This window comes from Humulus lupulus, chromosome 9, assembly GCF_963169125.1.
Source record: "Humulus lupulus chromosome 9, drHumLupu1.1, whole genome shotgun sequence".
In the NCBI taxonomy this organism is placed as follows: Eukaryota; Viridiplantae; Streptophyta; class Magnoliopsida; order Rosales; family Cannabaceae; genus Humulus; species Humulus lupulus.
The window spans coordinates 181,334,316-181,406,404 of NC_084801.1; the positions used below are offsets into that span (position 1 = coordinate 181,334,316).

Sequence of the window (72,089 nt, forward strand, 5' to 3'; positions counted from 1 at the left end):
CATGAAGCTATAAATGGTAATGGTGAGTCATTTGGTGTTATATGTATTATCAGTACCATTCACTATTGTCTCGACCTAGCTAAACTAGTTTGATTCCAAAACTTGTCGTTGTGGACTCCCAATACGACACCGTTTTATGTTGCATGTGAACAAATTTGTTGGTGACTTCCAAGACCTAACCCATCATATCCTTCTGTCTGTAGGCCACATAAAAACAGATAAGCTGATTAAAAAATTGTTATATAAAATTGGGAAAATATCAGTTGTTGATTTTGATTGTGTTATTTTTGTCTGAATACGCGTTGGTTATTTGTATTTTGTTAAGTGATAATTTAAATTATGTGTTTTACAAAATAGATCAAAATAGTACTTTAAATTTAATTTTGTTTAAAATATTTTTAAATATATAATATTTTATTCTCGATTCATCGATTATTTTTTCTACTTCTCTGAATTTATTGCATTGCCAATGACTTAAGATTTAATCTTATAATTGAAAATATTTTACCAAAATTGAGTCTGTGGTACTATTTTGATTCATTTTTTAAAATACAAAGTCTAAATTATCATTTAACAAAACGCATAAACCAAATGTGTATTCAAAAAAACACAAGGCCAAAAATATATCTTTTCCTATAAATATGTATATATATATATATATTAGCCCATTATGCTTTGTCTTGTAAAGCTAGTAGCATGTGGAATGAGGATATTCCTAGCTTTTATTGCCGATATGTCTATTATTTTCAACAGTAATTGTTTCTTCTGGTTTAATGAAATTCTTCTCTTTAAAAAAATATTAATGTGATCTCTCAATAGTAATAGAAAGTAAATGAGTTTACCTGTAAAATTTTCATGTATAACTTCTATTAAAAAAATTGAGACATTGATGACATGTTGATACATTTTTTTTATTATTATATTTACTATTAATTATAGATTCATCAATGAAGTATGCAAAATTTTCAATAAATATGTAAATTTTATGCAATATATGTTGTGTTGTGTATAATTTTCTACAATGTCAATCAAGAAAACATTATATGCCATTCTTTTTGGGGACAACCTTGTATTAAGAAACAAGTTAGTAGCTTTTCAAAGACTTGTATGTATATATAGAATTTAATAAGGGTGCAAACTATGTGAGCTTAGTATATGCATTTATTAAGAGAAAACAAAAAAAATTGTCAAAAATAAGAATTAATGTAAGATATTTCTCAAATTTTAATTTGGATAAATAAGTGTTAATAAATCAATTAATAATTCACATGTACTAGTGAACCCATGTCATGTGCTTACCATGTCCCACAATAATCTTAGTGCTCTACAAAGTATCATGTGGAATTGCCTCCTATATGTAACTTATATAACCTCTTTTCAAGATATATATTCTATAACCAACAACAAAAGATGTCCTTTCGAAAGAGAGGAAAATATAAAACAAAATGTAATCTAATCTAATCTCCCTGAGCTAGATATGGATTTCATGTCCTTGTGTCTAGAGGGATACCCAGCCAGCTAGGTTTGCAGTTGAGAATTAATCTAAGGCTATGTTTGGTAGGAAGGAGGGAGAGTAGAATGGACGGAAAATTTAAAAATGATGGGAAGTAGGATCGATGGAGAGGATAGTTGCTCTCGTTTATGTTGCTTGGTATTAAGATGGAGAGTAAATTAATTGTTAAAATTACTATTTTTTTTAATATAAATATTTATTATTTTTATAAAGAACATATATGTCATTTACATAGTATTTTTTGTCTTTTTATGAATTTTTAAACTTTGGAGAGAGATGGTCTTCCTCCATCTCTCATCTCCTTTTACTAGTCTTCCTCCACTGCTCTTCATCTACTCATCTCTCCTCCCAAACATTGTGTAAAGTGTCTTCATTGATTTTTTTATTATTATCTTTTATTTTCTTATAAAATTGTAAAACGTTGCAAGTTTGTTTAAAAAAAATCAATTTTATAATAGGTAATATATAAATACCTAGTATTAAAAAAATTTGTTATTTCTATAGTATATGAATAAAAGACTAGGTTAAAAAGATAAATATTTTTATACCAATATTTATTAATTATTGAGTACATTATCAAAAAAAAATATTAAATGGTTCTTAACATGTCCAACAACCTATACTACTATTGCTGCAAATAAATATCATGTGCTATATTCATTCGAAAAAAAAGTAGCAGAAGCTACACATTTCAACTAAATTAAAATATATATAATTCAATACTAAATTACACTAATAATAATACATCACCACCTATAAAAAAAAAATTGTGACCACAAGTCTTCGTATATAATAGTTTGTAACAATTAATACCTATTGCAACTATATTTTGTACTGTCACAATATTAAATATTGAGACAACATGCACTACCATTGCAACAAATATTTATAAATATATTTAACCTATTGCAATGAAAATGGATTTTTTTTCTTTATAAAATTGTGCTCTGCTATCGTTAAACCTACTATACATTTTTTAAAATTTATATTATAATAATAAATAATATTAACATTAATATATAATTATGCCAAATACACTATATTTAATATAAAATTAAAATTTATACTTTTTTTCTAATTAATCCAAATCTAATCTTAGCTTAAAGTTACTATCTTAATTAACATCAAATTCAGTCTCATCAAAATGAGTAATTGGTGGCAAAACTCCCTAATCTTTACATTTTCTTACACTTAACCCTCAATTTTTATTTTTTTGTGGCAATAGCTCCCAAACCACTATTACGTTAGCAAATCTATAGTCTTCGTTAGTTCCACTTTGTTATCTGCCAATAAAAACATCAGTAAGGATCATACATATATAGATATATTAAATCACATACAAATTGTAACACCATGGTTAGCCAAGACTGTTACACAGTGTACTTAACTCGCTAAACGAGCCATTAGGCCTTAAACGTGCATCAAAATGTGATTACTGGTCTAGGGTTAAAAATTCCGGTTAAAAGGAATAGATGTTTCGTTAAAACAGTAAACTGTATATGGGATCCCATAATAACGTTTACAAAGTTGTTTACAGTTCCAAAATAGTCATTACAACTCAAAAGTTACAATCTGCCGACCTAACCGACAAAAATAGGGTTTAACCCTAGTTCCTCTGAGAAACCTTGGCCGTGGTGGTCAAGCGGCCGCATATGTACATGTCACCACCTAAGATCTCCAACTCATGGCTTGTCCAGCTTTTCTCTCCCTTTACTTGCACCACATAGCATCTGTGAGCCAAGGCCCAACAAGAAAACGTAAGCATGCTCATAAGCAGTGAATAACACATTTCCATATCATAATATACATATATACCCAGCAGTAATAACCCTACTCATGCATGCATACCATTCATATAATTTACTACAATGTCAAATGGGACCAAATGCCCTAATAATTGATTAACATAATCATATCGAGGCCCATTTCCCAAGTATATGACTAATAAATCACATTGGGGCTCAGCGCCCTAGGATCTGGGACTAATAAGTCACCTTGGGGCCTATGGCCCTATCCTCTGTATAACCAGCCTTGGAGCTGACCTAGCGTACCTGACGCTTTAGTTTTCTACGACCATTGGGTCAGACAAGTGTATAAGGCGATCCTAATTAGGTCTAATCATATCGACCAGCGCTCAGCACGCTATTGCCGCCCTTGACTCATAAGTTAATGCTCTACGACCAGCGCTCAGCGCTATTTCCGTCCTTGACTAATTAGTCAATGTTTTTCTCAAGTATATAATACTATCAAGTATTCATCATATAACAAATATCCATATACAAAGAATTCGACATGCTTTAATCAATCATTCACAGGCATAATCACAATCATGTGCATTTACAGGGGCCAATGCCCAATCAAAACTATATTCAGCATTCGGGCCAAGCCCTAATCATGTACATCACATAATAGGTGGAGTTTTCTTACCTCAGGTCTGAGTATAATGTAAAATAAGAACGACCCTTGAGCACGATCCTGATCTTGAGCCCCTATCGGTAACCTAGTCATAACCAAATATAGAACATCGTTAATGAGAAGCAAATAAAGGCTTCCGAATCAAGTCCTAGCCTCTGGGACCTCGAATTCTACCAAATCAGGTAGTAGATTCGATCCTAAGCCTTAAGGTTTGAAATCATGTCATTAAAACCTAAGATCGCCAAAAATGGCCAGGCAGGTTGCGACGATAATGCCCTGGTTACTCCAAGACCGTTATTGTAGACTTTAAACGGTGCTTAACTCGCTAAACGAGTCATTAAGTTATAAATGTGCTTCTAAGTGTTATTAATCGGCTAAGGTAAATAAAACCTTGATTCAAAAGGAATGGATATATTTTATTTAAAACATACAATTGTACATGGGCCCATAAAAACGCTTACAAATTATTTACAATCCAAAATTGTCATTACAATGTAAAAATTACAACTCGCCAACCTAAGCGGCAAAAATAGGGTTAACCCCTAGTTCCTCTAAGAAACACCTTGGCCGTGGTGGTCAAGCGGCTGCATATGTACACATCGCCACCTAAGCTCTCCACTCAAGGCTGGGTGAGCTTTTCTTTTCCTTTACCTGCACCACATAGCGCCCATGAGCCAAGGCTCAGCAAGAAAACTTATTACTGCATGGATACAATATCAATAAATGATTATGATAATCATGCTAGAGCTTGTAGCCCAATCTGATAAGTGAATATCAATAATGATTCTGGTAATCATGTTGGGGCATGCAACCCAATCAGATAAGTGACTATTGAGTCACACGCTGTGCATGTGACTAATAAGTCAACCTCTAAGGATCTGTTCCCTGTATAAATGACTAATAAGTCCACCTCTAGGGTTCTTCTCCTTAAATAGATGGCTAATAAGTCCATCTATGGGGATCCGCTCCCAAGCCATGTGACGTGTCGGTCACCTTAGCTTGTAGACTAGACAAGTGCTTTTGTTTTCATCGAACTTAAGGCCGGTCAAACATTTCATGCTTATGTCGATTAGATCTAATCTTTTCGGCTTGCGTTAAACACGCTAACACCGTTCTTGACTCATAAGCCAATATCATACGACCAGTGCTCAGTACTACTGTCGAACTTGACTAATAAGTCATAGCTTCACAATCAATACTGACACCATTGTCGTCTCTGACTAATAAGTCAGTACCATTCACAGATAAACAAGATTTCTAAGCACTTACAATGCACTCAATGTCCACATATAGAGCACTCAACATGCCTCATCAATAACCATGCATGTCACATACTGGGTGCAATTTTCTTACCTCAAACTTGAGCGTAAAATAGGTTAAGAACGATCCCGTCCTTAGGCACTTAGTGGTCACCTAGTCACAAACATAAACTGTGTCTTAATAAGTTTGAATTCCAAAACCTAATCCTGGGACCAATCCCGCGCTCTCGGGACCTCTAATTCCACCAAACAGGGTGGTCAAATCGCCCCCGAGCCCTCAGGCCAAAACCCCAAAAAGTACCCAAATTCATGCATTGGAAAACAGGGCAGCGTTACAGCGCTGCCTTCCAGGCGCTACATGCAGAGTTGGAAACCCCTAACCAGCGTTGTAGCGCCCTATACTGGGCGCTGTAGCGCCAGAACCAGAGTTCCCAAACTCTGAGTTTTTCTCTTTGTGTTCTCCAAGTTTCAAACCTAAAAAAATTGACCCCAAACCTCAACCAAACCCACAAATGAACCCAAAAACCAGTTCTACATGTCTTAGACATCAAAACCCAATCAAACTTTCCCAAAAACCTCATTGATTCCCAAAACTAGCATCAAACTATAAACTCTGTAAAAACTGCAAAAACAGAGGAAAAACTTAAGAACAAAGCTTAGAGAACCATTACCTCAAGAACTCAAGAGCTTCCTAGCAATCTCCCAAGCAATTCCCTAGCTTAAACTTCTCAAATCCAAGCTTTTTCCACCAAAGAAATTCAAAGAAAAGAGAAAGAGAGATGATCGAGTGATGGAGAAGAAAAGGATCTCTGTTTTCAGCCTACTTCCTTCTATAGCCATCCAATTTCACATATATCCCTTGGTCAAAAGATCAAAATGCCCCCAAGCCTAATTCATTTCCTTAACAGCCCCAAGGGCAAAATCGTCATTTCTCGTCTATCTCGTTAATTATAATTAACGTCCTCCAATTCCCGTTATTCCCAATATTCTCAAATAATAATTAAATCATAGCACATTACCCTTTAATTCCCAGTAATGTACTAAGCATCCAATTACCCCGAGACTTACCCCGAGCCCGATAAATAACCCCGTTATGACTAAACTGCTAACTTACATTTTAAGATCGTCTCATGCCGAATATCTCGAACATATCTACACAATAATGTGGCCTCATCCATAACTCACCAACATGCATGAAAATATACAAATATGCCATCAACGGGTCAAATTACCAAAATACCCTTATAATGAAAAGTGGACCCACATGCATGCATTTATCATCATATAATAATATAATTCACATAAACATGCATATAATCACATAATTGCATAATAAATTAATTATGGCCCTTCCGACCCCCTAATCCAGGCTCTAAGCCACATTAGGGATTTTGGGACATTACAGCGACCTACCCCTAAGGGCCGCAGTGCACCTCCCAGACAGAATGCCCCCCTGTCTGGGTCCTGGGGTGGGTCGCGACTTACCCTTGAGGGCCGCGGTGCGCCACCAAGATAGAGCCCCCACCTAGGCCCTGGAGTTCGCACGGGTCGTGGCGCCCAAGAACAGGACCGCGATGCGACCCTGCGAACCCAGCCATCCCTGTTCTCCTTAGCCCAAAACTCACCACAAATCAATACTAAACAATCCCAAACATCACACCTCAATCCCAGCAGCAAAACCCAGGCTTTAACGCATTCAAAACACTACCAAAAACCCAATTCACAACCTTAAACTTTCAAGCTTAAGAACAACCAAAACCATAGCAAAATACTAAACCTTTTGCAATTCAACCCTAAACCTTAAGCTTTGAATCCCCTGTGAATTACCTCAACTGTGAATTGAACCCCCTTTAGCTTTTGCAATTCAACCCTAAACCTTAAGCTTTGAATCCTCAAGCTTGCCCCAAAACCTCAAGTCCAATTGAGAAAGAGAAAAAGAATGATCGAGGGAGAGAAAAGAGGAGGCTAGAATGTTCTGTTTTGTTCCTTCAGCCTAGGGAAGAAGGTGACTATTCACTGGTTTTGCCACCCAACTGACATATATGCCCCTTACCCTTTGTCCTGCCTTCCTATGCCATAAGGGCAAACTTGTCATTTGCCAATTGTCCCGTTAAACATAATTAACGTCTCACAATTCTTGCGACTTCTAATATCCTCAAATAATTACCAAATAATTTCCCATTACCCACTCAATCCCGATAATATACTAAGTACCAAATTACCCTTAGGCTCACCCCGAGCCCAGTATTTGACCCCATTATGACAAAACCGCTAACTTGCCTCCTAGGATCACCTCGTACCAAGTATCTAAAATATATCTATATAATAATGTGGTTTCACACGTATATCACATATATGTACACAAATATGCAAATATGTCATCAACGAGCCAAAATTACGAAAATGCCCTTCTAATAAGAAACGGGCCCACATGCATGCAAACACAGTCATATAATAATACAAGTCACATAATAACCCAATAAACCAATTATTGCTCTCTTGGCCCCCTAATCAAGGCGCTAAGCCACATTAGGGAATTTGGGACGTTATACAAATAGATTAGAGATTACCTCTTGAAGCCTATCAAGAATCAACGAATTTTTTTGTATAAATCAACGATCTTCCAATCTAATTATGAAAGCTCACACCTTAATCTTCCAGAGCAATTCTCAAACACACAAGGACGTATGTGGTCATGTAGGATTCAAAAGGTTGATTTAGAACTCTCTAAATGTACTCAACACATGAGATCTAGAGAGATTTGATTGAGAGAATATGTATTGAATAGTTTTTCAAGTTTAGGAAAAACAATCGCTTTCTTTTCAGAGAGAGAGTTTGACCGTCTAAACTTTTTAATCACTTAAAACAATTTATTCCTAAAAGTATCAATCTTTCAATTTTATAAAGATAATTAACTTAATTAATTAATCTAAATCTGATCAGTATAACCTATTTAATTTAAATCATATTTAAAAGAATAATTAAATAAACAAATTTTTTGAAATTCAAAATTCGAATCTCAGAGATATCTAATATTCATGTGTGGCGCCTTACACTCACTGTACAGTAAGTGTATCGCCCCAGACAATTAGGGTTATCTCTAATTTTCTCATTTGTTTGTTTAATTAATATTTAAGATACTATATTTATCCCAAAATAAACATCACTTAATTCAAAATTAAGTTTATCTTAAAATATCGATTTTAAATAAATATCTTATTATAAATAAGATAATTATTAATCTCTCTCTTTATATTAATCCAAATATGATTAATATTTATTTTATCATTTAGTTTTTCAAAATAAAAACTATATAGTTAAATAATTAATTAATTCATAATTAATCAATTGCCCATAATTATCACATAATTATTTCCATGCCTTGGAAAATTAATTCATTTGAAATTAAGTCATTCTCTCTACAAATCTTTCTTTTGATGGCATCCTTACCCTTGACAATGTAGGACAGAGGTGATCTGGGACCATAGACCTATAATACAAAGCTCCGATAAACCAGATTATTAATTAAATTCTTTAATATAATAATCTTATTTATTAATTCCATGATTCCTCCACTATAAATATGGAATTGCAGTCTAAGTATTTATAGAATTATATTTGCAGAGTTTTCTCTTGTAGTCCATTAATATAATCATAAATGTAGTTATGTCATCTATTTATTGGTTCGTTAATTAAAGTTGCTCAAGATTACTATTTTACCATTCTAATTACCTCTTGATCCTTAAGTACCATTAATTTACTAGTGAATAATTAATCTATAATCAAATTATAGAACTATTCAGATGCAAAATTAATATAAACCTTAAGGGAACCAATATTCGATTCGTTAGGAAAGTATGGATTCCATTATTGTAAATCATGTTCTCGGCCATTCATGATATTGAATCTCCAAAACAAAAGTCATTAGCCTCATTATACTAAGAAACATTAACGAGCGAATCAAAAAATCCAATAAGCACAAACATAAGTTCATGAACACTCATGATTTAGACCGATCTACAAATGATCATCTATTATAATAAGAATTAATAAATTTTTATCTCAAACGGCAAGTTTATAAAGATAGTTTATTTTCATCGGTCCTATCATATATAATCTCTATTATATACAACACATTTACTAAGATGTCTATCCACATTAGTAATCTGAATCTAGATCACTTACATCTCGTATGCTTAGTAAACCGTACTAGTAACAATTCATTAAATATTTCTTATTTTAATATGTTATTGACTATTTTATGCATTATATATGATCTTAATTCTCTTGTACTAATACAATATCATATTCTCATGAATGAATAAAAAAATTTCTTGATATTATTATATAATTAATTCAAACAATAATTATATAATATTCAAATATAATAAAATTATATTTTTATTTAAATCAATAAAATGTCTTTACATGTTTTTAGGGCATTAATCCTTACAAAAGTGACTGCTTACTAGTTGTAAATTCACTGTCCAAAAAGAACCACAAGGAAGTGGCGTGTCTAGAGAGAGTAAGGTAGAATTTCATGCAACTTAGTGATTGTCTCGAGCATTGGGAGATTGTCAAGATCAATAGGGAAGTGAATTACTTAGCCCACGACTTCGCTAAGTATGCCCTCCACCTTGGCATCGAAGGATAGAGACTTGGAATGTTGTAGCGAGTCTATCATAAATAACTATAAGGCTTGGCACCCGCCTTAACGGTGGCAACGCGAATGCAGGATTGCATAGTGTTGGTGCTGTTGGTTTTCTTTTAGTTAGTTTTAATTTCCCTTGTGTAGACTTTGTGTTTGTTGGTTTTGATCCTTGTATTTCTAGTTGGCTTTGTCCGGTTGTTTAATTGTTATGGTCTATTTAGCATCTCAAGTTCTTGCTGCAGCTTGATCAGTTCTGTTAATTAGTTATCTGTGGTGTGTTTGTTGACATCTTTTTTTAGGGTTGCTTGTATAGAAGTACTCTGTATTGTACTAGTCTAGTTCTAATTAATATATTTGTGTTTCAGAAAAAAAAAATTAAGGATGTCAACTAAGCAGAAAATGGTAATAAAACAAGGATAAAAAAGTCTTATTAAAAAATTGACAATTTATATAAATTTTATTTTTTTATTAATATTGTTTTATTTTTAGTTTAAAAAAATATATTAAATTCTATAAATTTTAATATAATAATGGTAAAATAGTCTTATTTAAATATTTTTAGCAAATTAATCAAGTATTGGATTAATTTTGGTATTATATATATAGGGTAAGACTTTGGTGTAGCCAACTTTTTGGTTGTACCAGTGCAGCCAGGGCACAGTTCGGGCACTTAAATAATTTTTTTTTTCAATTTTTTTTATAACTGTGTACATTGTTGTCATTTAAGACATCTTGTAAATTTTCAAAAAATCCCGAATAATTTACAGTGTTGAAAACAAGGTTGTTGCACTCGTGTCTGTTTTTTGTATGCGTGTGTAAAATTCAACTATTTGAACCTTATTTTTGGCACTGTAAACTATTCGGAATTTTTTGAAAATTTGCAGAATATCTTAAATGAAGTGTACACTATCATAAAAAAATTATTTAAGTGCTCAAACTGTGTCATAGCTGCACCGAGGTCTTACCCTATATATATATATATATATAACTGAATATTATCATTAGAATCTTTAAATATAAAGTATTGTGTAATATTTAGCTGAAACACATACACTTACATAGAGTTAATTGGTTAAAAATACATGTTATATTTATATATATATATCATTTTTTTTTTTGTGAAAGGGGTTTAAAAATACATGTTACATACATTAATGTAACACTATGCATTTCGTTTGTGGCTGAAAAGCATGGTCCAGAGAGAGAGAAAAAAAAAAGTGGGTCTCATATTAAACTTTAACCCAAGTGTAACAAATGCAATATATAGGGCACAAGTTTTGAGTGATCGAGATAGGTGTAGGGTTAGCCTATCAGTAATAATAACTTGTACAATAATGTCCAAAGCATCAGTTGCCCATCTCACAAGTTATGTAACAAGAATTGATACTCTATGATAAGGTAATACTTATTAAATTTAATTACGTGGAATTCGATATTAAATTGCGACACATTATTATGTTGTTGAACACTAATAATGCTAGTTAGCATTTCTCTCCATATTCAAATATTTAACTAAATTAACTTGATAATAAGATAAATAAATTTCATGGCAATTAATGAGGTGATATAAGCACCATTATCAATGCTAATGACTATAGTATCTTACAAATATACATTATATAAAGAATTAATTTAAAACACCAACTTTAAAAGACCATTTAAGTTAATTAATTTTAACCATTGAACCAAGCATAATAAAATAATAATAATAATAATAATAAATATCTAATTAATGTTATAAATATGGTAGCAGTAGTTGACAGTATGGAGTTTGGAAGCGTTGTGGGGGCCATCATGACGATAAATTGACAAGATATTATTTATCTTTTTTATGACTCATTCAATTCTTTTCAACTAAAACTATCTTGGTTTGCTTTGCTTGTGTCAAAAATGAAAATAAATGAGGAACACAAATTACTTCCAAGTTTCTAACTCAACAAACAACATTGTACGTACCAAAAGTGACAAATGTCATGAAACGTACCAAATCATCGATAATCATACGCCGTTGATTGAATCTGAAACCATTAAATCTTTCAATACCTTATTTCCAGTTCTACACTCCTTAGATCTACCTTTCTTCGAACACCATTACATAAAAAAAAGACCTGAAACCGAAACCAAAACCAAAACCAAACATTTCCATTCTCATTTTCAGCTCAGAGTTTTTTATTCTTCCTTTTATTTCAAATATACCAAATGAGAGACTTCTTTCTCAGTTTGACCTTTTCCATTGTTTGGTTCGTAACCCAAACAGAGGTTTGCTCCTCAAGCTCGACGAAGAACATTACCATTCCTCCTCTTCTTCTTGCTTTGCCTCTCAAAACTCAACAAATCCCATCTGGGTCTTTCCCCAGATCACCCAATAAGCTTCCTTTTCGTCACAATGTCAGCTTGACTGTTTCTCTTACCGTGGGCTCGCCTCCACAGAATGTTACCATGGTTATCGACACAGGGAGTGAGCTCTCTTGGCTCAACTGTAACAAAACAGAGAAGTTCCCATTGACTTTCGACCCGACCCGGTCGTCTTCTTACTCTCCGGTTCAATGTTCTTCGCCTACTTGTACGAACCAGACACAAGACTTCACCATCCCAGCCTCGTGTGATTCCCGAAACCTCTGCCACGCCACACTTTCCTACGCCGACTTCTCCTCCTCCGAAGGAAACCTCGCCGCCGATACTTTCCGTATCGGGTCCTCCGATATACCGGGTTTGGTTTTCGGGTGCATGGCTTCGAGCTTCAGCTCCAACTCCGACGAGGACTCGAAGAACACTGGGTTAATGGGTATGAACCGCGGCTCTCTTTCCTTCGTTTCCCAAATGGCTTTCCCCAAATTCTCGTACTGCATCTCGGGTTCTGATTTCTCGGGTCTGTTGCTTCTCGGCGACACGTCCAATTTCTCGTGGATATCTCCGTTAAATTACACACCTCTCGTCAAAATCTCAACCCCGCTACCGTACTTCGACCGGGTCGCTTACACCGTCCAGTTGATCGGGATCAAAGTCTCGGGTAAACCCTTACAGATACCGAAATCCGTTTTCGAACCCGATCATACCGGGGCGGGTCAAACCATGGTTGACTCGGGCACACAGTTCACGTTCCTACTCGGCCCGGCGTACTCTGCTCTGAGAGAAGCGTTTCTGAAGGAAACGACAGGCGTTTTGAGAGTCTTGGAAGATTCAAATTACGTGTTCCAAGGAGCCATGGATTTGTGTTTCCGGGTCCCACTCGGTGACCCGAAACTGCCCCGGTTACCGACTGTGAGCTTGGTTTTTGAAGGGGCAGAGATGAGCGTGTCGGGTCAGAGCTTGCTGTATCGGGTTCCGGGCGAAGTGAGGGGGAATGATTCGGTGCATTGCTTCACATTTGGGAACTCTGACCTGTTAGGTGTGGAAGCGTATCTGATTGGTCATCACCATCAGCAGAACATGTGGATGGAGTTTGATCTTGAGAAATCAAGGATCGGATTGGCCCAGACTCAATGTGATATGGCCTTCCAGAGAATGGGTTTGAGCGCGTAGAGTACACGCTCCAAGTTTTGCTCTCTTTTCTGTTGGATTTGATTGGCACGTTGTCTGTTGGCGCGTGTGAGAAAGGATTATGGTGTGGAACAGTGTACCATACTTTACTGTGGTCATGTGAAGTGAGGCCGTTCGATGTCACTGTTTATTCTCTATGAATGGTGAAAGGTGAATATAGTTGGGATTTTGGGAAAAGATATATTACTAATTTTTACTTTCGAGTATAAATTTAATTTTAACGTTAATATATATATATTTTGTTTTATTAATACACTGACTGATATTTTTATTGTGAGCTCAGTAGTTAATTCATATATATATATAGTAGTGCCTAAAAAATTAAAAAAATTGGTTTCTATAATGTGTTTTATTTGATAATGGTATTTCTTACCACTATTGATATTTTGCTTATTTACACAAAATGAGACCAAATATATACATCTTAGAACAAAAGAACTCATTTGAAGCAGCTATATATAAAATATATTTAAGAAAAAATATTTTCTATCAAACAATATCATATATTATAAAATAATATATTTAATATTATTTATGACATGAACATATTAAAAAAAAAAACCCAAAACATAGCTTTAAAAAAAAACTACTTCATATATATCCTAGCTAAATTAGATGATTAAACTCTAAAATACTTATAATATAATTAATAGTACAACTTAAAAAAAATTAATAATCAAATTTATATTGAATGTCTATTTTTTTATTGAATAAGATTGATCAAATATTTTTTTCTTTTGAATATATTAGTAGTAATCACTGATAGTAAAAATAAAATGGGCAAATATATACAATCGATACAAGGTAATATAGATTTTTAAACTAAAACTTAAAAATGAAATAAGTTGTGCAATTATAAAAATTGATTCAATAATTAAAAACCTAGAGTATTAACTTCATCAACTTTTCAACCTATTAAAGTTACTAATCAGCGCATATAATTCTTCAATTTATATCATAATAGTGGATTAACTAAAACAATCCTAATTTTTTTTCAAGATAAAAAGATCTCAACCTATATGCAAACTTTCTACATATCTGGGATAAGTTTTAACATATAGCATACACGAAGCATAGAAACCCTAAATGCTACACAAACTATATAGGTACTCTCGTTCTATATGCAATTTATGTCTATATGATTATAGAATATTCAACTCTCCCCTCTCAGACTTAGAATCAAAATCATAAGTCATGTAAATAGTGATCAATTATCCACACGCATTAAGCACAAATCATATAGAAAAATAATAGAAGAAGAAGAAATTATATGAACTTCATAGTAAATTAACAAATATCCAATTGACTTCATTAAACCCTAGAAAAGATGTTTAATTCATAACAAACATGACTAACACAATAAAATAGATGATCAGAAACATAGAATTAAGCTACTAAAAACAGAAGAAAAATTAAGCATTAGAGTTAAACAGCTTGTAATCCGGTAATGAAAAAAACATCTCTCAAATGACTTAAAATTTGCACTTAAAAAATGCGTTTTCCTTTTTTTTTTGTGAGGCGGGTCGCGACTTACTCATTCCTGAGTCACGACCAGTGTATTTTCCTCTACTTCACCTCGTCTCTGGAAGTTCAGGCACCGCAACTTGATAGACCAAGTCGCGACTCGTGTCTTTTTGGTTCCCTTTGCAGATTTGCCTCTGCCTCCATGCGCGCCGCGACTCAATGGGCCAAGTCGCGACTTCTGGGATCCTTTGTCCTTTCACAATCTTTTCAACCTTTGTTTAGCACCAAATTTATCTCGAATATTCTCGGCTCTCCCGAACTCACACAAAATGGTTAAAAGCTCTCCAAAATACCAAATTTCATCACTAAATCAGCTATATTCCTCTCCATTTGCAAATTCATAGCAAAAATCTGAAAACAAAACAAAAACAAGCATAATACCGCACAAAACCCACAATTTGACTCAAAACTAAGACTAAAACACACTTCTAAAACTACCCTAAACTAGACTTATCAATCTAGTCTAATTCTTAAAAAATATATACTTGAAAATTAAAAAATGATCAAATTTAAATAATTCTATTTGGGTTTGTATAATATAATATATCCTAAGCATTGATCTTTATATATTGAATTTTAAAATTTAAATTTAAGCTATACAAACTAATTTTTTTTAATAAAAATTAGGATTATGTATTAAATATTATTATAATAATGATATTTCATAATATTTAAATTTATAATAATATAATTATTAAATATTCAGTCTACTGTGTTTTTTAATTGGCTTTAAAGGTATATTTGTAAGATTTCGTTAAATATTTATAAGATTCCATTATAGTTAACAAGAAAAAAAATTGATAAACCAAGAATTTATATACACTTTTAATATATAAAAATATAAAATATATATTAGGGATAAAGCTTGCATGTGTTGTAATTAACTTCTATATGTTTAAATTTTATTAGCAAGATTTTGATATTTTTTTTATTATAATTCATATTACGAGTAATTGTAGCATAAATATATCATGTTTTCAACTTTATACATTTACTAGATACAAACAACGTGTAATATGCACGTTTACTTAGTTTTATTTATAGAATTTATTAATTATTTTTATTAAATTTATATTAATATCATATAAATTTTAAATAAATATCATATTTTAATTAAATAATTTATTTATTTTTGTTTAAGTTTATGTTTGTTCTAGTTTTTGAATTTGAGAATAAAAACAAGAGAGATTATATATTATATGTTTAATGTAATATTAAATATTATACGTGGATTTTAAATTTAAGTTTCTCGCTAGTTTTTAAAAAAAAAAATTTGTTGCTAATTGACGGTAGATTATATTATATGTTTAATATGATATTATTCTAATAAGTGAGTTTAAGTTTAATTAAATTTATTTAAGTTATAAAACGTATGATTTTATTATTTTTAAATAATTATCATTGTAAAATATCTCAAAAATATCATATTTTAATTTATTTAATTATTTATTATTTTTCAATAATTATAATTGTAAAATATCTCAAAAATATAATTTTCTTAATTTTTTTTAATTATTTATTTTATTTTATTTAAGTGTAAGTGTTTACAAACAACCGTTAAATATAAGAATATTCTGTTAACATTAACATTAAAAAATAAAAAATCGTTAAAACAAATAATTTCTGTTATCTACACACTTATTACATAGAAGAGATGTACCCCAATTTTTTTTATTTTTTAGGGTTTATACTTTTTTGGACCATGTATTTTGTCCCATTACCTGTTTGGACCCTGTGTTTTGATAAGTTACTTTTTTGACCCTATGTTTTGTAAAATGGTTAAAATAGAACCCTAAACCTGATTTTTGTCAATGTTTTCTCAACTAAAATCACAAATACTTTACCAAACTAACAATTCCTAACAAAAATAAAATCATTCTGTTTAAAAACTGTGTTGTTATAATCAATTTTTTCTTCATCAAAATTAAGTTTATGGTTCTATTTTAACCATTTTACAAAACATAGGGTTCAAAAAGTAATTTGTCAAAATACAAGATCCAAACAGGTAATGGGACAAAACACAGAGTCCAAAAAGATATAAACCCTATTTTTTATGGTAAAACTTCATTATCATTTTGTTGTATTTGTCGCCACTAACTCCATTAAGTGATAATTTAGATTATTAGGATGATACGTATCGCATTTCTATTGATGCACCTCATATTTTATTAAAAGAAACTTATCAACTCATTTTAAAATAATAAAAAACCTAATTAAAAATATTTTTAATGATAAAAGTAGAAAATTAATTAAAAACATTTTTTAATCAAACAAAATAAACTTAAAGTATACTACTCTCGTTCTCTTTTCCTTAAAAAAAATAAATAATAATAAGAAACAGTCCTCAACCTAGATTTTAAATTTTTACATAATAAATATTTTTAAAACCAGAACTCAAATTGAAATGCAAAATTAGTAACCAATGAAAAATCACAAAATTAGTAACCCAAATCAATACCAGATTATTCGTGAACAAACCAAATCAACCCAATAATCCACAAATTAATCAAATCTTATCAAATCAAAATCTATGTTACACCTGTGAAGTGGAGTGCAAGTACACAAGTATAAAATTGAAAATATTAGATATTTATCCCATAATTATCCCTTTATATAGTGTATTTTAATTTTAAATTAAAACTTTTTCATTATATTGAAAGGTGCCTATAAATTTTAAATAAATAATATTTGGTGGGTGATTATTTGGTATTATGTATTTTTGTAAGGTATCATTTTGGTACCATGAATTTATAATAATACTTATTTATTACTCTATAATTTTAAATCAGACATATTTGGTACTTGTATTTTGAAATCGTACATATTTGATACCCTAAACTCATGTTTAATTAATAAATTTTGCAAAATTAATCAAATTGCTCTCAATTATATTAGTTTCAAATTCAAATTTAATTATTTAATTACATATAATTAATAGTAGTTTGGTCATATTGATAAAATTTTATTTATCAAATCTAAATTTAGAGTATCAAATATGCATGATTTCAAAATACAGGTACCAAATGAGTAAATTCCCATAAAATATTAAAATAAATATGAAATTATAAACTTAATATTTTAAGTTAACCATATTTTAATTATTTATCTTAATTCATATTAAATGCAATAAATTGTTAGACCATCTCTCATGCAATATGTAAATTTTGTGCCAAATTTAGCACAAAAAATGGTTAATGTCATATTTGGCTCAATATTTACAATTGTGATCTAATGCACAATAAGCAAATTAACTTAAAAAAGCCAACAAATCATTTAATATTTATTGATAATATACAAAAAATAATATTTTTTTTCATTTTATATTGTAAAAAATATGAATAAAAAAAATAATATGGTTAGTCATTAATTATTAATTAATAAATTAGTGGTAATATAGTAAATAAAAAATTGACATTTATTGTTGTGTCAAATTTGACTCATGTTATATCTTATGCCAAATTTAGCAAAACTTTTAGCATGTACCAAATTTGGCAAAAATTTGGTACATGCTAAAAGTTTTGCCAAATTTAGTACATTTTTTATAACATCATTGGAGTGATAGTTTAACTAAAATGTGATAAATATAACAATATATCATATTTTTGGCATTCTATTAGAGATGCTCTTACATAAATATATTTAAATTTAATTAATAATTAATAATTAAAATAATTTAATAAATCAATTAATTTAGAAATTTAAGCATAACAAAACAATTTTAAATAATTATTCATGTTATATTGTACATTGATATTAATGTCTTTTCTAGAAGCTTTTTACTATAATGTTATTTGGATACTACATAAATTAATCAATTGTTTTAACGTAATTAGTTGTAACAACCAAATTTACTAAGCCAATGAAATTCTGTTTCATAAATATAAAAATATTGTATTTAATTATAATTTTGTTTGCTCTGTTACACTTCTTATTGAAGGTAGGAATATTGGATTAATATTTTATTTTATAAATGACCTACAAGCTCTCTCTCAGGAAAAAAAAAAAAGAAGATTTTTACATAAAATACTTGTAACGCCCTACGTCACTATGGCTGCTTCCTGGAACGACGACTTCACTTGTACGCTTCCTGGGAAAACTTCTCAGGAGGTCACCCATCATAAGATTACTCCTGGTCAAGCACGCTTAACTTTGGAGTTTTCAAGTGATGGGCTACCGAAAAGAAGATGCATCTTGTTGGCATAGGTAGTACCAATCAATCAATTTAATCAATCTTCAACTGTGTAGTCTCATACCTACACAGTCTTAGAATCATCACACTTAACCTTGCCCATGCGGTGTGGGATTGCACAACTTTACCCGGTCTTTTCCCCTACGGATCACAGGATACTGATTGTCACAATCACCCAACCTTAGGGGTCCGATGTCCCCGTCGGCTACACTTCTGGCCGGGTCAAGTCTCTGATACCATTTGTAATGCCCACGTCACTATGATTGCTTCTTGGAATGACGACTGGCCCTACAAACCAACACGAGCCTTTCCAGCGTGCTTTATCCTCACTTGCATGCTTCCTGAGAAAACTTCTCAGGAGGTCACCCATCATGAGATTACTCCAGGTTTTTCAATTTTACGGTTTTAAGGTCTTTTTTCTTTTTTTGTGTTGTTTTCACGCTGTTTTTAAGGTTTTTTGTGTTATCACATTGTTTTTTTTTTTTAATGTTTAGTTGGTCCAGTGAAGTATTTTTACTAAAAACTATATTTTCGTAATTATGAAAATTTTAAAAATTTATTTTTGAAAGCTTTAGTGAGTATTTTTTGAAAGAAAAAAATTATAAAAAAGTAAAAAAATATATATATTTAAGAAAAAATCTCAAAAAAAATAATAATAATAGTAACTTTTAAAATGGGCTCAAAAAGAATTTTTAGCCTAGAGTACTATAATGTGAAATTACTAGTTGAATGAGTTTAAAATGTAGGCAATTTACATAAATACTTATAATTTATATATAAAATAATTTAATATATACAATAAGTAAAATTATTTACGAAATCACGGTTACTAGTAAAAATACATACAGCTAACCATAAGTTATAAAACACAAACTACAATCAAATCAAAACAAACACAAAGAACCCTAATCGTGCATTATATTGCTTTCTTATCTTGAGTTCTATAGCAACTATTGGCTACATTTAGCAAACTAAAGGAATAATAACATAAAAATTAATGGTTACTAATAAAAAAATACATAATATATAAATTTAAAAAATAAAATAACAATTGCAAAGCTCTTCTCTCCTCAAGACCCCATCTCTTCCTAATCATGATTTTGTTTTCTCTTTTTCTCACCCGTTGACCGAGGAAGAATTGGTCATATAGCTCAAGCAAAATGAAATTGAGAATGAGCAAAACAACAATAGACCCAACTATGACACCCAACATGAGATAATTTGGGTCACAACACGAATTATTGCATATTAGGATTACGAAAGATAAGTGCGAGTTGAAATTAGGTCGAATCCCAATGACACAATAAATTTTTGAGTTTGGATAATTCGTTGATAGGAATTGACTCATTTATATTCAGCATATCATTTAAATTGTCATTTCCTCTCCCCAATTCAGTGAACTCACCCTTCAACTTTGAATGTTGATTACATGGTTTCGATCCTCTCGCATTCTCAAATGCAGAGCTGGCTTCCTAGGTTTTTTTAACAACTTTGGTGGTGAGAAAAAATTAGATGCATTTCTTAGGCCCATTGATTCACATGGATATGGAGGAAAAGAAAGTGAATGGAATAAAAAAAATCATACATAACACTGTAAATTTTTAAAAAATTTGAAAAATACGGATAAAAATTTGTAATAATTTTGTAATCGCCTATTAAAATTTTCTATTTAGTATGTAAATGTAATTTACAAAATCATAATATATAGTTACAAACTTGTAAATTTTAGATAAAAAAAAATTGTATTGATACAAATTTATAAATTTTGTTTACAAAAAAAAAGCTCTGTATTTATGGTTATGCCCCTTCGTTTTTTATAATTTTTTTACAGATTCCGCATTTTTAGTATTTTTGTGAATTTCCCTAAAAAAATTAAGAAAAAATTAAGAGATATTCTTTTTTTTACATTAAACCATATTTATTTATTAAATTAATTGTATAAAACAATTTAAAAATAAAACTTCTTACAATGAACGATGTAAATTCTTCTAAAATTGAAGCCTTAAGCTCAAGCCTAATTTATCTGATAAACAAACAAAACTACTACACAGTAAAAATTATCATATCATACACTTACTAATAATTACTATAAAATTGCTATTACTAGCTAGTAATCATAACTAGTATAATTCTTTACTACAAAACTACATAATGTATTATAATATTCTCAAAATCACACATGTTCCTTTTTCTTCATCTTCTTTTCAAGTCATATTTCTAGCTAGGAATCATATAAAAGTATTAATCTATTGCAATCCAATGAAAAGTAGTAATTATGTAAGAGTTTTAGTTAAATAATAAAGTAACATATTGAGTAGTATTATTCACAATCTTTGTTCAAGTAACCAATAATAATAATAATAATATGTTAGAGTATTAAAAAGCATAGATCTATGCATGTGTTGTGTTATTATTTTCAATTCAATTCTTTGTATCTCATCACTCTTTTTTTCTCTTTGAAGAAGCTTTTTGCTGTGAAAAGACGTGCAAAACACTATTTTGGTTACTTTATTTTGATTGATTTATTTATTTAATGAAAACTTTGGATCCTTGGTTGATCAATAAAGGGGAATTTCGAATAAGAAGAACGAAAAGTAGACAGTTCTCATTACTCTTTTTAACACTTGTCTGCCCATATTCTATAATCTACATCACAACTAATAATAATAATAATAATAAGTCCATTTTCATCTTGGAAATATTCAAAATAAGAAAAAGGAAAAACAGGTGTCATTTTTAGTGCTTTGGCAATTTTTTTTAAAAAGAATTTCTTGAAAATAGTTGTTTCGACCCATTTTATTTGTGAATCTTGTTTTTTCTTTTAAAAAAAATTACCCAATATGGTGATGGAGCTTTAATAGAAAATTTAGAAAGAAAAATAGTTTGTTGGCCAAACTATCATCTAGTGACTAAAATCACAAATGTCTTCCTTAGAAATAAGGATCCTGTTTGTTTGTTTTTGTTTTTATCTTTATTTTTTTCTTTCTAAAATTGTGTTTTTAAATAAGAATAAATAACAGTTTTTGTTGCTTTAATTTTTTCTAAATATTTAATAGAAAATTAAATAAATGCATTTAGAATTAGAAAAAAATAGTGATGGTCAAAGACATCATAAGGGAAATGAAAAAGATAGAAGGAAATGGATAGAAAATAATGAAAAAGGAAAAATGTAGTAATTATAATTGGGAAATTAATGTGAAAGATAACATAATATGAGAGAGAGAGATGATAAATTAAAATAGAAAGAAAGTGATAAGAGATAAAATATTGTGAAAAAATGTAATGAGGTAATAATGAAAATAAATAAATAAATAAAATAAGAGAGAAAAGTGAGAAGAGATATAACATGCCTAGTATCAATCTCAAACATGCCTAGTAACTAAGCTAGTCATGGCTTTAGGGGAAAGTAGCCCTCTCTCCCCTATTTTTTTTTTCTTTATTCAAAATATTTTATTTTAAAAATTTAACAAATAACCCCATTTAAAAAAAAATAATAGGCTTATTTTAGCTCTTTTATAAAACAATGAAGAATTCTCCGATGCACCTTCTGATGTTTTTGGCTCGAAAAGTATTTTCGATAAATTTCTTTTTTATGACTGTGTACATTATAGTTATTTTCGATAAATTTCTTTTTTATGCTGGTGGTGGTCGAAGGCGAGGAAGAAGGGTGGCGCCTGGGCTGAGTGCGATTCGTTGTGGTCGGAGCTGCGCAAAACGACGGGGATGGCTGGGTTTGCAATGGGATTTTGCACGCAGGGGATGGGGGTTTCTGGTGGTGGTCAGATCTGTTTTTTTTCTATCTTCAGATTTGTGGTAACTGGTTACCTTCACGTTCTTTGTGTGTATATTTCAGGAGGTAACTGGTTACCTTCACATTCTGATGTGTGTGTATATTTGTGGGTTCTTTATGGTAACTGGTTACCTAGGTTACTAAATCAGACTTACTCTTCTTCTTTTTTTCATTCAAATGTGATGTTTCTTTTCAGCTCTAATATGAGTGACTCGTCACCCATCTTAGGGTAACTGGTTACCCTTCTTATGGCAGTAAGTTACTAATCTCACTGTAACTGGTTACCCCTCCTCATACATGTTATTTAACCTCTAAGACTATTTTTTACATAACTGTGAAAAATCAAACAAGTAACTGGTTACTCTTCTGGATAAATGTTATTTAACCTAGCTGTATGATTTTTTTTACATAACTTTAAAAAGTCAATTAAGTAACTGGTTACCTTACACAGGTTTTGAAAAAAAAAAGAAAAAAAAAGTTTATAATAAAAAAAAATAATAAACACAATTCATATTACAAAAAAAAAATAATTAATAAAAGATTTGCAAAACAACCATGGAAAAATTTAATATAAAAATAGTTATATAAAATTAATATAAAAAATCAAATAAGCTAAAAAAATAATCAAATTACAAACATACCTTTCCAAATTAATAAAACTTGATTAAGAGTAAACTTATGGCATAATCAAACTTTTATACAAAAATATGGGAAACTAAACCCATAAAAGTGAAATTTAAAAAAAAACCATAGATTAACTTTTCTTAAAAAAAAGCCATATTATTACATAATCTATTAAAAATCTCATATAACATGTAATTTTGAGTTTTCACATTCTAATGTGTTATTCAAATTGGATTAGTAGGCTTTTATCTTACTTGGGCTAAAGCCCATTTATGGTTTGAGCGTAACTCAAGATGTATAAGAATCTTTTAATAGTTGAGTTCTTCTTTAGTTATTCCACTTTTCTAAAAAAATATAGAATGACATGAAATCACACATTATTATAAAATGAAGTACAACATTTCTTTGACATAAAACATGTCATGATCAAAGCAAAAGCAAACTTGAGATGTTCCTCATGATATAGCAACAACATATTGGACATTGAGCCACAATATCATACATATTACTTAGATTAATTTTTAAAATATATTAATTTAATTTTATTATGTTTTTTTAATTCAAATATAAATTTTAAATACATAAACAATGTCATATATTATAAAAGAATGATATAAACATATTAAAAAAAATTAAACCAAAATATTGTCTATAGATTTAAACAAATAAAATATAAAATAATTTTTATATTTTAAAAAATAAAAAAAAACCGTTAAATCAAGAATCTATTAGATACACTTTTTTTTATATATAAAGATATGATGCATTCTAGTTTTAAAATTAAATATTTTTTTTCTAATTTTCTTTTAGAAAATACATATGAATTTTAATATAATAAAATATTAAAAAAATTCTAAATTAAAACTATAAATGTAAAAAGATTATTTGATCAAATTTTGGTTATTTAATTTAAAATTTTCTAAAGAAAATAAAAAGTCATATATAAATATATATTATTTAATTGATGGTTAGAACAATTAAAATAAGTAATTTCACATTAAAAAAATATATAATTATGACTTATTTCACTATATATGTGTTCGGATAAATAAGATATGTTAAATGAAAAAATTATTATGTTTCATTTATTACTTTTTATTTATTTATTATTAATTTATTTACCTTATTTAGAAAATTTTATTACTTTTTTTAATTATTTACCTTATTTAGATAACTTTAAGACTAACCATATTAGAAAACAATAAAAAAAATGTTTAACTCTAACGAAAAAACTATTTTCATTAAATTCATATTTATAATATATACAAAAATAAAGCGATACGTATACTCCTTTACTTGATTTGTATTACTTTTCTATCTTTACTGTTTGGTTAGAATTATGTTAAACTTTAGGTTGAGTTATTTTGTATTTGGTTAGTATTTTTTTAATATAATTTTAGCTATCTTTTATGTGTACTTGTGGTGGTTGATGAGTATGTAAAAATAAACTAATTTATTAATAATAATTACCTTTTACACTCAAACATAACACACACAAATTAAAACATGATTGGTTAAAACAAAATTTCCCACATAATTGTGTGTAAAAAATGTGTGCACATATCATTAATCAAAAAACTCTTTTTATTATGTTCCCGCCCCTTATATTTCATCAATGCATTTATTCCTTTTCTCGCCTAACTTTTAGTGAGAAAAGGGCAAGGAATCCGTTGAAATTAGGATCCAACAAGAACCTAACCTAAATTTTTTAATAAGATATAGTTAGGTTTTCCATGGCATGGATGATAATATATTATCTATACATGTACCATGTTATGCCAAATTTTGGCCCTAAAATGACTAGAGATATGTGAATATTTTTTGCTAGAAAGAGATCAAAGGCTTGCATTATTTTGTTCAAGTGATAGCTGGATCTTGTATGTAATGTCCTTGCGGTGTAGTATTGTTTTGCTTGTGTCATAACACACTGCATTATTTTCAGTCATTTACAACTAAATCTTTAGCTATTTGAGTTGCAGGTCTTTAAACTATATATGTTTTGCCAAATTGGTCCTCCAACTTTATTTTTTGGCAAATTAGTCCTCTAACTTAGATTTTCTTAGCAGCGTTAGTCCCCCACTGTTAATGCACTATTTTTCTGTTAGTTTGAGGACCAATTTCCAATAAAAAAGCCTGGAGATCAACTTGCCAAAATAGGACATGACCTAATTTTTATTGTAATGGTACAACACACTCTAGTTTCATACATGTGGATAAGTCATTGTAAAGCCCTACTGCCTTAGAGTCGTTACTAAGTGAATTTAAAATGTGCAATTGATAACTCTACAAAATAGAGTTATTTTACCACTTTTTATGTGTTAATTGTTGCTTAATTCTTGAGATTTTAATTGATTTATTAAGTTTTAAAGTAATTTTGAATTTATTAATCTTATTTTGATTTTATATATTTTTGCAGTTAATTATTTAAATTATTATTGTTAAGTTAGTGGTAAAAAAATGTTGAACTTAAATGTGAAATATAAATTAAGTTATAATTAATATTTTCAAAGAATTAAATTGATTTATTTTATAGTTGAAAATATTTTATTATGATTTATTTTATATTTATTTTGTAGGGAAATTTATGACACTTTTGCTATTGAAAAGAAAGAAAAATGAAGAAAATGTGGTATTTTTAAAGTAAAGAAAGAAAGAAAAAAGTGGCATTCTTGAAATGCCATAGCCAGCCCAAGGCAGGCCCACGCCCATCTCAGCCACCAGCCCAAGTCAGGCCCAATTTGCTGCCCAGCGTGCCCTCCTCTCAGCCATGACCCATGCTTGATGCTCTTCCAGCCGTGCATCATCTTATGATGCATTTTCCTTCTTCAGGTGCAGCCCAGGCCCGAAGCCCACTTCACATCCTGCCAACAATCACTCACCCAAGCCATGTCTCCACGCCAGCTGTCCCAGCAGCAAACATATACTCCCAGCCGTGCATCACAAATGTGCATCAACTAACCAACCTGGCACGCCTGCCTCACGTGAGGCAATCAACTCCAAGCTGCTGCCATGTCTCCAACGCCAAGGCCCAATTCCACCGAAGCCCAACACAGGCCCAGCATGTCTGCTGCCTCCTCAGCCCACGCCAGTCCATGCCACAGCCACCAATATGGCTAAAAAACCATATTTTTTCCTAATGTCTTTTTTTTTTTTCTTTTCACTCAAATATCAATTAACTCTTCCCTATTTTTCTTACCTAAATAAACATTCCTAATTCATTTTTTTACCCTAGCTTTTCACCAATCTTTTACCCAACCAAACATTTCATTTTTCCAATACTCTTACACTTACTCTATTTATCTTACCACTTCCCAACACAATTAAATTAATCAATTTATTTATTTTAATTTGATTAATTTAATCTCCAGATTTTGCCTATAAAAAGAGTCTTGTAAGACCATTTGGGGAGCTCTTCTTCTTCATGTTTTCAACATCTTCTACACATATTTTTCTCTCTTTTCTCTACCATTTTCATCTTTTGAAGAGCATGTCAAGTATGTTATTTTGTAATTTTTATTTCAATCTAGTTATGAGCTTCTAATCTTTTTCAAAGGTTATTAAGATGATGATGAAGCAAAATGTAACTAGATAGTATTTTTTATTGTATGTTGATTTCCCATTTGTGTAATATTGTTTATGGATTTTTCTATCAAAGATATGCATTTTTCATCTATTATTGAGTGTTAAAGCATATTACACTTAGTTCTTCATTATGCAAAAATATGATATTCTTTGATTAAATGTTTTTCATTAAATTGTTCACATCTAATTCTTAGAGCATAAGTATCATATTTTGCCTAAACATAATTTCTTTGATTTTTTGTAGTTTCATTAGGTTGTAACACAACTAATGCTTAGAAATTATATCTTATATAAGTGAAGAAAAATCCTACATTTTTGAAAGAGTAACTTGTGCTTGAATAGAAAATATAGTTTGAAAAAATATATAGTGTGATTTATTTCAACTATATCAAAACTTGGGAGTCAATATACTTATAAATACTATTGAACTTGCATTTTGTGGATTCTAATATCTTAATAATCTTATTTTACTTATCTTATTTGAAAACCATTTTTCTATTTAATCTTAAATCTTTTTATTACTTGTCTTTTATTTTTCTAAAACAAAATCTCATCAAATATTTGGAACTAGGTTAGAATATTATTGCTTTGTTTGAAATAGTTTCTTTTGATGTTAGTCAACTCCCATGGGTTCGACCTCGTACTTACATAAACATTATATTCCGAAACGATTCGTGCACTTGCGAGTTTAAATATTAAAACACCCTCTTTAGGGATCAACAACAATTAACTCGCTAATCGAGGTTTTAGGTTAAAAGTGTAGCTAATCAGTAATAAAAGTCATACAATTTAAAAATATAATTACCCGTTGAAAATTATAAAGCGATATATATTTGAGATCCTAAAATACTGTTTAGAAATATTTACAACTCAAAAATATAATTAAAAGTCGACTAAACGACAAAATTAGGTTTAGTACAAACATCTCCCAAAAATACCCCTAGCCGTGGCAGCCAGGCAGGCCAAACATGTACGCATCGCTTCATGCTCTTCGTACTCATGGTTGGTCGACTTTCCCCTTGCCCTTACCTGCACCATAGAGCACCCGTGAGCCGAAGCCTAGCAAGAAAGCTCCACACAAGCAAGTAACACATGCAAAACCATCATTTAGCACATAACAAAACTGCCAACATGATAAAAACATACGGCCATACCGTCTCAGGCACTTTACCAGGCCCTGGGTTCGCGGTCTACACCGTGAGGATATCCCAGGTATCCTATAGGGGTCTCGCCCTGGCAACTCGCACTAGGGGTGCACATTTAACCCGCAAAACTCGAAAACCCGCAAAACCCGCCCGACCCGAACCCGGAGAATCCGTTTTTTTTCGAAAAACCGACAAAATCGGGTTTAACCCGACCCGAACCCGAACCCGAAAAAATCGGGTCGGATTCGGGTTTGCAATATATGTACTGTCGGGTTCGGGTGTAACCCGAAACCCGACTGAATTTTTTTAAAAAATAAAAAATAAAATAAAAATAAATATTAAATATAATCAAAATCTGAACTGAAAGAAAGAACAATTGAATTTAACCCTAAAAACTTTACCCGACCCCTTTTTTTTTTTTTTCGTTCTTCATCTTCTCCTTCGTTCAAGCGGCAGCCCAGCCCCCCAGAGCCTCCCTCGTTGTCATCTCCTCTCCTCCTTTGGTTCAAGCTTCAGCAGAGAAGCCGAGTGCATGCGAGGCAGCCACTGCCTTGCCTGCCGCCGACCCACCCAACCCTTCGAGACGAGCCCGGAGCCTCCCTCGCCTCGCCTCCCTCAGCTCTCACGCGGCGACACCACCGGCCACCACCAGCGGCGCAACACGCCTCGCCTCGGTCCGGTAAGCACAGTACATATATTTACATTTATTTAGTATATATATATATGTTATAGGCTTAGGCAGTTTCGGTTATTTGTTTTAATCTATTAATCTAATCTAATCTAATCTATTAATTTATTTGTTTTAATGGGCTGAATTTATTTGATGTCAATTAGTATTTTGCTCTATTTAATTATTAATCAGGCAATTAATTTAATCTGTTTGAATAGTTTTTTCTATTCAATTATTATATATATATATAATATACATTATCTGTTAAGTTGTTTTGTATTGATTTATGCCTTGATTTCATTTAAGCCTCCATCTCTCTCTGCTCCCACTCCCACATCATCAAAACACAGTCTTTACTCTTTAATGCTGCTGCTGTTGTTGCTGTTTTTTGTATTATCATTATTATTATTATTATTATTATTATTATTATTATTACTTTGCTGTTGGGGCGGTGGTTTTTTGATGATGATGTTCTATATTTGCTGTTGGTGGTGGTTGAAGTGATGGTATTTCAATTTCAACCTTGAAGATGTGATTGGTTTTTAATGAATTTTCAATTTTTCTGAAATTTATAACTATAATCTTTGAGGGCTTATAGGATGTTTACTTAATGTCCGGAGGTTTACAACATTAGGTCTCTGTGCTTTACATGTTTTTGGCTCTGTGATGGAAAAACTCATTGTTGGGAAGCAGTTTCATGGTTTTGCATCACGAGTGTGTTTTGTGTGTATATCAGTGTGTGTTTTGTGTTTATAGTATCTTCTTTTGTCTAACAATAACAATTACTTGAATTTCTATTGATTTGTTAGGTAATGGATATTGATGAGGTAGATGAAACTCTTCCCCCAATAGATGCTCAAGATCAACCACCTCTCACTCAAACTGAAAACCCTACTCCTCCTACTGATCAGGGTAGAAAAACTAGAGCTAGTAGAAAGAGGGTTAGACCTCCCCCCATCCCTAGTGCTAGTAGTACCGGGAAAACAAAGGGAAAATGGTCATCTATTTGGGATCATTTTACTAAGGAAGATCCTCCTCCACCCTCGACAGATCCTAACGAAGAGTCTCCTCCCCCCAAGTGCATATGTAATTATTGTGGGTCTGACTTCTTGTGTGACAGTAGAAAACATGGGACCAGTCATTTGTGGAACCATTTTAAGAAAGTATGCGACCTAAGTCCGTATAAGATTGATGAGCAGAGACAAAAGACTTTAAGCTTTCAGAATGTAAAGGGAGGGAAAGAGGGGGAGACAAACTTAGTAGCGGTAGCTTATAACAAAAAAGCTTGTAGGGTAGCCCTCACACAATATATTGTGTTGGATGAGTTGCCATTTAGACATGTTGAGGATGAAGGGTTCAAAAGATTTGTCAAAACACTCCAACCTCGGTTTGAGATCCCTTCTCGAATGACTGTTGCTAGAGATGTATTGAAGTTATATAAGGAGGAGAAGGCAACATTGAAAAATATTTTGAGTCGTGAGAGGATATCAATTACTACCGATACTTGGACTTCCATTCAAAAATATTCCTCTTGCTGCTTAAGGAGGAGATCATTTTTTGACTGCAAGCGAGCTTCCAAGGTGTCCTTCTCCACCCTGGCTTGGGACAGCTCTTCCCGGAGCTTGGAGTTTTCGGCCTTCATCCCATCCGACCGCTGTCTAAACTCATTCTCTGCCTTGGCCCGGTACTCTTGATATTTGGCAAGATATTTCTTGTCCGCCTCTTCTTCAGCCGTGCGCCGGGCCTGATCAATCTTCTCCGAGGCCCCCAAGGCCTGTTGGGCCAGTTTCTGCTTCTCCGCCTCCAAGGCCTGGCGAGCCAGCTGGCTCTCCTCCAGCTGAACCAGAACTGCACCAACCTCCCGGAACGAGCGTTCCGCGATCATAGAGGCCTGCAAGGAAAGACAACAGAATGAGTTAAGCCGGACCAAAAGACAGATGATCCCAAAACACAACAACTGACGGCTTACCCCGGACAGTTGCTGCTTCACAGCGTGTGTCAGCAACAGCGGATCCTTACTGCTACTGATGGCCCATTTCTCAGAATTGAACTCGCACAAGCTCAGGGCCATGTCCTCCATCATCTCAGCTCCGAACGGCGCCAATGCACGTCCGAGCCTAGGCACCAGCCTCTTCTCCAAGGCTGGGCCATCCAAAACCGCTCCAGCCGGGTGAAGGGATCTCACCCCCTCGGCCAGCTCAGCCCTCTTCACGGCAGACAAGTTATCTGCCCTTCCCTGAGTAACAGCCTTCTCCGCCTCTAACCGCCTCTTCAAAAAACTATCGGCCCGTCTTACACCCTCCAGGAGGGCAGCGGGGAAACTGGTTGGCTTCCGAGGGAAGTGGAATTTCAGGCCAGGCAGAGGAAGGTTTGTTGGCTGAGAAGAAGGAGACCCCGAAAGGGTGGACTCCCTTTGGGCTGGAGGAGGAGGCAGACGGGGTATTAAAGCCCCGGTCTGTTGCTTTTGCTGCTGCGGCAGCGGAAGTAATTGCCCTTGTTGCTGCTGCTGGTTTGGATGTTGTGGTTGCTGCAGCTGTGACGTTGGTGATTGTCTCTGTTGTTCTTGTTGCTGCTGTTGTTGTAGTTGTGATTGCTGTCGTTGCTGTTGTTGTTGCCTTCGACCGGGAGAAGAGTGTCTAAGGCGTTTCTTCTTAGCGCCCTCAGCATCTTCTCCGGGACGCTTGCTCACCCCAGTTGTCTTCACGGGGAACACAAGCCCTTCCCCGTCGCTGCTGCTACTCGAGACCATCATAGTCTCGGAAGGCCCGTCGGCAGGAGACTTCTCTACCCTCGGAGACACTTGCGCCTCGCCACTTGTCTTCTTGGGGGAGGCAGTTTTACCTCCTCTACCAGCCTTGGTCTTCCGTCCTTTCCCCGTGGACGGGTCTTGGCTGGTGGCAGCCTTCTTAATGAGCAAAGTAACCCTCCCCAACATCTTGGCTTCTGGATACTCTGCAAGAAACGTACAAAGCAAGGTTAACGAACCAACAAGCAATGAGAAAGAAGATAAGCGGAAGACAAGACAATCAACAACATAAAAGCACAAGCAAGCCCGCCAGCAGGGAACAAGAAACAAGAAAAAGAAAAGTTTGAAAGGGACGACCATGCACGAGAAACGTGGATGGCCTTCCCCGAGCAAAACAAAACACCGCTTCCTGCTCCAGGAAGCTCCCGTACTCCTTGAAGTCCGGGAATGACATGCTGAGGGAAGAAGGGTCAACCATGATGACACCTTCTGGCAGACTACCGTCACTCAGACACCCGAGAAGCTCATCTACCCTATCGCAATATCTGTCAAAAGGTATCCTACACGGATCTAGCCTAAGGAAGCGAGGATCGAACCCCATCTGAGAGGTCCGGGAAACTTCAGACAGGTTGGGGGTGTGGATCAATCGAAAACTAGTCTTACCTCTCCCGGAGGTGCCAGCCCCCGGAGCCCCTTCGTTAGGGTAAGCCGCGGCGTGGCGGGCCTCGATCTCCTCTTCCTCCGGCTGGGGGTCAGGGAACCTCTCCGCCCAACTAGGAGATAAATTATTTTCGTCCCGGGCTGCTTGGGTGATCACCTTGGACAGCTCCAGGGCAATCTGCTCCCGGATGTCAGCCGACACCTGACTTTGCCCCTTGCCACTCACTGGCTCGATGTTTTGGAAAGAGGCGAGTAGCCCATACTCCCTCAACGATTCGGAGGTCACGAGTCCCTCCACTTTCAACTCTTCCTCAGAAAGCCCTTCGTAGAACTTGGACCTCCTTATCATCTCCGCGCAGCGAGGTGTCCGCGGAACGACTTCTGCAAAATTCAAATACAAGCATTATAGATCCTCCCAAAAGGCAAATCAAACGCAAAGAAACAAAGTTGAAAAGGAGAGGAAGGAGCACTTACCAGGGATTTTGAAGTCCAAAGATAAGGCTGGCACCCTCTTCAGCGGAAAGCCAGTCGTCAGGAACCAGTATTCCCGGAGGTCTGGAACCCTCGCGGTATGACAAGTGGGGCACATCACGTCCGGGTGCCTTTCCAGCCTATAAAACCCCACCTTGCTGAATGACCCCTCATAGGCTGAGACTTCAACCCGTAGAAGTACAGCACCTCCTCCGGGGTAGGAGCTTCCAGTTTCCGGGACTTGCAAAAGATGAACCACCCTGCTAGGAGCTTGTAGCTGGGAGGAATCAGCTGGAAGGGGGCAATCCCCGCCTTCACACAGAAATTAGCAAAGTAACTCCTTAGGGGCAAGTGCGCCCCACACACTATGTGTGCCCAGCTCCAGGCACCAAAGCCCTCGTGACTCTGGCTAGCCGACTCGCCCAGCACCGACAGACGGTGCCACATCAGACCTGGGATGTTCTTCAGGCCTGCCTCGGAGGAATACAGCTCCAGCATGCCATAATTCCTGAAAAGGTTCGGCTTTTGGTCCATCTCCCAGATGGAACTATTGGAAGTCGGTGGGCTAGCCGCGACCACTTTCGCCTTTCCTTTCCCCTTTGCACCAGCGACAGGGGAACCCTTCTCCTGGGCAGAATCAGCCTCCCCCACAGCAAGGAGTTTTTCCTTTGAGATGTTCGTCACTGGACAAAAGAAAGAAAGAAGAAAACACTCTAAGCAGTCAGCACCCTTGTCATACCCTAGTGGTATCAAAGGCGTCGGGGAGACCCTCCCCGAAAACTGCTTGGAGAGGCTCCCACCGAGCTTACCGAGGGATTGGCACCATGCCACCCGAAGGGCAGCAAGGAACCAGACTCAGACTCCGAGCCTAAGCCCACCAAAAGAAGTGTTCTTCCAGAGAAAGACACCCTAAAGGCGTTCATGCTTATGCCCTAAAACAGCAAAACAAGGAACGACTTTCCAAACGCAAATCGTCAAAGCATGCAAAAAAGGCTACTTATCGACTCACATCAATCACATGCCTACCAAAGCCCTATTCACGCATGCACATAAGCGATAATGGCAGAAACCTTTACTCTAACAACTACCAACAACCTAAGGTTTGGGAGGAAAGAGCAAAGTAGAAATACTTACTGATATTCGGGTAGTTGGGGGTTGAAGGAGTAACTGGATCACTGCACAGCACGATCGCGAGAAGTAAAAGCTGCAAAGACGAACGGCGATTCAAACCAGGAACTTCGGCGAATAAACCCACTGCCAAATCAAAAGAAAAGTTTCCAGATCCTTACCAAAAGAAGTGGTAAGTTCGGAGGAACGGAAGCTGGGAAGCCTGAGAGTTCAAAGGTTTGGAAATCTGAAAATCCGAAAGATAGAGAATTTGAAAGCGTAAAGAGGAAGAAAGGTCCTTTCCCTCGTTTTTATAGCAGGGAAGAAGTCGTTTCGAATTCCTCAAATGGACGGTCCCGATCTTCCCATTCCGTGTGCATCAGATCCAACGGCTGGAGATGAAGCGACGATCCTATTTATGACTCATCGGATGGGAATAAAGTATTTATTTCCCATCATTACACCACCTCGGGCCCGGAGTACCATTAAAAACCGTCAAATCATTACTCAGATGACTGACGCACGCATACTCAACCAGTCGCCTCACGCACACGTCTTGGTCGCAGAACCATTCCCAGAATGACACGTGGTCCTTGCCGCACTTGAGTACTTGAGTTCAAACAGAAGAAATTCCCTTTCTTTTTCATACTAACACTCAGGCGGGAAAAAGGAACCCTTCCGGGAACACAGAAGGTGGCCCCTCGCCTAATCTAAGAGACCGAAATACCCGGAGGACTGTACAAGCTCCCGGATCTCTCAAAGCTCCGTGACCTTGGGGGGTAAATGTTATCCAGATTTCCGGATAGCGTTTAAATTGATGTCCTCGGGGAAACAGAATTATCGATGTCTTTCACGGTAGGTGACCATAGCTCGCGGATGGACAGAAAGGCTTCGCCTCTCTCGTTTAGTGTCCGGATTACTCTTCCAAGCAAACACAACACGGAAACTCGTCAACTCTCCCGGACTCCCGAAGGGGTATCCTTCGGGGAAGCCCCTTCCAGGAGAAGCTCTTCGAGTGGTCTCCGCGGAAACAGTTCCGTGCCTCGCACGGAACAAAACCAAACGGTCGAGTCCTGGAGGAGGCATATTTGGAATGATATCCGCCTGACACAGGATCCCGCCTGACACGCCCGTCAGGTCAAAGCCGCACATATCCCAGCACGCCTAAGGGTACCTTTTCGCCTACTGTTCCGCTGACAACTTGGAAAAGACGGCTGACTTTGTGTGTTCCCCATACTTTCACGTAAATATACCCACATAGAGTCTTGTAGCCATGCTACTACAGTAATTGTATCCCCTATTTATGGCTGGTGTAATTAAGACTCATGTACGTAGAGAAAAACCCTAATCCGAAACCCTAGCTATAAAGACCCCTTCATTTGACAAGAAGAGGGACGGCCAACAAATCACATAGCAAAAACTCTACCAAAATCTCTCTAGCTTCATCTTCTTCAAGAGAGCCCGAGAGAAACACTGTGAGTGTGTGAAGTTCTTGTACACCAGCCATCTTACTGTAACCTTTTCCAAGTATAATAACATCGACTCGTGGACTAGGGCTTGTTAACGCCTGAACCACGTAAAAACACTGTTTGTTTAGTTACATTTTAGCACTTCTACAGTTCTTATCTTTTTATTATTCTGTTTGTATTCGTTTCCGAAAAACTCGGTAAACAATACCAGTTACCACCGTTGCTTATGAGGCGGCATTTTCTATAGGAGGTCGAATTTTAGATCCTTTTAGAAGCTCACTAAGCCCAAGGATGGTCGAAGCATTAATTTGTCTCAATAACTGGTGGAGCGGATCACATCAACCTATCATAACTCGAGAATATATGGAAGAAGAAGAAGCGCTTCAAACATCAGAGTATCTTGAGTCAGGTAGTTTAATACATTTTAATATTTATTTTAAGTGTGTGAATGTTTTTTTATAATCTAATATTTATCTTTTATATTAAAAATATTTGTAGAGATGACCAATGATCCTACAAGTGCTGGGCCTGGGCCAGCTTCATCCTCCGTCAATTTTCAGTCTTCAGCCTCATCTGCTGCACAACAATGTACAAATTAAAAGAATTGCAATTGCTTGTAAGAATTTATTCATGCCTACCTGCCTTTATGTTATTTATTATCCTTGATTTCTTTTCTTTACTAATTTTTCTTATTTGAATTTTGAAAGGAATGAAGGAAAGGAAAGAAGGAAAGGGCATGGACTTTTGCTGATCATGTATTTTGAACTTTTATAGACTTAATTTAATGTTTATGGTTGTAGACGACTTATGGACTTTATTTTAGTTTTGTGGTTAACTAGTTATGTACTTAAGTTTATGGATTTTATCGTTGTTTATTTATGGTTGCAGTTTTTTCTTAATATCTTAATATTATCACTCTCTTTTTAAAAGCAGAAAATAGTCAATTGAACTACTTTGCTCTAATGTGTTTCCTTGTAGAAATCTTGGTGGCTTAACATGTATTTATAGATGGCCATTCAAGGCGTTCCTAGTGAGCTTCTCTTTGATTGGTCTTTGGTTATTTTATCTTTCGTTTCTATGTTTTTATTTTCCTGAAAAAGATAGGAGGGGGTTTATTGATTTGATGTTTACGTTAGCTATCTTAAGATGTTACTTATATATATAGGATATGATATATTCATATCAAACAGATAGTATGTTTTTTTTATGTGGTTCATCAACTAGTTATGTGTATATATATGTACATGTATATTCGTGTAAATTATTTTCAACTAACTGCTGGTGGCGGGTCGATATTTACTCATGATCCCTTTGTTTTTTACTGAGAAATATCAAAAGGTGCTTAGTTTCTTTAGAGATAATTAATTTTGTACTTATTAATTAGCATTATTCTTTCAATGCTGAATACTATTAAAAGAAACATTGGTTCATACGTTAACAGTTTTTTGAGTTTCTAATTAATTATACATTTTTAGAGACAAAAACAAAATGTCCAAATAATATAATTAGTTGTTAGGCATTTTTTAAAAACCATAATTATGTTTTCTTAGTTACCAACTTAGTTAAATTCATCAAACAGTATTAATATAATATACGTAACCTATGAGATAAGATAATATTCGCACATAGTACTACTACTGAAACTGCCAAGAAATGATATTTTTGAAAGAAAAAAAATGGTATTTTTGACAAAAAATGGCAATTTTGAAAAAAAAATGGCATTTTTGCAAATCTGGGCTTTTCGGCCCAAAATCAGAAATGGCCCATCAAACCCGAAATTACACCCGAACCCGAACCCGACTGAACCTGAACCCGAACCCGAAAAATCCGAAATTTTCGGATCGGTTTCGGTACCATTTTTCGTAACCCGAAACCCGCAAAACCCAAACCCGATGAACCCGAAACCCGAAAATCCGACCCGTGTGCACCTCTAACTCGTACTACGCGTGCTTAACGCTGCTCCCGGCCCCTTGCTGTACTCGGCCTTGCCGTTCTCGGCGTTCGCCGTTCCCGGCCTTCACCGTTCTCGGCGTTCGTCGTTCATTTACATATATGCACATATAGCATAATTAAACAAATACTTAAACACGTATAAACATATTCAATGGGGCTACGCCTTGCAATACAATCTTATAGGGTCGTGTCCTGCAACACAAACTATAGGGCATCGCTCTGCTCTACGGGTACAACAGTTTTCTTACCTGGGTCCTGAGCTTTTCAAGCACTGATGTCCTGAGCACAGTCCCCTAGTCCGAGCCTCGCTGAAAACCTAGTCACAACGCATCAACAACGTCCATCCATCAAGTTCTAATCCAGTAAATAACTTTGGGCTACAACTCTAGTTTCCGGAACCTTGGATTCTATCAATCCAGGTGATAAAATCCATCCCGAGCCTTAACTATTGGATTCTCAAGCCAAAAACCTACAAAACAACCAACATTTTGAACTAAGGCCGCAACCCAACCCCTAAAGGGCCACGACATGCCTCAAAATAGAGGCAAAACGACTCCTTGGAAGGAGACAAGGGCTGCAACATGCTTAGCCTAGCGTCGCGGCGCGCCTCAAAAACAGAGGCCTCCCCAGGCCTCACGCACACACGGGTTGTGGCAAGCCCCTCCTAGGGCCGCGACTCAACCTACAAACCCATAAAACTAGCTTTTCTCTCAAGTTTTTCCCAAGCTTAAACCCATATTTCACACCCCAAACTTCACCCAGCTTCAGAATTAAGCCCAGAATTCATACTCATACAACCTAAACATCCCAACAAGCTCATAAACCACTTCCTACACCCATCAACCATTCAAAGCCAATCCTGAAAATCAATTCATGCATGCCTAAGTTCTAGTAATCAAAACCAGCAGAATTTCAGTTGATCAACAGGTTTAAAAGCTTACCTTGAACCTGAATAAGTCTCTGAATTAATCCCCTAAGTTCCAAGCTTCTAGCCCCCAAAGTCCCAGCTTTAAATCCTTAGTCTCTAGTTAGATTTCACCAAAATCACCAAGCTTCTAAGAGAGAAGAGAGAACCGAGAGATAGAGAAAGAGTAAATCACTTTCTGTATAATTCCAGTGGTTTCCCAAGACTTTTCTAAGTATATAACCCATTTACTAAAAGACCAATCTGCCCTTAAGCTTATCTTAAGTCCCCAAGTAACCCCAAGGGCAATCTCGTCATTTTTCGTGTCCCACTAATCCCTCGAGTATTCCTATAAACCCCCGTTTAACCCCGACATACTAAATCCTTAATAAGTTACTATCCGCTACTCCATAAATTCCCGAGTACATATAATATTCCCAAAATACCCCTAAGCTCCTCCCGAGTCGAGTATTTGACCCCGTTGTGACTTTCCAGCTAAACTGCTCCCTAGGACTGTCTCGGATCGTGCATCCCAAAGATATCACCACTCACACGTGGTGTCAATCACAATAATCACAAATATTGCACTGATGCCCTCAACGGGCTAAAATTACAAACATGCCCCTAATAACCAAACGGGGCCCACATGCATATTTAATTCACTTAACACATGCATTTCTAATCACATACTCATCAAATTCACACATTAACATAATAAACCACTTATTGCCATCCAGGCATGCTAATCAAGACCCTAAGCCTTATTAGCAAATTTGGGACGCTACAGTCATAATCCAATTTTTTACATGGTGTGTTTCGTTGTAGTTACGACAACCCTCCTGTACGTTTTCAGAAATTTTGGATAATTTAGTGTGTTGAAAATATTGTTGATTTTTTATTTTATTTTTTTGCTTGTGTGGTGGTTCGGAATATTAGGAGTTCTGTTTTCGGCACACCAAATTATCCATCCAGGAGTGTTTTTGTAACTATAACGAACATCGTCATATAAAAAAATTAGGTCATGACTTATCCAATTTTTGTTGTATTGGTACGACACACTAGTTTAACACACGTGGATAAGTCGTGTAGTTATGGCAACCCTCCTATATGTTTTTTGGAATATGAATAATTTAATGTGTTGAAACTAGGATTTTTTTTTTTTTGCAAGTGTAGTGGTTCGGAATATCAGGAGCTCTGCTTTATGACAGAATCCCCCATACAACTTTCAAATACATATATATTTTTTATAAACACTCATTTTTAATTTTTATTCAATACAAAATTACTTATTTATATAAAATTGTTTCTACACTCCTTTATTTTATTTATACTAAAAAAATAAAAAAATTACTTTGATATATATTTCTTAATACTTTTGGTTGTACTAGTATGACATGCTCTAGTTTCACACATGTTAATAAGTCATGACCCGTTTTTTTAGATGACAATGTTTGTTGTAGTTACAAAAACCCTCCTAAACATTTTTTAGAAAATTATGAATAATTTGGTGTGTAAAAAACATAATTCCTATCTTCCTGATAGGCTGAACTACCACACAAGTAAAAAAATAAATAAAAAATCAACTATTTTTTCAGCACACTAATTATTGAATTTTCTGAAAACGTACCAGAGAGTTATCGTAACTACAATAATATTGTCATGTAAAAAAATTAGGTCATGACTAATTTTGCAAGTTAGTCCCAAAAGTTTTTTTTGTTGCAAATTGGTCCCTAAACTAAAATAATAATTGTAAATTAACAGTAAAGGACTAACGGTGCCAAGAAAATCAAAGTTAAAGGATCAATTTGCCAAAAAAAAGTTGGGGGATCAATTTACCAAAACATGTATAATTTAAGGACATGCAACACAAATAAGTCTTTTGTTTAAATCCACATATTATTCATTTTTCAAATTCAAATGAATTTAGTTATTATTCAAGTTGTAAAGAAAACAAATCCCATCGAAATAGGAGATCAATTATGATTTATTTCCCTATAAATAGATGAGAAATTAGGGCTGTAAACATAACAATGTTTGAGAACTATTAGCTAAAAAAAGCTAGTGCAAACGACCATAAGCTAAAAAAAATGAGCATATCGCTTATGCTAGGAAAAAAAGGGAACTTTTAAAAAATAGGGCTTTTTAGCCATCAATGTGCAAAAATATGAGAGTTATACTTTCCTTAATTTGTATGGGAAAATTTAATTAACAAGAACTTAGTTTATGGAAAAACTAATCTCATATTGGAAATCAAAATTAAACAAAAAAATCAAGAAAATGAGGGGTATTATGGTAATTAACATAGTCAAAACTCCTTCAGCCAAGCCACATCTTCTCTTTCATTTTGCCCTAGCCACCACCTCCCTGTCCTCCACTCGCCTCCCTCACCATCTCCACCATCATCTCCGGCCACCCACCCTCACCACCTGCTAAGAACACCTCAGTCGCACCTCTGTAAAACCCAGCCACCCTCACCACCTTAGGCGCGCACCTCCGTGAAACCCAGCCAAGAACACCCCAGTCGCACCATCGACGAACACAACCTCAATCCGCGCATCTCTGCACGATTCCATTCGCGAGCCCCCAAATCCAAAATGACGGGGATAGGCTAAGGTGAGGGATGTGCTGGTGGTGGTCGGAGGCGAGGAAGAAGGGTGGTGCTTGGCCTGAGTGCGATTTGTGGTGGTCGGAGCTGTGCAAAACGACGGTGATGGCTGGGTTTGCGACGGGGTTTTGCGCGCAGAGGATGGGGGTTTCTAGTGGTGGTCGGAGGCGAGGGAGAAGGTTGGTTTGTGGTCAGATCTGTTTTTTTTTTCTATTTTCAGATCTGTGGTAACTGGTTACCTTCACGTTCTTTGTGTGTATATTTCAGGAGGTAACTGGTTACCTTCACATTTTGATGTGTGTGTATATTTGTGGGTTCTTTATGGTAACTGGTTACCTAGTTTACTAAATCATACTTACTCTTCATTTTTTTTCCTTCAAATGTGATGTTTCTTTTCATTTCTAATGTGAGTGACTCGTCACCCCTCTTATGGTAACTGATTACCCCTCTTATGGCAGTAAGTTACTAATCTCATTTTAATTGGTCACCCCTCCTGATACATGTTATTTAACCTCTAAGACTAATTTTTACATAACTGTGAAAAATCAAACAAGTAACTGGTTACCCCTCTGGATAAATGTTATTTAACCTAGCTGTAGAATTTTTTTTTTTACATAACTTTGAAAAATCAATTAAATAACTGGTTACCTTACCCAGGTTTTGAAAAAAAAAAGAAAAAATATTTATAATAAATAAAATAATAATAATAAACACAATTCACATTACAAAAAAAATTAATAAAAAATTTGCAAAACAACCATGGAAAAATTTAATATAAAAACAGTTATATAAAATTAATATAAAAAAAATCAAATAAGCTAAAAAAAATAATCAAATTACAAACATACATTTCCAAATTAATAAAACTTGATTAAGAGTAAAACTATGGCATAATCAAACTTTTATACAAAAATATGGGAAACTAAAACCATAAAATTGAAATTTAAAAAAAAAACTATAGATTAACTTTTCTTAAAAAAAAAGCCATATTTTTGCACAATCTATTAAAAATCTCGTATGACTTGCAATTTTCACAACAACAAAAAATACCCCATATTCTCATTTGTTCTCTATTTAGGTAATAGGTATGACGAATCTCTTCGTTGTGAGGAAAGCTTATATCATTAGTGAGTTTTTATTTTATATTTAGGGAAATTTGTTATCAAGTAGTGCAAAAAAGTTGTATTTAAGTTATAAATATTTTTTTTTAGTAAAAGTCAATTTCGTCACCATTTTGGTGAGATTGTTAGTCATCATTTGTTAAGTTAGTTCGAAGAAGAAAAATTTATGACAAAGTTAGTAAATAGTTTAAAATTTTACACTTAAATCACTAAATAATTTTTTTAACCCACTTTAATTTACTAAATATATTAAAAAAATACTTAAATGCAACTTATTTTAAACTACTTACTACTGATTTTTACCACAAACTTTTTTTTAATTAATTTAACAGAAACTAACTAATGGCAACACCAAAATAATGACAGAAGTAACTTTTTACAGTTAAAAAAAAATTACTTTATGACTTCCACCAATGACACTGCTTAGCTTCCATATGCACACCAACAAAAACTTAAATTCTTTCCAATCGAGTTTGCAGGTTTCAAATTGATGTTGGTAGAGTTTGACAAAACGATAACCAATTTGTTTAGAACTAGTGAATATATATATATACATACGAGATTTCTTTTACAGAGGATTCATTTTAAGCTCTAATGGTGGGCTTTCATTGTTTTTGACCTGTGAATAGTTTTTGGTGCAATTTTTTTTTTACTGTGTATATTGTAACTATTTTGAGCATTCTGCAAATTTTTAGAAAATTCCGAATAATTTACAGTACCGAAAACTAAGTTTAAACATGTTATTGCACGCGTGACTAATTTTTTTTATGCGCATGTAAAACAACATGTTTAAACCTAGTTTTCGATACTGTAAACTATTCAGAATTTTCTGAAAATTTGCAGGATGCTCTAAATAGCTACAATATACACAGTTATAAAAAAAAATCGCGCCAAAAACTGTTTACAGGTCGGGAAACACTAAAAGCCCCACCAGTAAGATTTAACCCTATAAAAAAATTGTCCTATAAATATATATTTATATTTATATATAAACCTTAGAAGAGAAAGAAGCAAGTGGGGAAAAAAAAAAAAACTAAACCAGTTAACATCAAGGCTGTTTGAGTTGTCCAATAAGGAACAACAACCGACAACTAACAAGTTTGGTTTAATCCCTTTCGTTGATTTTGCCTTGATTATCAAGTATCAACGGTAGGAGGTTGAAAGGCTACTAGGCAACCATGCTAATTTTCATTTTAGTCTGTACCTTTCTCATTTAATCAAATTTTAACCACTTAGAACAATAAATCCTTGAAAAACCACCCAAAGTTCTTTTATAACATTACAAAAGGGTGTTATAATTGGTCAAGTGATCAACAAAAGAAAATTACAATCAAGTATTTGAATTTAAAAATATTACCAACAAGTCCTTATATTAAAAATTAGTAACAATTTTCTCACTAAAATCCGACCCCAAAATAAATTCAAGTTTATTTTTTTTTTTTCAAATTCAAAGAACATTATGCTTATAATCAGTTGTGTTAAAACAATGACTCACTACCATAAAACAAAATCCCATTTACTAATACAAGTTTAACCAAAATCTAAGTTGAGTATGACCTCAAACATTGTCCAAATCCACAAGGTAATTTGAGGGACTTTTAGCTCATACCGTTAGAACATAATTTTATATATTAAAAATTGGCTTGAACATCACTCTAGAGTAAAGCTTGACCTACACCAATTCGTTGCTCAAGTACTCATTAGGCTCTTAGCAAAATATTGAAATCTAACACTCAATCAACTTACCTGCCTTTTGCTTTTCTTTCTCTCTCGATGATGGTGGTGATTGAGAGTTTATTGAAGCAATCTTGTCACTATATAAACCATCTCATTTGGACCTTGCTATGCATCAAAGAGACTTATTACCTCTCATTCAAATCATACAAACAATCCAAAAAATTCCACCAAGTGAGAATTCAGTCATAGATGGCTTCTTCTTCTAGCTACATTTCATCATCATCATCATCAGCAGCAGCAGCCATTTTCAAGGCTGTCTTTTGTACAATATTGTTGTGTGTGTTGCCTCAGTTGGCTCATGCAAAGCACACAGGAATCACCAGGCACTACAAGTTTGATGTAAGTAGTAGTAGTAGTAGTACTAGTTCTACAATGAAAGTAAATCTAATATATGGGGTTTGTTCATTTATTAAAAAAAAACTACTACTTTGAATTCTTATTCTGCATGTGGATATTTTTGTACAGATCAAGTTACAAAATGTGACAAGATTATGTAAAACAAAGAGTATTTTGACTGTGAATGGGAAGTTTCCAGGGCCTAGAATCATAGCCAGAGAAGGGGACAGGCTCTTAATCAAGGTGGCCAATCATGTTCAAAATAATGTCACCTTGCATTGGTGAGATGGGAACTTATCTCATATATAAATATATAGGTCCTACTTTCCATTAGTTTTTATTGAGTAACCCCATATTCTTTGTTTTTGGTGAGAAAACCTCTCAAGCTATCGTTCTGTTGGCAAATTTGTTATCTCCCAAAGAAGAGTTACAAATTTATTGTCTTTTCTTTGATTTGTTTTTGCATATTGTTTTGAGCTTTGTTTATGCAAAATGAATAGGCATGGAATAAGACAGTTGAGAAGTGGATGGGCTGATGGACCTGCTTACATCACACAGTGTCCTATTCAAACAGGGCAGACATACATGTACAACTTCACTATCATTGGCCAAAGAGGCACATTGTTTTGGCATGCCCATATCTCATGGCTTAGAGCTACCATTTATGGACCAATTGTCATTCTACCCAAAAGACATGTCCCTTATCCATTCCCCCAACCCTTCAAGGAAGTCCCCATTATCTTTGGTAATTCAAATCATCTTCCTATGTGTATATAATCATTACCATCTGAGCTTGGCAAAGAGGTCAGCTGATAATAGTAAAATTTTAATTTTGAATTGTAGGAGAATGGTGGAAGGCAAACACTGAGACAATCATCAGCCAAGCCTTGCAAACAGGGTCAGGACCAAATGTCTCAGATGCCTATACCATTAATGGTCTTCCAGGACCTTTGTATAGCTGCTCAGCTAAAGGTACCTGTACATTTGAACAACAAAGATAACACTTTGTTATGACTTTTGGGACTAAACTAAACTACTATTTATTTACATGCACAGATACATTTAAGCTAAAGGTGAAGCCAGGAAAAACCTATCTACTTCGTTTGATCAATGCTGCACTGAACGATGAACTGTTCTTCAGTGTAGCAAATCACAGCCTCACTGTGGTAGAAGCAGATGCAGTGTATGTAAAGCCATTCAGAACTCAAACTGTGCTCATCACACCAGGTCAGACCACCAATGTTCTTCTGAGAACCAAACTCAAAGCCCCAAATGCCACCTTTGCCATGGCTGCTAGGCCCTATGCCACTGGCCCAGCTGCTTTGGACAACTCCACAGCCATGGGACTGCTGGAATACGAAATGGCTTCAGGCCCAAACCACAACAACAGCAAGAATATGAATAAGAAGAAGCTTCCTCTTCTAAAGCCAGTTCTGCCTAAGATAAACGACACGTCGTTTTCCTTCAAATACAGCCAAAAAATACGTAGCCTGGCCAATGCAAAGTTCCCTGCTAATGTCCCCAAAACTGTCAACAGAAGGTTTTTCTTCACGGTTGGACTCGGGTTATCAACTTGCTCAAAGAGCCAAAGATGCACAAACAATACTCAGGTATTGGCAGCCATTAACAATGTGAGTTTTGTCCAGCCCAATACTGCCCTTTTGCAGGCCCATTTCTTCAACAAGACAAAAGGGGTGTATACAACAGATTTCCCAACTAACCCACCTTTTAAATTCAATTACACTGGTAACCCACCAAGTAACTTGATGTTGAACACTGGGACAAAGGTGGTTGTTTTGCCTTATAAGACTAGTGTGGAGTTGGTTTTGCAAGACACTAGTGTTATTGGGGCAGAGAATCACCCACTTCATCTACATGGATTTAATTTCTTTGTGGTGGGAAGGGGTTTTGGTAACTTTGATTCCAAAAAGGATCCTGCCAAATTCAATCTTGTTGACCCCGCTGAGAGGAACACCATTGGCGTCCCCTCCGGCGGTTGGGTTGCCATTCGATTCCTTGCCGATAATCCGGGTTAGTTCGTTTAAAATTAACATGTTTTCTTGTATAAAAAAAGTTGGTATTTTTGAAAAGTGGATAATAATTTGTTGAATCTAACATTTTAAATTGATTCTGGGATTGATTGATGATGATTTAAACAGGGGTATGGTTCATGCATTGTCATTTGGAAGTACACACTAGCTGGGGCTTGAAGATGGCTTGGGTTGTCTTGGATGGAAAGAAGCCCAATCAGAAGTTGCCTCCTCCACCTTCTGACCTTCCCAAGTGCTGAAGCAAAAAAACTTGTTCTATAAATATATATATATATATAGTATATACATTTTCTTTTAAAATATAAGTGGGTTGTATTTTGTGGTAGTCATGGCCTAAAACTGGTCACATTAGATGGCTATAAAATTCTTTGATGAGAAAAAAAAAAAATATATAAAACTAAAAGATTGATTGACCATGCTTCTGTTTATCTTTCATTTCTCATAATACAGGTTACTCAATACTCATGACAGTTCATGCCCATATTGTATATAAACCAAATGAGCATAAGACCCGGGTCATACTCTTTCTTTTAAATCATTTCACTCATTAATAACTTGATAAAATTTGTAATATGGCTAATAATGATAATGGTGTACTACTTCACCAGCAGCAATACTTTCTGGCTTCTGAAGATTAAAACCGAGTAGTGATCTGAGAAAAGAAGGCTTTGAAATCCTTAGTTGGTGTCCCAGCTCCCTCAGCCTTTGATGCCAGATCAAATGCCTTGTTTTTGGACTCCTCAAACTTCAGAGCCTGATAAAAAGAAGAGAAGAGACCATTATGATTATGGATAAACAAATTAAATCTTACAATTAAATGAAAAGTTAAATAAAATGCTCAATTGTAATACAACAAAAACAATACCTGAATGCAGACTTCTGCAACATCGGACCTAGGGACGGATTTGGTTTCAGTCTTGAGAAGCTCATCATCTTTTCCAACAAGCAGTTCCCTAACACCACCTTCTTTGTCTAGCAAGCCACCAGCCCTGAATCAATATAAGAAATCAAGTCTATTGCAGATAGGGTACTAAAACAGATTCATATCATATATAAAGAAACAACATAATTTTGATTTTAGTACATATCAGTTAAGGAACATCTCAGTATGTGTATGTATGCAGTGAGGAAAAAAAAAAGAATGACTTACCTAATAATTGTGTAGGGAACACCAGAGTCAGCCAAATACTGCTCAGCTTTCCTCTTCCAAATCTAAAAGAAGGTAAGAATGTGTAAAATGTTGTTTCAGCATTAGTTTAGAGAACAGAAAATTCATGAAAAGAAAGATTGATGGAACTTAAAGAGGGGTTAACTTAAAACCAGGAAAAAGATTATTCAAACCAGTATATTTCCATTGGCCAATTTGTTCAAGGGATGATTTAGGTCTGTTCCACCCATAGACCCAACTAACACAATTTGCTTCACTCCAGCAGCCTTGGCTGTTTCACCAATGAGCATTTTAAATCAGATAATTCTAACCAAAATAAGCAAATAGCAAAATGACAGTAAACTAGAATGGAATTCATACCGGCATCTATCTGATTCTTCTGCCCAATCCAGTCAACCTAGAATGCATACATATTACATAATAACATCAATTGAGAGCTATGCAAAATGAAAAGCAACTAATAAAACAGGTATAAAATCAAGAAAGATAAAATTGTACCTGCTCAGGATAAGCACCCTCTTCAAAATAGAACTCTGGCCTTCCTTTGGTTGGATCAAACCCAGGTTTCATTTTTGGCACACCACTAGTTAATATTATAAGAGCATCAACGCCTTGGAGTGCAGGAACAATGCTGGCTTCGTCTCTTATATCGCCGACATAGAGATCGTCTGCTCCTCCAATGCTTTCCTTGCTCTCTTGTGTTCTTACGAGACCTCTTGCAACATACAAGCTTGACTCCTTCAACTTCTTGTAAACAATTTGCCCTGCCCAAGTTCCAACCAATGCAATATTGTTATAACTATCAGTACATATAGGCTATTGAGCCATAGCAGCAGAAAGTAATAGGCTTCTTTGCACTTTAGATCAATCATCAATGGAACTATTGTGACTCAAGGAATTGAGCTATACTACTCAAAAGATCAAGGCATACATACATATTCCACTATAGTGTAAGAGTATATCAAACAAAATACTTTCAAACGAAATGAGAATAAATCAACACTCATGTTATTCCTTCTCAATTTCACTAATCTTTTTGCTAAATTATTTTCTTAACAATAAAGTAATCACTTTCCTAAAGAAGTAAAAAGCTTTTTAGGTTCATAATCATATACACACTTCTCCAACAACAAGCAGTTAAAGTACCAGTTTTTTTACATAAAATAAACAAGATTCACTTGAATAGAACAACCGCACACAACATAATAAAGCGAAAATTCATAATCTTCGCAATTCTCTTTGTTTTGGTTCCAACTTTCTCAGCAAACAAACAGAGAAAAATAAAAGAGAAAATACCAGTTCTGCCACCAGCTCCGGTAACAAGCACGGTAGAAGTAGCAGGAGGAGAAGAAGAATCCGCCATTGCAGCTGAAAGAGAGAGAGATTTGTGTAGCCGAAGAGGGTTTGTTGAGCGAGAAGAAGAAGAAGAAGAGCGAGTGAGATAAGAGAAGTGAGTAGAAGGTTCTGGAACTGTTAGAGAAGCTTTCACCTTCACCCAACTACATTTACGGCATTGAGTGCTACCACTGATTGAGATCACCAAGGGGACACGTGGAAGCGCTGCCATCGTCCAAATCCAATACCAAAACCGAAACCGAAAGCAATACTATCTTAGTCTATTACTATAACCGTTACTATTACTATAACACTCGGTCACCCTTGAGAGCTACCGCCGGAGAAAATGATAATGGCGGAAGAAGAAGAAGAAGGAGAAGCAGAAGGTAGTTTTGGTTACCTTATCTCTACGCTGACATGGGGACCACACACACCACATGTCACTGCTCCTTCCCTCGTTCATGGAGGAAAACGATTGTGATTTACTGATTAGTATTAGGAAATAACACTAACATCATTATGTAATTAAATAAATGTCTATAATATATAAAAAATATAGATTAAATAGATTTATTAGTATATTAAAATTATATTAGTTTTATAATAAATTTTTTTAGTTTAAATTATTTTGGATGAGGGATATTTGATTTTCTTTTTTAAAAATGAGAAAATATATGTTAATAATCAAGATGTTTAAAAGAGAAGAGTTATAAATCTTGCAATTTCTTTGTCTAAATAGGAGTTACAAAACTTGTAACTTATCACATTATTGTGTAAATATGAGTTACAAATATTGTAACTTAACACAATATTGTGTAAATAAGAGTTACACAAAGTTTGAATTTGAAATTATAACATAGGTATATTTAAGTTTTGATACACTAATTATATCTTTTTATAAGGGATCCTTTTATCATGGAGTATACTTCACATTCTCATCTTTTGAATTCTATGCCGAGAGTGGGTGAGATTTGATAAATACCAACTATGTTTTCCTTAAAGAGTTCCCAGAGAATTCGAGAGAATGGGTGGAAGTATAGTGTTTTGGACAACTTCATAACTTATTCAAGCTTGTGTTTTTCTTCCCTTTTATGTTTGAGTCTTGTTTATTTGTATTTTGAATTAATGAGTGTATATCCTTCATATTATCTTCTTGTTCTTGTGTCGTACATTTATTTGAAGTTTATGTCTTTGAGTTGTAACTCTTCCTCTATATTGTATTTCTCAACAATCAAAAAACTATATTTCCATAGAGGGGGAGACTATTAAAATCATGAACTAAGATCTTATGAGGTTTGGTAGTTTTAATGGATCCTGTTATCCCCATTTCCTGCATGGGCTCGGGGCCTTCGTCCAAGCCCATTGTCAGGGGCCATGTAAGCATGCGGGCCTGGCCCAAGGCCTCTTGGTACGAAGAGTGTCCAAAGGGAGGGGTATGGACCGGGGATGCATGTTTGGGCCCATTAGAGGGGTCCGGCATGTCCCTCCGGGTCCGTCCTCCGGGACGATAGTCCGGGCGATGTACAGAGCGTTTGGACCCCAGTGGCCTACGCGTCCAGGTCCCGGACCCTGATACGGTCCGGGCCTGTGGTAAACGAAGTGGGACAAAGGTAAACGGACCCGGATCACCTCACCCCCGGTTGAAGGGGTCAAGCGTCCAGGACCCTGAAGCCGCCTCACTCCGCGTGGGCGTTGTCCCCACTTTTCACCTGCAGAAAAGGCCACCTCGGGATTGCACGCCGTTGTTTCAGGTCTGCGCTGTCAAGTACTCTGACTGGTCTTGTCTCCTGAATCTGCCTCGTAACTCGAAGTGTCCAGACCAAAAGCACCGTTTTGTCGGGCGAGATATAGCTCTAAGGTCAACCTGTTGGGCCTTAGCTGGTTTGGAATTCATGTATTTTGTACCTTTTGTATTGGGCCTCCACTAGAAAGGCCAGGAATTTCCCTATCTCCGATGGGCCCGGGTCATACCCGGCCCAAACCCAATGTTCCCATAAGCCTATAAATATAAGCTACAGAACACTGTAAAAGGGGTCTCTCTTCACCAAAAAAAAATACAGTAACTCTGTCAAAAGATAGAGGGAAACTCCATTGTAAAAGGTTCTTCAAGCTCTAATAATATAGACTCGTGGACTACGGCTAGTTAACGCCCCAACCACGTAAAAACCCCGTGTTAATCTTCTGCTTTCACTATAATTCTCATTAGATAATAGATATTAATATAGTTGCCGAAAATCTCGGTTAACAGTTTGGTGCTTTCATTGAGAGCTGAAGGAAGCTAGTGCTAGCGTCAGGCCTTTACTACGATGGTGAACACACGACACACCACCTTCGACCCTACCAATCCAGAGCAGGGCAATGGAGACCCGCTGCCTTCGCAGCATATCCCTCAGGATCTGCCTGAGAACGCGCCTCCTCAAACATCTCACCAAGACGAGTCACAGGACTACAAGGGTGGGACAGAATACGAAGAGGAAAACGAGGAGTATTATGAAGAGGAGAACGAGGGGGAGTACCACGACGAGGCTGCGGATCCTAAGACCTCCGAGAGAGAGCCCGATCAGCAAGACTTGGAGGTGACCAGATTAAGGCAACAAGTCCTGGATCAGGAAGCCAGGATCGCTGAGCAAGCGGAGGTGCATCGACGGATGCAAGAGTCTCTCCAAGCCCTGCAGGCACTCATGGCCGCGCAGGGTTCGACAGCCAACCCCGCAACTGGCCCACTTCCAGAAATGCAGCAACCTGCACCATGAGAGCAAGCCGGGGTCCCCAGAGGTGCCAGCCCGGTCCCTCCCCCGGAGCCTTTTCCCGAGCCAGCTCCAGGAGGCCCGGACAGGGAGCGACGGAAGACTCGGGAGAAGACCACCCCCGTCGCAAGACCCGGGGCCCGTTCTCGGCCGCTACCTAGGAAAGAGAAGGTGTGCCCCGTCCCAGGACGTGGCCACCCGATCGATCCGCAGGGGACGCGGCCGCGGAATGCACAGCCCCGTCACACCCCAGGGCGAGACGGGCGGGAAGGATCTTTGCGCCCAAGTGCCTCGGTTAACAAGAACCGTCGGGAACGGCCTCGCCGCGAGGAACGTCATGCCCTCAGTTCAGGGGACGACATTTCCCGGATAGACTTACGCGATGGACTGAACGCTCGGAAGGAGCGGGCCCGCAAGGAAAAAATCCTCCCCCGAGACGGCGACCTCAGGAACAACATCAACGACAGGAGGAACGAGAGAATACCCTTGGAGGATGGCACGTCCAGGAAGCTCATGGAGCAGATGGCCGCTTTGAAAAAGGTCATGGATCGCCTAGTCTGCAAGCAAGAGGGCGCAGACACCGACTCCGACGAAGAGGATAAAGAGCCCTGCGCAAGGCACATCCTGGACGCCGTACTCCCCAAGGGGTTCAAGATGCCAAGCCTCACTACCTATACTGGAAACACCGACCCCAGGGACCATCTGTCCCGGTACAACCGACTCATGACAGTGGCCCATGTCAGCGACGATGGCAAATGCCTCTGCTTCTCGATCACTTTGGGCGGTCCTGCCGAAGAGTGGTGGAAAAGACTTAAACCGGGGTCCATCCAATCCTGGTCCGGGCTGCAGTCACCATTTCGAAAGCAGTTCGTGGCCGCCATGAGGATGGATATGCAAATCAGCGCCCTCGCAAATATTAAGCAACTCCCTGCGGAGACACTGAGGGCCTACATCCAGCGCTTTACTGAAGAAGCCTCCAAGACGAAAGTAGATGACGGACAACGCCTGGTGGCACTACAGTCCGGAATCCGGGCCGGGTCCCCCCTTTGGGATGACATGCAGCGTAGCAAGGCGGCTACCCTGGAAGAGTTCATCAGGAGGGCCCAAGGATTCATCAACTGGGAGGAATCTTAGATCCAGGCTTTCGGGTGGCCTCCAGCCCCGCAGCCCATCCCCCAGTCGTTCCCGGGTTATGGCGGGCAGTTCCCGGTGCAGCCCTACGCGCCCCCCATTGACCCTGGATCAGCCGTCGCGCCTGGGGTTAGCTACACCCCTACGGTATACGGCCCTGCCACTTTGGGGTACGCCCCGGCCCAATCCACCCACTTCTCCGGTTATGGCGTCGCGCTGGCAGGACACAGCGTGGCCCCTGTCGGGGCCCAGCAGTCACAAACAGGAGTGACTGAGGCGAGCGTGAATCCCTCCCGGGGGAAGCGATCGGGCAAAGTCCAGAACCGGCCCGAGCCGGTCAAGAAGGGGAAAAGGGGCTACGAGCCCCAATATTTAGAATACACCAACCTAGTGGACACAAGGGAGAACATCTATCTGGCGACAGAGAGGGCGGTCCACTACCGGAAGCCTAGCCCCATGTTCAAAGGGGGAAGGAATCCGAGAAACACCAGCAAAAGGTGCGCCTATCACAAGGATGTGGGCCACACCACCGACGAAGGCCGACAGCTCAAGGATGAGATTGAAAATCTCATCAAGCTGGGGCACCTCCACCAGTGGGTAAGGATGCCCGTGGGAGTCCCGGGCATCTCAGCAAGCCCCAGGCAACCCGCGGCCCCGGGAACGATTCGAGCATACCCCCCCCTAGGGAGGGTATGCACAGGGACCCCCTGCACAGGCCCCTCAGGGTGGTGGATGACGGAAGTTCAGTCAACTTGTTGTTCAAGCCCGCCTTCACCGCCATTGGCTTGACGGAAGTGGATCTGGCATCCTGCCCGACCCAAATTTACGGCTTCAACGGAGATGCACTTCTCCCCATGGGAAAGGCCCAGCTGCCAGTTACGCTGGGGGTGAATTGCAGCACTCGTTCAAGTTCTGCACCTTCGTAGTGGTGGACTGCCCCACCGCTTACAACGTCATCTTTGGCCGGCCCGCACTGGTCGAGTTCGGGGCCATCACCTCCATCCGCCATCTTTGCATGAAGTTCCCATGCGACAACGAAGGGGTAGGGACCGTCCGGGGAGACCAAAAGAGTGCCCGGAAGTGCTACCATGTCTCTGCCCGGCCCGTATACATGGTCCGCGAGGAGCCCATCGAACCAGTTCCCCTCCCTCCTGCTGAAAGGGTGGTCTAGGAAGAGGACGACCTGGACCCGCGGATAGGGGACGATCGCATCCTGGAGCCAATGGACGAAATAGAAGAGGTGTGCATCAGCGAAACCAATCTGACCCGAATCATCCAAGTCGGAAAAAGCCTGCCAGCAGACATTCGGGCCGCCATCATCGCCCAAGTCAAGGGAAACCAGGACCTTCTGGCCTGGTCCCACTCCGACATGACCGGGATCGACCGCAATATCATTTGCCACGCGTTAAGTATTGACCCAAACCCGACCCCGGTTCGCCAGAAACGCAGGGCTTTGGGGACAGAGAGGGCCGAGGCCCTTAAACTGGAGGTTGAGAAGCTGTCTTCTATCAACTTCATACGCGAGGCTGTGTACCCCGTGTGGCTGGCCAATCCCGTCCTGGTACCAAAACCGAACGGGACCTGGAGAACGTGCATTGACTTCACAGACCTCAACAAAGCCTGTCCAAAGGACTGTTTCCCGCTCCCCCGGATCGACCAAATGGTGGACGCTACGTCTAGATACGAGATCTTGAGCTTCATGGACGCTTACTCCGGCTACAATCGGATCTCTATGCACGTGGCTGATCAGGAACATACCAGTTTCCAAACCGACAAGGGAATCTATTGCTACATAGTCATGCCTTTCAGACTCAAGAATGTCGGAGCAACTTACCAAAGGCTCGTCAATCGGATGTTTCGGGCCCAGTTAGGGTGAAACATGGAGGCATACATCGATGATATGCTGGTCAAGTCTAAAACATCCCGGAACCATTCGGACGACTTGGCGGAGGCTTTCGCAGTTATCCAGAAGTACGGGATGAAGCTGAATCCTAAGAAGTGCACTTTCGGCGTGGCTTCCGGGAAGTTCCTGGGCTTCATAGTGAGTTTCTGGGGAATAGAAGCCAATCCAGATAAGATCAAGGCACTGATCGGCATGGACTCTCCCCGGAAGCACAAGGATGTGCAAAGCCTGACAGGGCGAGTGGCCGCCCTGAGCCGTTTCGTTTCGAAAGCCACGGACAAGTGCGTCCCGTTCTTCAACGTCCTTCGGGGAAGCCAGCGTTTCGAGTGGTCACCCGAGTGCGAAGAGGCCTTTCGAAAGCTGAAAGAACACCTGGCCAAAGCCCCAATCCTGGCGAAACCAGTAGAGGGGGAGCCCCTGTATCTATACCTGGCCGTGACCAAGCACGCGATCAGCGCCGCGTTGGTGCGAGAGGAAGAAAGGACACAACTCCCGGTGTATTATGTAAGCAAGCGGTTGCTAGACGCTGAATCTCGATACCCACTGATCAAAAAACTGACTTTCTGCCTGCTGATGGCGTCCCGGAAGCTTCGACCTTACTTTCAGGCCCACGCCATAAAGGTCTTAACCAACCATCCCCTGCGGCAGGTGTTGCAGAAGCCCGAGTCATCGGGAAGAATCCTAAAGTGGGCCATGGAGCTGAGCCAGTTTGATATATCCTATGTCCCAGGGTGTCTATCAAGGGACAGGCCCTGGTCAATTTCATCGTTGAAAGTTCTGGCACGCCTCCGGAAGGCGATATTCCCAAAGCCCCCGCGGCGCCCGTATGGAAAGTCTTCATGGACGGAGCCTTGAATGAGAACGGGGCCGGGGCCGGGATCATCTTGGTATCACCGCAAGGACACCAATTGCAAAATGCCCTCTGTTTCCAGTTCAAGGCGTCAAATAACGAAGCGGAGCATGAAGCTGTCCTAGCCGGCCTGCGCTTGGCCCGGGAGGTAGGGGCAGCGAACCTGGAAATTTACAGTGATTCCCAGCTAGTTGTCAGACAAATCTCAGGGGAATATCAGACCAAAGGAGAGAGAATGGCGGCATACGTGACTCAAACGAGGGAAATGCTACAGGCATTCGTAGCACATTCCATCCGCCAGATCCCCTGGGAGCAGAATGTCTTCGCGGATACACTAGCAAAGCTGGCCACCGACGCCGAGGCCGAGCTGGCCGGACTGGTCCCTGTCAACCATCTCCCCGCTCCAAGCACCAGGGCCCCTCCGTCCACACCGTCGACCACTCCCTTTCCTGGATGGGACCGCTCATCCGCTACCTGTCTACCGGAGAATTTCCAAGCAACCGGGCCGCAGCCAAGAAACTCCAATACCAAGTCCACCGATACGTCATGATGGACGGAAAACTATTTCACCGGGGTCTATCCATGCCTTACCTCAGGTGTGTGTCTGGGACGGAACTGAGCGCCATCATGCATGAAGTGCATGAAGGCTTCTGCGGAGATCACACTGCTGGGCCCAGCCTATCCAAGAAGATCCTGCGCCAAGGATACTTCTGGCCAACCATGAAGAAAGACTGCATTGACTACGTCTGCAAGTGCGAGCAGTGCCAGAGGTACGTGAAGTTCCCACGGGCCCCCCCGACAAAAATAACCTTGATGAATAGCCCCTGGCCCTTCGCAGTGTGGGGGATCGATCTCGTCGGATCCCTCCCGACCGGGAAAGGAGGGGTAAAGTACGCCATCGTGGCTGTCGATTATTACACGAAGTGGGTTGAGGCGGAGCCCATGAATACAATCACGTCCAAAAAAGCCTTAGATTTCGTCATCAATAACATAGTGTGTCGGTATGGCCTCCCCTACAAAATCGTGTCCGACAACGGGAAGCAGTTCGACAGCGCCCACTTCACAGATTTTTGCGAAAGGCACGGTATAGTAAAGAGCTTCTCCGCGGTTGCCAGACCCCAGGCAAACGGGCAGGTAGAAGCCGTGAACAAAATCCTAAAGGGGACACTGAAGAAAAAATCCAAGCCTATAAGAGCAAATGGCCCGAGGAACTCCCCCGCGTACTGTGGGCTTACCGGACGACCGAGCGGACGTCAACTGGACACACCCCCTACTCTATGGTCTATGGATGCGAAGCCGTCATCCCAATCGAAACGACCGTCCCGTCCCACCGACGTGACACGTATGAATCCACCCAGAACCACGCCTTACTCCAAGAATCACTAGATCTCATCGAAGAGATCCGGGAAGAGTCGCAGGTGCAGCTGAAGATGTACCAAGGCAAGATCGCATGGCACTTCAACTCCAAAGTCAAGAGCCGTAAGTTTGAAACCGGCGACCTGGTCTTGCGAAGAGTCTTCCCTGCAACTCAAGATCTGGGAGTGGGGGTTCTGGGCCCAAATTGGGAGGGGCCATATGAGATCCAACACGAGGTGTGCCCCGGAACGTACCTCTTAAAGCGGCTCGATGGCTAGGAAGTCCCGCGAGCCTGGAATGCGGAGCATCTCCGTAAATACTATCAGTAGTCAGAGAGCCTTTCCTAGTTTAATATTTTCGTTGTAAACAATGTACGCCTCAGGGCAAACCTTTTTTCAAACAATGAAAATGACGTGTGCAAAATGTCATGAAGAAATATTGCGAAACCATGCTAATCTTTCTCAAGTGACCCCAGACCCGTCTCCGCTCACTTGCGGGGGGTATCCTGGGTGTAAGCAAACACCTGGCGGGGTGCAAGCTTATGCTAGTCCCGCCCCAGAAGAACAACGTCCGGGGGTATAAATTAAAGGACCGAGCCCAAGGCCGGTCCCACCCCGGACGAACGACGTCCGGGGGTATAAATTATTGGATCGAGCCGGAGGCCGATCCCACCCCGGACGAACGATGTCCGGGGGTATAAAGAGGATCGACCCAAGGCCGGTCCCACCCCGGATGAACGACGTTCGGAGGTATAAATTATAGGATCAAGCCGGAGGCCGATCCCACCCCGGACGAACGATGTCCGGGGGTATAAAGAGGATCGACCCAAGGCCGATCCCACCCCGGACGAAAGATGTCCGGGGGTATAAAGAGGATCGACCCAAGGCCAGTCCCACCCCGGGCGAACGACGTCCGAGGGTATAAATTATAGGATCGAGCCGGAGGCCGATCCCACCCCGGACGAAAGATGTCCAGGGGTATAAAGAGGATCAACCCAAGGCCGGTCCCACCCCGGACGAACGACGTCCGGGGGATAAATTAGAGGATCGACCCAAGGCTGGTCCCACCCCGGACGAACGACGTCCAGGGGTATAAATTAGAGGACCGAGCCCAAGGCCGGTGCCACCCTGGACGAACGACGTCCGGAGGTATAAATTATAGGATCGAGTCGGAGGCCGATCCCACCCCAGACGAACGATGTCCGGGGGTATAAAGAGGATTGACCCAAGGCTGGTCCCACCCCGGGCGAACGACGTCCGGGGGTATAAATTAGAGGATCGAGCCCAAGGCCGGTCCCACCCCGGACGAACGACGTCTGGGGGTATAAATTATAGGATCGAGCCGGAGGCCGATCCCACCCCGGACGAATGACGTCCGGGGAAGTAAAGTAAAGAGGACGGAGCCCAAGGCTCGTCCAGTCCGGACAATTGATGTCTGGGAGACAGAAGCATCCGGTTTTCCCCAGGGCAAAGCCAGGGCCTAAAACTGATAAAAGGAGAACAGAACTCCAAGTTAAACCAAGCCCCGAGGGCCCTGGACTAGGTGCCAGGATTAAAAACTTGGAAAGTTAAGTCGTTGGGTCCAGTCCAGGCTGTTGGAACCGGAACTAAACCCTTGCAATTAGTCAATCGCGGCAACAAAATGAAATTTCTACTTGGAATAACAAAGGGAAGCCTGCATTAAAACCAAAGAAGGTAGCAGTGTTTTAAATTTGATTACAAGCCCAAAAACACTAATAAAACTACAAGGCCAGGGTTCGGGCCTACAACGCATCCGCCCGGAGGTCCGCATCCTCCCTCTCCTTGGCATCGTACTCGGCCCACTTTGACTCAGGATCAGGGAAGACAAGGAGATTCATACTCTTATCCTTGCACCAGGCCATGTAGATGGCCTCGTCAAAGGTGACATCCAGCAGGCCCTCAGCCTCCTCCTTTTCGCGACGGGTCGTTTCGTGCGCCGCCTTCTCCTGAAGCAGAGAATCGCCCAGTTCGCAGACTCGGGCTTTCAAGGCCTGGGTCTCCTCCTTGTCCAGGACGGACTGAGCCGCGGCCGTCTCCAAGAGCGACGCCCGTTCATCGGCCTCCTTTGTCTTCCGGGACAACTCCTCTTCCAACCCGGCCTTGGCGCGACCGAACTCCTCGCGCTCTGTCTTTACATGGGCCACCTCTGCCTGGACACGGGCCATCTCTTGGCCAAGAGCCTCCTTGGCAGCCTCCCTCTGATTCACGACCGCCTCCAACTATAACTTGGCCATCTCCATCTTTATGGCAAGCTCGGCCACCAGATCGGCACTCCATTGGGACAACAGGTCAACCTGGAGCAAAGAAAAGTTAGAAAATAAAACCCTCATCAACAAGTAAGGGAAGGAGTGTAAGAGAAGTGAAATTTACCACGGTGGCCTGGTGCCGGAAAGCCTGAGAGATGAATAGTACGTCCGGGTTGGCTATCGTGGCGTACCTCTTGAGCTGAAGGTTGGACATGGTGCTCCCAACCTGGTCCAGCAGATCAGTCACCAGGGGGGCCGTGTCCTGGATGAGTTTAGGGCGGAAGCCCGCTTCGGCGGCTAGCCGGTCCACGATCGGTTGAGAAGCGCTAAACTCGGCAGGACGCTCCGCGAATTCAATCTGACGACAGATCGTCAGGGCCTTGTAAGTCTCGTCCCTCCAGCACCGGCCATTTTCCCAGGTCCGGTTGATCAGCCGGGACTGCTCATCCCATAGGGCTAACTCCCCCTCCTCGAGAAGAGTCGGGCGTAGGGGGAGAACTGGCAGTGAAGGGATTTCCTTCGCGGCCAGCCGGCTCTCCCCATGTGACTCTTCAGTCGAGCCGGCCCGCCTCGTCCGGGGCCTCTTCCCGGTGTTGCCCTCTTTGGCGCCAGCATCCGGGCCCCTCTTCCCGGATCTCCAGCTGACAGCCGTGCCCGCCTCCAAGTCAATCACGGGGGGCGGGGCGAAGTTTACGGCGGGCTCCACGGCCCAGAAGGGGACCACGGCCAGGGCACCTTCACCGGGGCGGAGCTCCGTCCCGGACAATTCCTTGGCAAGGTGGAGCTCCGGGCCCGTCGCCTCGCTGTTCTTCCTGGCCGCCTTCTTGGCCGCCCTTTCCTTGATGAGCCGCCTCATTTCGCTGGCAGGGGTTGACATATCGGAGTCCCCTGCAAAAGTACAGAAAAAAGGGAGTTAGGACGATAAACCAATCAGATAAAGATATAAATCAAAGTTAGAAATGACCCGGGACGAACCCTCTTCTGTGCCCCGAGCATGACTCAATTCCTCTAAAGCAAACGAATGGACCCGATCCCCTATGTCGTCCGGGTTCAAGAAGCCCCCGTACTGGAGGAACCCAGATAATAACATGAGGACCTCCGAGCCTACGGGGATGGGAATTGAAGGTCTCATCTCCCCGTCGGCCCCAAGACCGGGGTCTGGGGGTACTAGCCTATCCTTAGCTAAGTCCCAGACTCAGGGAGCATAAGTTAAGATTAAAGGGGAGTTACCTCACCCCGATACGCTAGCCCTAGGGGTCCCGACGTTTGGTAGGGCATCTTCGAAGAGCTCTTCCAGCTCTTCTGAGGTGGCCGCTTCTGCTAGGGCCTGGTCTTTCTTGCGTCGGGCCGCATCGGCTCGCGCCGCTCTTACCACAGTGGCAATGTGATCCAGGGCCATCTGCTCTCGGACGTCGACGTTCTTCTCGCAGGGGATGCCCCGAAGGTTCGGGATTACAATGGTCTGGGTGGCCGCGAGCATCCCAACCAGTCGGAGATTGTCGTCCGTGACGTAGCCCCCGATGTCCAGATACTCCGCGCTCAACTTGGAATAAAATCTCCTCCTTTCCAGAATGAACTCGGTAAGGGGAGTTTGAGCGAAGGGCCCTGCCACCCGGAAGATATGATAAGAGACGAGTAGAAAAGATGAGGAATAAAAGAGAGGTCCAGAAAAATACTTACCCACTCGCTGGAAGTCCAGCAACAGTGTGGGGTTCTTGTCCACGAGGAACCCGGACATCATGAACCAGTAATGCCTGACGTCCGGGGGATGCCTCCAGGAGCTGGTAGGAGCGGGATAGCTACTCCGCGTCTTCAGCCTATAAAAGCCGTCCAGGGTCTTGTCCCTCACGTAAACCTGCGGCTCCAGCTTGTAGAAGTACAGGACCTCCGCAGGGGTCGGCTCCGCGATCTCATTCGCAGCGCAAAACACCCGCCATCCAGCGAGTAGACAATACGCTTGGGGCAGAAGCTGGAACGGTGCGATTCCCACGTACGTCAAGAACCGCACGAAATAGTCGTGCAGCGGGAGCGTAGCTCCCGCGCTAATATGGCCAGCACTCCAGGCTCCGAATCCTTCCACGGACGTATGCGTCCGCTCCTCGAGCCTGGCCAGGCGGTTGTGAAGAGGCCCGGAGTTGATTCGATGCCTAGATGCTGCTCCAGGAGCAGCATCATCCGGTAATTCCGGAACGAGTTGGCCGTCACGTCCATTTCCCACCTGTTTCCCTTAGGCGTCTGGGATCCAGGAACGACGACAGGGGCCCTATTGACCTCTTCTTCAGAATGGAGCGTAACGTCCGTTGCCATAGCTGACGGTCTGGGAACAAAGAAAGAAAACCAAGCAGTCAATACCTAAACCCAAGAAAGTCGGTCAAGGTACGGGGAGTCTCCTAAGGACTGCTTGGAGTCCCGTCGGATCAGATCCGGGACTCCGGAGAGCCCTGGGACCCTGATCGGGAGAGGAGACTACTAAGACCCGCCCTCTGTCCGGGAAGCATCCTGATACAGAGCAACCCGAACTAGGCGGCCTTCCTAACAACTTCTAAGCATAGAGCCTAAGCGCACGCATCAAAAGAACATCATAAGTTCATAAAGTTGTCAAGAGAGTCAGGAGGACTTACTGTGAGGTGTCAGCCGTAGAAGATGATGGTTGTCCGACTGTAAGGACGTCAGAACCTCGTTCTTGAAGTGGTGCAGCCGGTGTAGTAGTTCGTCGACAGGACAAACCCGAGATGCGTCTTCAGGTAGAAAAGCGGAAGTTGGGGTTCTGGGGAACAGGCGGCGGCGCAGAGTTAGCAGATGGCGATGTATGTCGTCAGCGATGTCGGACATGCAAGGCTCGAGTAGTGTTTATCGGTTCTTAAGCTGGTTCGAAGAGGTAAAAGTGCCAAATGTGGTTTTCGTGGGGTATTTATAATGGCCCTAAGTCCTGGCCCACAATCCAACGAACAGGTGTCTCTTCATCGGACAGTCAGGAATCGTGCAGGGACACTTATGAGTCCTTTTAGGTTGGATCCTCGCTGTCTCAGATCTGATGGCCCAGGAGTGACGGATGCCAAAGGTCGCCCCATCCTACGGTCCACCTCGTCCCAGGGACATTAATGATTGCCCCCCGTGCGGATGGGACGCTTCGAGACGTGCGCTGACACCCTAGCCTAGGCCTAGCGACCCTTGGGAGGGCTAGGCGCTTTCAAGACCCGTGCAGCAATCACCTGGTGACACGTGTATCCTTGCCATAAAGCGGGCCTCCACTAGAAAGGCCAGGAATATCCCTATCTCCGATGGGCCCGGGTTGTACCCGGCCCAGACCCGGTGTTCCCATAAGCCTATAAATATAAGCTACAGAACACTGTAAAAGGGGTCTCTCTTCACCAAAAAAAAATACAGTAACTCTGTCAAAAGATAGAGGGAAACTCCATTGTAAAAGGTTCTTCAAGCTCTAATAATATAGACTCGTGGACTAAGGCTAGTTAACGCCCCAACCACGTAAAAACCCCGTGTTAATCTTCTGCTTTCATTATAATTCTCATTAGATAATAGATATTAATATAGTTGCCGAAAATCTCGGTTAACAGATCCAATTTCATAATATGGCAAGACAAGATTAGATTCCTCTTGACGATGCTCAAGATCATGTACATTATAGACCTCAACTAGGAGCCTTTTCCATTGACAATGGATAATGACTCAATTGAGTTGGTGGTGGCAACTAGGGAAAAGAGAGAGGAGAGGATGATCTTCTTTGTAGAAGTTATATCATTAATGTTATTTCAGATTGCCTCCATGTTATCTACAGCAACACCAAATCTATCAAAAAAAAAATGAAGAAGTTTTAGAAAAATAAGTGCAAATTCAAAAAAGAAGGCACAAAGAAGTTTCTCATTTCTCAATACTTTGATTTTATGTTTTGATGAGAAACCTATTCTACCTCAAATTTATGAATTTCAAGTCATTATGAATAAGTTAAAGGTTCTCATAACTCAGCTTTCGATGCCTTTCAAGTTAGTGCTATTGTTGGAAAACTACCAACAACTTGGAAAGGGTTCCTACACAAGATTGAGGATTACTCCTTGGGGGAGATACGTAAGCATATTCGAATCAAATAGTAATCGAGAACAAAAGATAAGCTTGTGGAGGAATTTAATGTTGGGACTACCAAAGCAAATGAATTTTTCAAACGGAATCATCCCAAGAACCACACAAGTAAAGATAACAAAAAAGGCATTGATAACCCTTTGGGGCCTAAAAGGAACCAAGATCAATTAAATGGCAAGAAAGATCCTTGTTTTAAATGTCAAAAACTCGGTCGCTGTGTTAGGCAATATAGGTCCCGAAAGGACAAACAAGAAGCTAAGGTGAATGAAATTGATGAAAAGACCATTGTAGCCTTTAGTGAGGTAAAGTTGTCCAAGAAAATGTGAAAAGATGGTGGTATGACACTTGTTCTATCGTCCATGTTGCATATGACAAATCTCTCTTTATGGCCTTTGAAGATGCAAAGGGTAATAAATATATATTCAAATGGGCAATAAAGTGACATCCAAGGTATTTAGCAAATGTACTTTGTATGTTCTCAATCTGAGTGGCAACTTGGTGAATGTGGATTTATTTAGCAAACTGAACATCAAAGTAGTGTTTTAATCCGATAAGTTGATTTTGTTCGAGTGTATTTTTTTTCTTTTATTTTTTTAGGAAAAGATATGTATGTGATGGTATGATCAAGCTTTATATTAATGAGAATACTAATAAAATGGTTTTATGGAAAGAAGTCATCGATGATAAGATGTATTATATTATTTCTAATAATACTTGGGAATCGATAGACCTTCTATCGGGGTCAAAACTATTGGGAGCAAGTAGGTATTTCAAAATAAATATTATACTAATTAGCTAAAGGGTTTTGGGTATTGATAATTTGCTACCTATGCGTCAGTGGCAAGAACAACATCAATTAGGATATTGTTTGCCTTGCCATCTATTCATAATTTTTATGCTCATCAAATAAATGTCTAAACAACAATCTTAAATGGTGACCTTAATAAGGATTTAATAAGGATATTTGCATGAAACAACTTGAAGGTTTTGCTCTACCAATGAATGAACATAGAGTTTGATCAAGCCATTCTTTCAGAAGAGTTTAGGTATAACAATGCAGATAAGTGCTTATATTCTAAGACTTATAAAGAATACGTAATAATTATGTGCCTATATGTGAATGACACATTAATCTTAAGAAAAAACATGAAAGGAAATATAGAAATAAACAAATAAGTTTCTATCTTTAACATTCAAAGATGAAGGATCTTTGGGAAGTTGATATTATTTTGCGTATCACAGAAGACGGATTGTGGGGGGTTTTGCTTTGAGCAAAGCTCACTACATTGAGAAAGTGATTTGCAGATTTAGTTATTTAAATATTAAAGATGCTAGAATTTCATTCAGTTTTTGCATAAAGAACGAAAAGAATGAAAAATGGTGGCTAAACTAGAGTATACATGTATGCTACTTAGTATACTAGGCCAAACATCTTGGCGTTAGTAAACTTAGTAAGTTTACTAGCAATCTTAGCTAGTATGGATCTTTGGAAGGCAATTGGTAATGTTCTGGGTTATCTCACGAAAACCAAATAATCTAGTTTGCATTACTCTAAGTTTTCTACTATTCTTAAAGAATATTTATTTGCAGGCTAGATATCGAGAGTGAAAGATAATTTATCTGCCACAAGTTGGGTGCTCATATGTTATTTTAACAAATGTATATTTTTCTTATTTGCTATTATTTTTAATATATATTTTCCTTTGTTGATATATCTATTTTTCTATGTAATATATGTGATTTTGGTTAAGGTATATTTAATTTTCCTATTTAAAAATATGATTTTACAATTATAAAGTTTTGTAATACTTACATCACATAGATATGTATATTTTCTATGTTATACTTTTTGTAAAAGTTAAGTCCCATAAATAAAAGGAGACCTATCCGATCGATGGATTATAAATTGAATATTACTTATAAGAAATATCGATTAAATCCCCAAACTTTCTAATTTGTAACACTTGGATCCTAAAAATGTTTAATGTTTATTTTTCTTTTAACAAAAGACATATGTAGTCATTTTGTGGGAGGGTCATTCTCTCAAAGTTGGAAAGAAAAGGGGAAATGGGGGAAATTTTATGGTTTTGTCATTGACGGATAAAGTCGATATTATTCTTGGTGCCTCAAAGGTTCGAGTGTTTTTTCATGGAAATGAGAGAAAAAGAAGACCCGCTTCTTGGACATGGTATGCTTTCACTTTTGATTTTTATACTCTTGTAATTGTGTTACTTTGAAATAGTTTATTTGACATTTTTTTTAGGGTAAATAGGAAGTTTTTCCTCTCAACTATGACTTTCTAGAGTTTTGCCCTCTGGAATTTTTCCTCACAATTACGGCATTAAAAGTATCTAAATTATTATGTTTGTAGCACTTAAGTACCTAAGCTATTTTTTTGTCGGTGAGAGTAACTTCTGTCTATATTTTAGATCACCATGTGACATCAAATTTGCTTATAAGCTAAGTATTTTTTATCGCAAATATCTCATAATTTAGGTACTTTTATCGCACATATATTTTAAATTAGCTACTTTCACCGCAAATATTCATTTAATTTAGTATTTTTGCTAACATGTCACAAACACACTTACCTGTTGGAACAAACGGCTGCAACAAAACATAAACATAAAGTACTTTTGCCAGCGACAAAATAATTGAGGTACTTAACTGCTACAAACATAATAATTTGTATATATAAATAGAAAATCAATAATTCCCATGTTGTAAAATCTCAAAGTTCGAGGGACGCACAACATTATAGGCCCAAAACCCGCTTCGTACTGTCCAACCAAAAAAAGTATAAGATTCTGATTTTTATTTTATTTATCTATACATATTAATCGGTAAAGTGTCGATACTTTTCTTTCCAAAAAAAAAGTGTCGATACTTTTATTCGGACGATTTTTGTCATACAATATTTACAGTACCGAAAACTAGGTTCAAACATGTTGTTGCACGCATGACTAATTTTTTTTTATGCGCGTGGAAATCAACATGTTTGAACCTAGTTTTCGGTACTGTAAACTATTTGTAATTTTCTAAAAATTTGCAGGATGCTCTAAATATCTACAATATACATGTTCATTAAAAAAAATTGCGCCGAAAACTATTCAAGGGTCGAAAAACACTGAGAGCCCCACTGGTAGGGCTTAAAATGAAGCCCCTATAGAAAAAGGGAAATTTGACTTTTTATGCTTAATAGAGGGTTGTAATTCAAAAAAATGCTAGGCATTTTTATCATTACAAAATAATGCCAATTCATTTTAGCATACCCAAAATACCCCTATCACAACTATCTCCTCTCTTCCCTCCTCTCTTCCTTCTTCTTGTTTCTTCCTCACTCTCTTTCACTCACCTCACCTCACACCGCCACTAAGAGCACCACGGTAGAAGGAAGTCGAGCAAGGGACCGCCACTAAGAAAGCCATTTGTAGAGGGGATCAAGACCAAAGTAAGAGTTGAGAAATCTTGGAGAAAAATTTTATGGGTAAGCAATTTTTTCTTAAATACTTGGATTAGCGATGTTTCCTTTAAACTTTTTGGGTATTTCGAATAGATCTGAGCAATATTTGCAATTTTTTTCAGTTTTTTTTCTGGTTTTTTGTCGATCTACGTTTTCTGGGAATTTTCTGGGTTTGGGTTGTGCTCGATGCAGGCTCGATGGCACACCAATTTTTACGGTTGCATGTTCTGCTCGATGGTTACTCAATACCTACTCGATGGGTGCTCAATGGTAATGTGCATTATCACTATTTCATGCATGCTCTATGGTTGCTCGATGCTTGCTCGATGCAGGCTCGATGGAACATCAATTTTTACAGTTGAATGTTGTGCTTGATGGTTACTCGATACCTACTCGATGGGTACTTAATGGTAATGTGCATTATCACTATTTCATGCATGCTCGATGGTTGCTCAATGCCTGCTCGATGCAGGCTCGATGGAACATCAATTTTTACGGTTGAATGTTGTGCTCGATGGTTACTCGATACCTACTCGATGGTAATGTGCATTACCACTATTCCATGCATGCTCGATGGTTGTTCGATGCCTGCTCGATGGAACAACAATTTTTACAGTTGAATGTTGTGCTCGATGGTTACTCGATACCTACTCGATGGTAATGTGCATTCTCACTATTTCATGCATGCTCGATGGATGCTCGATGCAGGCTCAATGGCACACCATTTTTTACGTTGCGTGTTGTGCTCGATGGTTACTCGATACCTACTCGATGCAAGCTCGATGGTAATGTGCATTCTCACTATTTCATGCATGCTCGATGGAGGCTCGATGCCTACTCGATGAAGGCTCAATGGTCATGTTTTTTAGCATCGTTAAAATACCATTTCCTACCATCTATTTTTCAGCTAATTGTATTTGTGTTTTTTTATTTCAGGTTCTACTGTTTACGTATTTGTTTCTTACAACGGTGTTTGGGAAACAGATGGTAGGAAATGATATTTTAAGGATGCTGAAGGTGAAGTGATACCAGTAGAGAATGATGTCACTTACTTGCAACTACTTGACATACTGCACGAGACATTTCAGGTGGATAGAGAGGTGTATGAATTGAAACTCAAGGTGCCATACGTATGCGGCGACCAACCATTTTCATCGGTTCAATTGAGGAATGATCGCCAAGTTCGTGTATTCTTAGGAATAAGCTTGAAAGAACAAATAGTCTTATGTGTGACTCCAGTTAAGAAGAATGTCATATCATATCCTTCTCCTAGTGTGAACAAAAAAGACACGACCAGTGTCGATCCATCTCCTGTAGGTAGCAGTTACAAGCATCTTAGCGAGGTGGGCATTTTGATTCCAGTTACTAATCCGATGGCTACCATTAAGCTTAATATACCCCAAGGAGGTCCCACAGGTGTGCTTAAGGCATATGAGTGCGATCCCTATGTGAATGATGATCCAGTTGGTAATTGCTTTGAAGATAATGATGATGGTTCCGAGGATGACTCGTATTATAGTGAAGATGTTTCAAATGAGGAGTTAGACATTTCCTAAGCCCAACAAGTAGAAAAAGAGTCAGGACTGCCTCTTGCACAGGCACACCTCCCAACTCAAGGACGGCGAGCACCTGCTCGAAGCAGTAATCAACCTGCTAGGACAGAAGATAACACTGGGTGGAGGGAGACAATTGTATCAAGAGAAGCTCACACTAGATGGAGTGCCCCAATGTTTACAAAAGAAGATATTGAGGCATCTGCTAAAACCCATTCCTCATCATCTGGTGGACCAATGGGAGAAATATATGTTGGTAAGACTTTTGAGGAAAAGATTGATTTAAAAACCAAAGTTGCTCTATTTGCAATGAAGAATTATTTTGAGTATATGGTGAAAAAGTCTGGTACTGACGTGTGGTATATCACATGCAAAGATCCTGACTGTTGTTGGAGAATGAGAGGGAAAAAACTACGAATGTCCCCCATGTTTGAGATCATGGTATACAAGAGCGTACACACATGCTCACTAGAAGTGCGACAAAAAGGTCATCGTCAAGCTGCACCGTGGGTCGTTGGACACCTCATAAAGAACAAATACGCAGTTGATAGGACCAGTTACATGGCAAACAACATAAAGGAGGATATGAAGAAAAATTTTGGTATTGATATGAGTTATGAAAAGGCATGGAGATGTAGAGAGAAGGCACTTACGTATGTTAGGGGGACATATGAGGATTTGTATTGCAAGTTTCCATCCTACTTGCACATGTTTCAGCAAAAGAATTCAGGTATAATTACTGATTTTGTCACTAAAGATGGTCGTTTCTTATATTTCTTCTTTGCCCTTGGAGTTTGTAGGAGGGGATTCAGAATTTGTCGTCTTATGATATGTGTGGATGACACATTCTTGAAGAATAAGTACAGTGGCCACATGCTATGTGTCGTTGCTTTGGATGCGAATAGTCATTTATATCTGTACGCCCTAAATATCCACGGGTTATTAGCGAGCTGGAAAATGGCATAATTTTATCAGCCACGTGGAAGCCACCTGCCCGGAGCTTCTGTTACAGGTCTCTATCTTTCTAGCTCGAGATAGCCAAAGGTTTAGTGAGATTACTAAGGCATCGGACCAGCAGCGTGGACACCACGAGCTGAGACTACATCAAGCTCGAGGTACGAGCTTGAGTTGACACCTCCGACCCTTTATAAAGTCAACCACACAATGTAAACGTGCATATATCTGACATCACGTGTTTACTCCATTCCTGAATTCTCGGACACACAGCATAAACGTGCGTGTTCAGACACCCCACGACTGGTTTGGGCCATGTGGCCCATTATCCCCCTTACCTATTGATTATACCACACTTCATTGTCAGGTTTTAGGAATTAATCATGAATGTCGCAGAAGTGACATGATGGGTAAGAAGGTCACGGGATGACAAGAAACTACGCTGAAAGCTTCAACAACAAGACCAAGGATGCAAGAACCTTTCCAATTACAATTTTTTTTAAAATTCATTTAGTTCACACTACAGTCTTGGTTTTCTGAACGACGTAGTGGGACAAAGAAGACTACCACCAAATTATCCACCCTGATGGAGGCAGATGTATCGAACAACGCTGACAAAGGAAGGTTCATGAATGTCTATGCCCTTGGTCAATTCGAGTTTCATGTAACTAGCGCAGACAGCGATGCTGAGGTGAATTTGATGACGAAATCATGCTCATGTGGGGTATTCCAGCTCATAGGCACACCTTGTCCCCATGCAGCTGCAGCAGCTATAGAGCGTGGAGTGAACCTTTACTCTTTGTGTTCACCGTTTTACACCATTGAGTCATGGAGGAATTCGTACAAAAGAAACCATTTACCCAACTGGGAACGAGGATGACTGGATACTTCCAGATGCATTAAAATATGGTAGTTGGTGTACCCATAGAGAAACAACAAGTTGGTCGTCCAAAAAAGCCAAAGCTAGGAAGACCAAGGACAAACCGTTGGCCATCCGGCGGGGAAAAGCCAGTTACAATGCGTAAGTGTAGTAGATGTGGTGGTCGTGGCCACAACAAGTCTTCATGCAAAGCTCGGCTTTGAGTTTATTTTTTGTTGTATTTTATTTAAACTTGAAGTTGAAGGTTATTTTTTGTTTTGTTTTTTTATTGTCTGTACGCCCTGGTTTTCCCACGGGCTGATTAGCAGGTCGAGCCTCGGACTAATCAAGGTTAGTCCGTAAACTTCCCCAAGTCGGAGATCCTGTTTTCCAGGTCGAACCCCCTTAGCTCGAGGTATCCTCAAGAACTCGCCAAGGCTGCCCAAGACTGGGGGAAGGAATCCTTGAGGCCGAAGGTCGGGTCAGGGAAGAAGCTCGTGCCACGAGCTCCTCCTCCTAAGATCTCTGACCCTTTGTAAAGTCAACACACGCAAGATAAACGTGCCTATATCTGACATCACGTGTCCGATATCTCCCTGACTTCTCGGACTCGCAGCAGGAACGTGCGTATTCAGACACCCACGGCTGGGTTGGGCCGTGCGGCCCATTATCTCCTTATCTATCGATTTGACCATACTCATGTGTCAGGTTTAGGAATTAATCATGAATGTCACAGAGTTGATATGACAAATAAGAAGGTCACGGGATGACCTCCTTACCAACTTCCAGGTGCCTTCTCCTATAAATATGGAGACCCTGGGAGTTGATAAGGGTTGGAAAAAATAATCTCAGAAGAGATATACACTTTGTAACCACAAACCCAGAATATATCAATAATATTGACTAGTGGAGTAGAAGGATTTTAACCTTTGAAGCACTTAAAAACGTGTCTTGAGTCACCTAGTTCATTCTCTAAGATTTCATCTGTGACGGTTCTACTTTCAGCACTAATCCCTTTCTCTTCTTCTCTTAATTACCTGTTGGCGAAGAACCGCGTCAACAGTTTGGTGCTTTCATTGAAAGCAAGTTCAATTAGTGCTGCCACAAACATTCAACTATGGTGACCACTCGATCCAGGCATGGCAACGAAATAGAGCAGCAGGATGGGCAGGAGGCCCACCATATTGCCATCCCTGATGAACAAATTCCTGAAGTCCAACAGAGGCCAGGAAAGCAGCCGGCGGGCCAGACGACATTGGTAGCTCAGCACCCCGGCCACCTAATCTGAACCCGTGTTATTATACTGCGGTGAAGATGGAGAATGCTCAACTGAGGAGTCAGTTAGCAACAGCCGGTCGGCAAATCCAGGATATTCTGGCCCGACTACCCCCTCTCACAACCAACGTTAACGTTGGAGAGAGGCAAGGTGAGGCTCCTAAGTCTCACCGGGGTATTCGTCCCGGGCATAGCCGGTCGGATAGGCCTCATGCAGCCAACTCCACCCCTTCGTCACACCATCAAGAGGCAAACTTCAGGGAAATGCCTGGGGTCGGACAACAGCAATACAGCCGTTCGGTCAGGACGTCAACTCCTAGTTCTCAACCTTCCTTGGGAACGCTCCGGAGAGCTCGAGGAAACTCCCGAAAGAGATCCGGGGCGGGCCAGCAGCGCCAGCCCGTCCCAGAAGACCGTCCTGCGCCTCGTCCAGCTCGCCCAGGGCGGGATCAACAAGCTGGCAGGGCCGAAAGGCCCCCGCCAAATTTGATCCGTCCGGACGGAACTAGGATCGCCTCCCCAGTCAGGCATCCTCCTTCTCCAATCAGATATCCGTCTCCTCGGCCTTTCCGAGACATCCCGGCTTACGGAAGTAGTAGGAGAGACCCACCATCAGCGGGACCTTCCCGGCATAGCAGGGCGCCTGAAGAAAGCTCAGGTCCTCACCACCAAAGGCGGACTCCAAGCCTATCCAGCAGGAGTCATTGGACCGGCAGCCGCCGGAGTGATCTCTCCGGAGGAGACCTACGTCAGCGACTGAGTTCGGCACAGAGCCACCAGACCACCCAGGGAGGCGACCTTCGAGATCGCCTCAACTCTCACAGAAAGGACAGGGCTAGGAATGGTAGTCAGGCCCGCTCGGCGGGAGTCCGATCTGAAGTACGTAATGGAGGGAATGTCCCAAATAACCTATCTCAAGATAGGAGGGGCAACAACCCACCTAATATGTACAATGGGTCCGGAGCTATGGAACAGCTCCGGAATAACCCGGGATCTCAGGACCAAACCCTCGAGCGTCTAACTCAGATGGAGGAGCTGATGAGGAAGCTTCTAACAGAAAAAGAAAAAGACG

General features: G+C 38.8%; 3 protein-coding genes across 3 annotated transcripts; 2 read left to right on the forward strand and 1 right to left on the reverse strand.

Moving 5' to 3' along the window:
- Positions 1-11,766: 11,766 nt before the first annotated feature.
- On the forward strand, positions 11,767-13,540 carry LOC133801413 (aspartic proteinase PCS1-like). The gene has a single exon (XM_062239616.1). The coding sequence runs from the start codon at positions 12,038-12,040 to the stop codon at positions 13,358-13,360; it is 1,323 nt and encodes a 440-aa protein (XP_062095600.1). The 5' UTR covers positions 11,767-12,037; the 3' UTR covers positions 13,361-13,540.
- Positions 13,541-43,491: 29,951 nt separating this feature from the next.
- Positions 43,492-46,561, forward strand: LOC133801415 (laccase-17-like). Its single transcript, XM_062239619.1, has 6 exons — positions 43,492-44,014; positions 44,141-44,292; positions 44,512-44,756; positions 44,855-44,983; positions 45,068-46,042; positions 46,171-46,561. The coding sequence occupies exons 1-6, from the start codon at positions 43,865-43,867 to the stop codon at positions 46,299-46,301; spliced, it is 1,782 nt and encodes a 593-aa protein (XP_062095603.1). The 5' UTR covers positions 43,492-43,864; the 3' UTR covers positions 46,302-46,561.
- Positions 46,451-48,921, reverse strand: LOC133801416 (uncharacterized protein At5g02240). Its single transcript, XM_062239620.1, has 7 exons — positions 48,527-48,921; positions 47,729-47,994; positions 47,591-47,627; positions 47,404-47,501; positions 47,213-47,274; positions 46,928-47,051; positions 46,451-46,816 (listed from the first exon to the last, which is right to left on the reverse strand). The coding sequence occupies exons 1-7, from the start codon at positions 48,795-48,797 to the stop codon at positions 46,697-46,699; spliced, it is 978 nt and encodes a 325-aa protein (XP_062095604.1). The 5' UTR covers positions 48,798-48,921; the 3' UTR covers positions 46,451-46,696.
- Positions 48,922-72,089: the final 23,168 nt, after the last annotated feature.

Excerpts from the sequence above, each read along its gene's own strand:
- LOC133801413 (XM_062239616.1), top strand. The coding sequence starts at position 12,038 with ATGAGAGACTTCTTTCTCAGTTTGACCTTTTCCATTGTTTGGTTCGTA.
- LOC133801415 (XM_062239619.1), top strand. The coding sequence starts at position 43,865 with ATGGCTTCTTCTTCTAGCTACATTTCATCATCATCATCATCAGCAGCA. Across the intron at positions 44,984-45,067 it reads GTATAGCTGCTCAGCTAAAG|ATACATTTAAGCTAAAGGTG; the intron begins GTACCTGTACAT and ends TTACATGCACAG. Across the intron at positions 46,043-46,170 it reads ATTCCTTGCCGATAATCCGG|GGGTATGGTTCATGCATTGT; the intron begins GTTAGTTCGTTT and ends TGATTTAAACAG.
- LOC133801416 (XM_062239620.1), bottom strand. The coding sequence starts at position 48,797 with ATGGCAGCGCTTCCACGTGTCCCCTTGGTGATCTCAATCAGTGGTAGC. Across the intron at positions 47,275-47,403 it reads TGGCCAATGGAAATATACTG|ATTTGGAAGAGGAAAGCTGA; the intron begins GTTTGAATAATC and ends ACCTTCTTTTAG. Across the intron at positions 47,052-47,212 it reads GTTCCCTACACAATTATTAG|GGCTGGTGGCTTGCTAGACA; the intron begins GTAAGTCATTCT and ends ATATTGATTCAG.